Consider the following 72,089-nt stretch of genomic DNA (forward strand, 5'->3'; position numbering starts at 1 on the left):
ATTAGTATTATTAATATTCAAATATTAAATATTCAAGTGAATGGAAATTAAAATAGAATAATGGGTTAGTCTTGAACTGGCTATTTATTAGCAGTCTACAATAGTTCTTTTTAGTCTTATTTTGTTATGAAAGTGGACATGGGTTTGACTGGTTCTTGTTTGAATTCAAACAAGAATATAACTATCATTTCGAAAGACGCATTGGTTAAAAAGGCACTGATACATGTGGGCACTGATACCAACTATCAGACGCCTCATTTTGTTCGAATCACTTGGAAATCGAAATAGTTTCCCCCAACCTTTTCACAAGGTTGGGAGATGACTGTTGAACAACGATTGCATCCTTTGCCTTTTGGAACTAGACACAACCTTTGAAAATGGGGGTCAAAGCCTATAAATAGACCACCAAGTCAAGCATTTTAGATATACTTTTGCATCCAAAAATCATATAGAAATTAGAGTGGTTTAGTGTTCAAGAAAGAGAGAGTTTTAAACACTTTTGGTTCCCTGTTCTTTGTGGATTGTAGTGCTACTTCCGCAAAGAGAAAGATCGTTGTATTGTGGGAGACATTTGCCAATGCAAACCTTGAGGCACCATTGAGGGGCAATCTTGTCTTAAGGCTATAGAATCAAATTCTAGCCTCGATCTCTTGAGGTTCTTCTATTCCTTGTTCTTCTTGCATTTGTAGAAATTTTATTGTGTATTATTTAATAGTTTATAATAAAATATATAACAGTTTTTCAAAGCTTTTTCCAACAAGAAATAAGTATTGGCTCTGTATAGAACCAAAGTATAGCTATGAAGATGGTGAAAGGGAGAGAAACTATGCAAGAGGCCTGCAAATGTATTCCTAACATCCTATAGTCCCTTGCTCCAAACCCCTAGCCTCACAAGGTTTCTAGAGCTCCACTTAAGCCAACCTAAACCAAGAAAAAATTAGACAAGAAAAATGTTTCAAGGGAAAGCACATAAATTCTCAAATGCATATACTTCCAAATTTTATAGCTACTAGAATATTTTTAAGAACATAAAGGCAAGGTTAAATGTCAACAAGACAGTTAACTTACCATAACAACAAAACCAGTAGTGGTTGCCCACACGTTAGCCAGTGTGGCTCCGGCAAGCTTGAGCTCACCAAGGTGACCGGCAAACATTATTGATATGAGACGAGTTAGGTGAAAGTATAGATTGGTCACAACGGAGGGTAATGCAATTAAGACCTGGTTCTTGGCCTCGTGGAAACGAGCCTCAGTTCCTTGTTCAGGATTTGATGAGATTAATGCAGCGGTAGAGTCTGTCATTTTGAGAGAGAGAGAGAGAGAGAGAGAGAGAGAGAGAGAGTAATAAAAACCAGAGGCCACGCCTGCTAGAACAGAGAAAACAGAGAGCACAAAGCAAAAGCAAAGATGAGAGAGAGAGGAGAGTGAGGAAGTGAGTGAGTCGGGCGTCGCAAGTTTTAGATCCTTTATTTATTTATTTTTATTTAACCATTGCTATAACAGTCTAACAGATGCTTTGTTATTTTTTATTTTATTTAATTGGGAATCAGTTTTAGCTCATTTTCTTTGCTTTATGAAAGCTAACCTTAATTTTCAAATGTGGGGTTAGTTTTTTTAGGCATTTTGTGTTGAACTTTTGTCTAATTCATTAAAGCTTAAGCCTTCTGCATTAAATAAAAATTTTAGAAAACATTCAATACTAAAAAATCATACAGCTATAAATTCAAGACTTTCAATACCATGTGACATTATAATCATATTTTTGTTTGTTCACGTACAATGGTGGTCCAATGTGGCAAAGTAGAAAACACACACTAAAATCATGGAATATGGGTGAATCAGTATGCAGTGCGATTTTTATTAGTATTTTTAAGGACCCTTTTTTCTTAGTGTTTATATCATTAATTTTATACTCTTATGCCAGTCTAAGCTTTTAAGCCGAGATGTGTACAGAAAATTATACAATTCTAATATATTGCTCATAGACTCACAGTAGATGCTAGATGGGTGCCATACGCTGCAAGAGGAAAAAAAATGAAAGGCCTAACCCTAAACCAACCTTTGAACAAGAACAACGGCAAAAATAGACGTCAAAAACATTTTTCAAGGAAAAAAAAATTAAATGGAAGAAGGGAACGAGAGAGTGGCAAACAAGAAGAAAAATAAAATAAAATAAAATAAAAAGAGTCCATAACAAATTAGCCATGTATAAAAATAATATTAATTATAGAAATAAGGAGATTACCCTAATCAAATTCGATGAATGATATTAACAGGGTTAGGGAGACCACATCACATTAGTGTATCATCATATGTGGCAAGTGATGCACACAATCAACATTCAATGAGATAAATTCATTAATTAACATGATATATACACATCACTTGCTACATTAAATGATACACAAACTTGGTAAAAAAAAGTTGTGTCCCTTGCATTTCCTAATACTAAATTTTTAATTGACATCTGAAATTTAAAAAAGGTCATAAGTGAAAAGAAAAGCAAGAAATTTTAATTGTAAACAATTAATACATAAATTTAGGTATAAATAAAGTTCACATGGCATCCGAGTGAGAAAGGCAAGTAAGAAAAGTCTTTTTGAGGATATAGAAAAGGACATTTATCAAAATATTCCCATATAGATAGCTAGCTTTTAACTTTTTATAAGGGCGGGAATAATATGGTAGGTGGAGAGATTGGAAATGAGAGTGGGTGTAGCACCAGTCTAATTTTAAGAAGGATGGCAAAAAACTTTTGAAGGACACAATTCAATTTGTAAAGGATCCAAGTTCTGAGTGCAAGAACTTGGGTTGGATAGTTGTATCTTGCAAGATAGACATTTATAAACTACCACATTGCTGTGGAGGTGTCATTTCTATTTAGGAGATTGTTACTGCATGCCTTTATTTTCGAGAAAAACAAGTTAGAGAAATTGTCTTTATGTTGCCTTAAATTGCAAATGAAAAAGGAAACTTAATACTACTATAGGTCAATGGAATCTCCTTTCTGGGTTGGTTAGTTGTGAGGAAAACTCTCGTTGAATCTTTTTGATTGATCAAGAGGTACATATATACTAGTTAGTAACTCGCCTCCCATTTTACCACTTTGTGGTTAACTTCCCGTTCAGTTCATGAAATTTGATTCCAAGGAGAATTATTATTCAATATTCAGTGTGATAAGTCACACTCTAAGCAAGCTCAAAGGTCAAAAAGGTTACACTACAAAAAATATGGGCACTGCGCACAAAAACTTATTGTGCCCTATAAGGCCTAAGGACACAAACATAAGTGCCTTTAGAACAATAGCAACAATGCAATAACCAAAATCTTACGTGTGCCCAATATGGGCATTCCCTTTGTTTAAAGGGCAAAATACTAAGTTTTGTGCTCATGATGTCAGCACAAATAAAGCGTGTTTTGTGCCTCCGTTCTAACAAAGTTGCCAGATTACTTTCCCATCCATGTTAGCATATTTATTATTATTGTGCCCATTATGTAGACTATTTAAACAAAATTTAAAAACTATAAAAATCAAGAAAGGAAATGACCTACAAATATGCATAAGGGTACTTTTATTTAGACCCAACCAAACTCTTTCTACATCCAGCTACAAAAAACTTTCTCTGTAATTCCTATTTTACCCCTTATGCAAAATAAAATGAGAAAATGAAAATTAAATATCTTTCTACACCCATTCAACCGAGATAGTACCCACATGTTGCACCATCGCTCAACCGCCACTCCAGACCTCCCTCTTTCTTCTCCTGCATATAGAAGCTAGGTGGGACTGCAAAATATGCCATCCCCTTCAACAACCCGACCCAATACAAAATCCATTTGACTTTATTTTGGACTTCTACAACAAGTCACTTACGGAGTCAACAATGCCACTTAGTTTTGCCTCTTAACAGCAATGCCCTATCACGCGCAAGAGAAGAAAAATGGATTCACCGGACGTTTGGTGGAGTAGCCACCGTAGAGAATTGGTGGGTGTGGGAGAGGTGGGGGAAGACATCGAGAGTATTAGAAAAAAAATAGTCGGGAGGGAGACATACCCAACAAAGACAGGGAGGAGCCGCCAGAAGCAGAGAGAAAAGTCGGGAAATGGGTTTGATGAGTTTTTGTTTTTCCAGCTTATTTATGTTTATAATTTATGAGGGAAAAATAGAGAGTTTAGGTAACAAAACCACTGTTCTAAAAATCCCTGCCTAGCATTGCTTAGACCCTGTCTAGCACCTGGCCACCGCCCTGATTAATGCCTAGACGTTAGAAAATTAAGAAAGGGCGCCTAGACTTGATGAGACACTCACCTAGACCACCTAGGTACTAGCCTAGCCCATCCAAACCCGCCTAGGTTGTGACTCACTTAGACAAAAAGTAGATAACTTTCATCTTGCATTTTATTTTCCTCAATAAATTGTAAGAGACTTGTTGAATACTTAAATGAATACACATTATATGCTTGTTCCCCATGTTTTCATTACGTTCCAATATTTCATAATGTATTTGTCATTCTATTTTGTAGTTTATGATAAAATTTATATATTTTAAGTATAAACAGACACTTATTTACACGAAATATAATAGATTTATTTAAATCTACCTAGGTGCCTGCCTAAGCCCTGCCTAGCCACCTAGGTGCTAGACCCCAACTGGCTGCCCGACTAGCGCCTAGCGTCTTTTAGAGCCTTGAACAAAATATTAAGGTTGGGATTAGAAAGAATAAAAACCGGGTACAAATAAAATTTCTCTTTGCATAACTTATCTTTTACACAATTTTGTACAAATGTTGGACCCAAACCTTGAAAAGTCTTTGAACCCTTTGTTTCCAAGAGTTTAATAATCTCAAATCACTTGAATCATCATCAGCTGAACCCAAAATCAAACCCACAAAGTTCCTGAAAACATAAGAATGGTGTTAACTCAAGTTCAACAGTTAAAGTAATTAAAATTGAGTACAACACTGAGATCAAATAAATACCAGAGATAAAACACATGCTTACCTTCACCTGATTGAAGAAAATCACGGTAGATTCAGTTTTCTCATTTGCCTGAATAAGATAATATAAAACCAAGGTTAGGAAGCATAACACAGGGGAAAACTCTAAAATTTAGTATTCTCATTCCCCTCCACTACAGCCGCACCATCAACACTTCCAAAATCAGGGTTTAATGAAATTACTCAGTCTATTTATTTTTCTCATATAAGGGGGAGAGAGAAGATAGAACTAAACCCAAAAGGCGAAAGCCTTGACTAACAAAGATACATATTTGTTAAATATGTACAATTATAGCTCTCTACTCTTAAACAGCTCTGCTCAACCTCATTCCAGCTGCAAGTTATTTGATCTTACGCATTCTGCTTTTCCCTTATATAATAAATTGTGTAGATATCTGTTGAACAAACAATGTTTCATGTATATTATTTTTTCCCCGAATGACTGCAACCACGGTGATGTTATTGTTTTGCACTCGATGTTATGATATTATGATTCGCTGTCATGTTGGTATCTATACAAACCAAATTACTTATAAGGAAAAGAAATAACAATGTTACCTTGCCCCATCTTTTGAGTCCCATAGCTCAAGTTGATGACTGCCAAATGCAAAGAAGAGAAGATGCAAGTTATCACCTGTAAATAAACAGTATAAATCACAATAAACAACATAAGGTGGAAGGGACAACATTGGAGTAAAAGTATGTCATCTGCCATCTCAAGGGCCTAATCGGGTTGTCACTTGTCAGAGGAAATCCCGGCTCATGACCTGGGCTTGGAGCAAACCATATGCTTCTTGGTGTCAGACATCAAGGCTGATCCTCTGGTGTCATCACAGTCCAAGAGGCGCTCTGCTGCTGAATATTGAAATGGTTCATTTTCGAAACCGTTCCTTTTTCACAAAAGAACGCCTGTCTATAAACAACACAGCAACACCAAAGAAAAACACGAATGAGATAAACTTTACCATCAATCTTCTAGATCCAAGGATTAGGTAACATCGTAGTAAATTTCAAATTTACCAAAGCTTCTTTCTACAGAAAACTTGATTGACATCTTTAAAAAACAAGAGCCAATTCACCAATTTTCCATATATGAGTTGAAGAGTCAATTAATGACAAGAATTGTCTTTGTTTGTTCCTAAATTTCCCCTTTCTTATGATTTAGCTAATAATATTCATTATTAGGCTTTTGGGTGTTCATTTCGTAAAAGCTTGAACGATCTCTCAGTTGCGCTAAAAGATTTGTTCTATGCAGAGTTGAAGACGAAATGTGACTTTTAATGATACGGCTCTCATAACAATACAGGAAAGATGATGGTGATGGATAACTACTACAATCTTGGTGAGCGTGGGGAATCAATTAATCTATATATTTTGGTAGTTCGTTCCAATTTTTTTTCCTTTCCTTTCCGGTTATTGCTTCTATTTTGTATGATTAACTCTTGGTAGACTCTAGATAACAATGTAACATGGTTTGAAGAACCTCATTGATGTAATTTTTGACATGCTATTTTTCTCTTCAATCGGGGGTTGAAATCTCTGACAAGGTTTTTATTGAGACCCATTGTTAGCACTCTATCCTTAATATTTGTACATATTCCTTCATTATCAAAGAGTATAGTACTTCAACTAAAAAAAAGGGTCAAGGTTGCTCCAATAAGTAACCACTTTTGTAGAACACTGCACCTACATGAGTCATATGATAAATTAGGTTCTCATCCCTCAATTTTTTTCTTTTTTGATCAAGGCTAGGTACTTTGACTTTGTCCACGCCATTATTGATTATTAAATGACGTGTAAGCATATTTCAATTTTAAAGTTAAACACTAATTTGTTCATTTCTAAATATATCCTTGTATTATTTTCCATATAATGTCTTCCCACAATTTTATTTAAGAAAATAAATACTAAATGGATAGATAACAAATTGTTGTAGTAAAATTTCAAATTGATCAATTCTCATTATCTGGCTTACAAGCATCAATAGTTATATAAAAATGTTCGTTCATTTGTAAATTGACGTTAGGGGTGGGTTCAAAAAACTGAAAACCAAACCGAACCGAAACCGAAAAAACCGAACTAAACGAAAAATTCGAACCGAATTGAAAAAACCGAACCAAACTGAATTCTTTTGGTTCAGTTCGGTTTTAGTGGTCTAGAAACCGAACCAAACCGAATTAATTAAATTAATATTTTTTATTTTTATTTATTTAATTATTTGCTTTGGGTATTATTTTTTAAACCCAATTGTAAGCCCAATGTCTTGCCCAAAATCAAAAATTCCGAATGCATCTACTACTTTTCCTATAACTACAAGGAAGAAGTCGTATAAAAAAGCAGGACCTATAATAGTCATACCAAAATGGTGCTAACTCCTGACACGGTATTGTTAGTTCCTTATTCTTGTTTAATCTGGCTTCTTGCTTCAAGTATTTGTATGCTTATTCAGTACTTCATTGATTATTGTTATATGCAGTGATCAGGTATTGGTTTTGATCAAGTGTTTTCCCTTTTGATATTACTTCTGCCGACTAAATAGTAAATTACATTACTAAATGAACGATAATACATACAAAGAGAGTATAATCGATATATGATCCTCGTTGGTTCAAAGTGGGTTATAGTATGACAATGCTCTTATTGTACGTACTATCGTGATAAAATAATTTAGCTCATGTCCCCCAACCTATACCAGCTCTTTATATTATTCATAGTTAAGAGTTGAGGTGTGAAGAAAATGGTAGAAAATTTTACTTTTCTAAAAATAAATCTATTTACAGTTAAACTTTAAACCTAAAATATTAAAAAAAACCTTTATGTTATAATTCTAGTTGAAATTTTATTTTCATTCTCTTGGAATCTAGTAGGAATATTTATGTTATGATTGTGTTGGAGATGTTAAAATTTAAGATTTCAATTTTTTTTCATTTTTTGAAAAAAAAAAAAAAAAACCTAAACCGAACCGAAAAAAAAACCAAAAAAAAAATGAACCGAACCGAAATTTCGATTTGGTTTCGGTTTTGGCAAAAAACCGAACCCAACCCTAATTGACACTACCATAATGTGCTTCACCCATATCTGTCATCTCAAAATGGGATGACAACCATGCTTTCATGGTTTCTATGGAGGTTTTGTCATTTCTCACTATTAAGATGTCGTCAACATACCGAAAATGTATGAGAATACTTTTCCCATATTTCTTAAAATGCACATACTGGTATTCCTCAATCATCTCAAAACCAAATGAAGTGATTGAATTATGGAATCTAATGTTCCACTGTTTAGACGTTTGCTTGACGCCATATATGGAACGTTTTAGGCGGCAAACTTTGAGCTCTTGTCCCTTGGCCTCAAAGCCTAGAGGTTGATCCATATCTCCTCGTCTAGTTCTCCATTGAGAAATGTTGTCTTAACATCCATTTGGTAAAGTTCCAAATCTAGTTGAGCAACAATAGCTAAAATGAGGCGAATAGAGACAAACCTCACCACAGGGGATAATTTCTCTTCATAGTCTATACCTAATTGCTAAGTGTATCCTTTTGCCACAAGGTGTGCCTTATATTTGTCAATTAAATCATCCGCCTTGCGTTTGATTTTTAAAACCCACTTGTTTCCAATGGTTTTATGCCCAGGTGGAAGGTCAACTAACTCCCAAACAATATTTTTTTTCCATGGAGCTTATCTCTTCCCCCATTGCAGATATCCACTTTTCATTGGTTGTTGAAGACAACGCTTCTTTGTAAGAGGAAGATGACCTTCCTTTGAAGGTATGCAAATGTAGGCCTCCCAATCAACCTCAAAATGACGTTTGGGAATGTGGCCTCTCTTGCTTCTTCGAACTGTGTGACCTTGAATTTCAAAGGGTACGCTTCATCATTTAGCGTATCCTCTTGAGTGTTTATGGATACATTACTCCCATTGGGTTGTGTACTCCCACTCGAATCAAGTCTTCCAACATCATACTTAGCAACCATCGGATTGGAAATTATTCCCCTCCTTCGCATGAAGATGTTACGAGTTCTTCATCTTTCTCCAACTCATGGAGATCAAGGTTTTTGACAGTATCGCCAAATTTTGGGAAGTCATTCTCTATGAATTCCACATCACGTGAATCAATTTCGGTTTTCCCTCCATCTGGATGTTCACCATACATCGAATAACCTTTTGAGTTTTCACAATGTCTTATAAAGATATGTTTATTTGCTCCAGGACCTAACTTTCTAAATTTATGTGATTGATTATGAACAAATCTAGCATAACCCCAAGGACGCAAATTACCTAGATTGGGTTTTACATCATTCCAAAGTTCGTATGGGGTTGAGGGCACCATCTTTGAAAGCACACGGTTAAGTATATACTTCGCAGTCAATAATGCATCAGCCTAGAAAGATATGGGGAGATTTGCCTGCACCATTATAAACCTGACCATGTCTAATAAAGTTATGTTTCTCCTTTCAGCAACACTATTTTGTTGTGGTGTGTAAGGAACATAAAATTGTCTGTGTATCCCCTTACTTTCACAAAAAACCTTGAATTTGTAAGACAAATACTTGCATCCACGATCAGTGTGAAGAGCTTTTATAGTCTTCCCTTTGTTATTCTTAACCTCAGTTACGAAGCATTTGAAACAATCTAAAGCTTCATAGCGATGAGCGATCACGTACACATAACCATATCGCGTGTAATCGTCAATCAAAGTCATAAAATAAAAGGCGCCATGACGGGCCTTCACACTTATTTGTCCATAGATGTCAAAGTGGATTAACTCTAACGGTTGAGTAGCTCGAACAGCCTTTCCAAAAGGCTTTCTAACTGTTTTGCCAGCTAAACAAGGCTCACATATAGGCAGATTAACATTAATGAGTGACCCCAACAAGCCTTCTCTAACTAACCTTGTCATTCTATTTTGCCCTGTATGCCTTAGTCTAGCATGCCAAGTTTCATAATTAAAATGTTTAATAATAGTTATTAAAGAAGTAGAAGAACAAGAATCAATCAAATCCAAGCAAACAAAATTGTTCTTTATTAAACCATATCCAATTTCAACTTGATCCAAATAGATCATAAGTCTAGACGGGCTTAAGTAAAAACAATATCCTTCATATAAAAGTGCAGTAACTGAAAGTAAATTAAATTGCATTCTAGGGGCGTGTAAGACATCATGCAAACGTAGTTGACACCCAATGCTTAGTTGAAGTCGATACGAACCAACTCCCAAAGCTTTTGTACAACTTCCTTCACCCACGTACACCAGTGTGACTTTGATGGAAAGCGTTGATAATTTTCGAACCCCTTTTTATCTTGTGTCACATGTTTGGTTGCTTTTGTGTCTACAATCCAATTTTCGGACGTGTGAGCAACATGTATATGCAAACATACACAAACAATGACAAATTTAGGGTTAGGGATTACCTTTCTATTCAGCTCAGTGCAATTATGAGCAAAGTGTCCTTTCTTTTTACAGTTAAAGCACGTTGACTTGGATTCGTCTTTCTTGGCACGTTTACCTCTGTGGGCCTTGATCTTATTAGAATTAGAAGCAAGCTTTGCATCATTTTTCTTAGACTTGGTTGTACCCTTTCCTTTGAAATGGTTACCCTTTTTGGACCCACCTTGAGTCAAAAGGGCAGTACTCTAGGTCGCCACTTGGCGCTCACCTTCTAGTTTAACATGACGCGAGATGTCATGAAAGTTCTTAATCTAATCATTGTGCATCATGATCTATTTAAGGGCATCCCACAAGTCTGAGAGGGACTTAATCACAGCTTGGACTTGCTGTTCATTGGTGAAGATACTCCCAGTAGCCTTCAAATCTTGTATCATGCTAGATATTTTCCTAAGATGTTCAGATACATAGTGCTTAGGATCCACCCTGTAAACCTCAAACTTCAACACTAGACTTCTTACCTAGTAGTTGAGGTTCCACCAAAAGCAAATTTCAGCTGGTCCTATATCTCCTTGGTGGTCGAGTACCCTTAATACTCACCAATAAGATCATCATGCATGCTGCTTAACATAGTAAAGCGTGCATTTCTATCTTTCTTGAACCAAGATTCATAAGACCTTACTCTAGCCGTATGTTGAGCCGCAATGGTTCCATCTCTCTCAAGATCAGCAACAACATTTTTGGAAGTCATTTCTTTCTACAAGGGTGAAATAATTTTGACATTAGTAATTACACATCTTACATTTATTTATTTCAAAAAACTCATTAGAAAATATTTCATTGTTTCTCCTAGGTTGAAATTGAAAAATCCGCTAAGTCGCTTGTAATTACCATTCAATTCTAAGAGTCAAGATCATATTTTCTAATTATTTTCAAAATATATCTCATTTAAACATTATTATGTTTTAAGCTTATCCAGTTTTCATGCAACATCCAATTGAGTGCACAACGATTAGGGTTTATAGACAATGGGCTCGATATGTAGGCCTCCGTAAGTGCTGCCAGGTCAAATCTGGGAGGGCTGGCAGTGCGAAGCTTTTAAAAACCGAACCTCTTTGACATCCAAAGTGTCTCCTTAAAGATTTTTCCTAGACACCACACCAAATAAAAGGTGCCATTAGTGAACCCTAGTCTAATTTCTTTATTTTTAATTAATTAGGTAATTTTTTTAAATATTCTCCTAAAGAATAGTCCTTTCTAATTTAAAATGCTCAATCAACATGAGCAAATTTGATGGACATTATCTCCTTTTGATTTTCCTAAAATCTTGGCATGTGTTGGATATTTTTTAAAGGTTAATTAAGAACGTTTCCTTAATTTTAGTAAATTAAAAATGTCCCTAATACTAAACCTAAATATACACTTACATAGGTTAGTGAACCAAAATGATTCACTCGCCAATCGTGTCCCAAAAACACGACCCACGCACCACCCAAAGCGGCACTGCAAAATTATTTAATTAAATTTTTTTAATAATTAATTTAATATTGCACGAACCCATTCACCATGGATGGCACATGACACACACGCGCCACCTTCTGGCAGTCTGATGCAGTTCTTTTGACCTCCGTTGGATAGAACTCTCCGAGATGAATCCAACAATGTAGCTAACATCCATGAAAGCCTAGCGTTGTAATCGTACTTGCTTAGGCTGAGAGTGGCAGAGATGAACCACTGTTCCTCATCTTCTTCTTCTTCTTCAAAAAAAAAAAAAAAAAAAAAAAAACCGAAATTTCTAGATTTTTCACTCTCACGAGGCTTGATTATAGAGGCCATAACTTAGTGAAAAAGCATCTGTTTTACTCGTGTTTTGGCGAATTCCAAAAACAACTCTAACTGCACAAAAAAAGGTTTGCAAAAACCTTGAAAAAATTCGTTTTTATGCTATTACGAAACTAGGGTTTCAATTATCTCTCTAACCACTTGGTTTTTCTTTACCAATTTTTAAATATTGTCTCATATGAATATAAAGAACATAACCCAAGCATTAGAACCTAGAAAAAATAAGCATGGCAAAAACGAAAATTTTTAAAGACAAGCATTCATGGCATATTCATATATATATATATATATATATATATATTCGAAAGGACGTGTGTACCTTTTATGCGGAAACTTGAATCTCAACACACTCCTACAAACACGAACAACTGCTCTGACCTTCCGTGCACATCTAGAACCTCGTTGGTCGTCGGGTTGGCTATGGTATGTCAAGTTGCCCCTTGGTTTTCACCTCCCAAGACCTAAAGTTGATGGTGATAGCTCTAAAGACCTAACTAGAATATTTGAACTGGGGAAAAACTTGTGTTTCTTGTATTTTCTCTCTTCCCCAAAGCCTCCTTATATAGTGGTTGAGAAGAGTGTACAAAAACTGAAAAGCACATGAAAAATCTCAAGTATATTCTAATATGAATATCTCTTGATTTTTCATCTAATTATCACATAGATAATTAGGAGGTTAATATCCTCATGTGGGTGGAATATCCTTTGACATTTATTTATCCCATAAGATAAATCCTACACTTCTGTGCGCTCTCTGTAATTTATACGCCATGTTATTGAACTGTATAACATGTATCTGCCCTCCATATTTTTTACGGCTTGGGATTCTTCCTTTGTCAGGCTCATCCTGGCGCTGCAAGGCAGAACGGCGGTCTGATTCAAGGAGGCAGTTTGTTGGCTCGGCATCCAGGCCCGGTCCACAAGGTTTTGGAGGCCGGAACTGAGCGAGCATAGCAAAGGAGAGTTCAGGTCAAGAAGATGCGTGCTCTTGATAATTTACACGATTAGTCAGACATGTTTGCGTAGAACTGCAAAAGTTATTCTTTATGATTGCTGTACGTTGTGAGAGTTGATGTTCCTGCACTAGGCTATGTAATGTATCAAGCTCATTGTATATTTAATTTTCTGTAACGCAATCTATTTTTGTATTAATGAGAAATTCATGCATCAATGCGCGTGTGGGTGTAATATTTATGATTAGTGATGCTATTAACGTATGTGGAGTCCGCAATACATTCAATAGTCAGATTTCGTTCATGCCCCTGGTGATTCCCGGTGTCTTGGAGGGCCAGGTGACATATGTATATTATCAGTGGAAATTCTAGAATCTACTCTCTTTCCATTCAAGCTGTGAGAATCCGAATGCCCGAATCTACTTGTGTGTGTCTTGGACGGACAGGTGATGTACGTACTCTCTAACCAAGAATCTTAGTCCTTTCACCCTCTAAATACGGATAGGCCTAGAAAGAGTCACGGAGGTTTTGTCGGACAATTTAGGACAAAACAAGAAAGTAGGCTGGTTAACCTAAAAGACCCAGAAAAACATGACAAACCGTTACAGATCAACCTAAAGAACTCAAGCGTGGTCTTCAATAAAAAAGGAGCTGACACGTGTCGCTGCCTCACCTTTTCTCTCCTCCCCTTTCTACGGCCATAGACACAAAGAAAGAAATCAGTAACTTGAAAGGAAGAACAAACTCCTTTTCTTTTGGACAGAAAATGGCGGATTCGACATTTCCAGCAGCTAGTGTAGATGCAGAATTGAATCCAGGCAAAAACAAGAACTTTGAGGAAGACAGTGGATCATCTCTAGTAACTACCTCCAAGGAAATTAAGGTGATATTTTTTCCTTAACGTCTGAATATTTGTTTTCCCAAATACTCGTATAGCCCCATACTTTTAATCAAAAATAGAACTCGAGAATACTATGACATAATAGAGGGTGCACAAACATGGTTTATATTTGATTTTTTTTTGTCTTCTTAGTTTTATTTTAATTAAAAGTTTGTAATCAGCTCTATTTGTGCATATACAATCATATTGAGCACATAATGGTTTCCGCAATCATGTTTTGTAGGCTTGCATTCCTCACCTTACTATGATGCTATTTATATAATTGAATACAAAGTTACACTTTGCTGTCGATGATGTAGCCAATTTTGGGCATCGGAAGTCCTCTGATTGTATTTGGTTAGATGTAGTTATTGAATGTATTTAGCTTAGTTTTTTTTTTTTTTTTTTTTTTTTTTTTTGGTTAAAAAAAAACATGAAAATAGGGAGAGGAGTGCAAGTTTACAAAGTAGGAATGTGAAAATCGTTTTATCGAAAAGTGATTAGTAAGCGATGGGGTTGAAGGTTGAAACCCACGATCATCTATAACCAAAGCTCTAATACCGTATTAGATAACCATTGACTCTTACATGTCAAGTCATTTGTTAGTGAACCTCAGGACCTGTTAATAACATATTTCAAGATAACACAAACACTTCTAGCAATGAAATCTCATAAAAAACTTCGGAAACCTTGTTTTTCTTTTGTGCCTCTCATCTATGTACCAGTGTAGTCTTGTGAATAACGTTGCACTTTTTATTTTCAAGGACAAAGTGGAGGCTGAAGAGAGGAAGCAGCAGAAGAAGGAGAAGAAAGATGCAGCGCAGATGCTCAAGAAAAGCATTATAATCTCGGCTATGGTTGTGGCTGTGGCCGGGGTGATATTTGCGCTAACCAAGAAATCGAGAGAGAAATGAACTTCGAAGCCTGGGAGATATAGAAGCAATGGCAAAATTTTGCAGCTCCCTTCCGTTGCTTCTTTTGTTCTTAGTGTTGTTATTTTCGAATGAAGGAACTTGCATGGTGGCCATATGGACATACACTACTTTTCGGTTAATTTGATGTAGATTTGGTAGTTCTCTGTCAACTATTTGTATGAATTATGTAAGGAAACATGTAATCTAATACAACGTTCCTCAATTTTGTTGTTTTTTTTTTTCCTAAGAATATTGTATAAAATTCACATTAAATTTCTTTTATTGTCGCTGATGCATCAACAAACATCCATTTGCAAGGTTACATTGATCCATTTTTATAGATTTGGAGTGAATATAGCTACTTGGTGTAGATCGCAGGTTCAATTGCGGGCTCAAGTTTTGTGGATAGTAAGTTCAATACTTAATTATCGTCGATACTCTCAATATTTTTGCATCACAGAATACCTACTTGTCTAAAAATATTATTGAAAGGATAGTAGAGAGTACATTTTGGCTAGAGCAAGTGACATCTTTCACGGCACTAGAAGTCTAATAAAAGTGGAGAACAACTTGGGAAACCCATTTATGTCTTGACCTAAAGTTCAAGCATTGTTCTGATAGTACTTTGGTCCACTAGTTAGACTGTGTTACCTTTAAGTATACCTATGATCTTCAATACGTTAGATGCAAATGAGACATTTGAAGAGGTTGTGGAACTCAAAGTTCCATATCTGAGTTCAACTTTGCACTTTGTTGTACTTAGCTCATTGCATTAGACATGACATCTCCTTCACTGTTGATCTATTGGTAAAGATACAACAATGCACTTGTTGAATTATCAGAGAGACGGGCCATTTGGCCCACTTCCAACAACATCGATATTGTCCCTAACTTGGTAATTACCACCTGCACAATCCGTGAGGTGTGGGGTTTTATCACAAAAGGCCTCGGTGTTAGTTGGAGCGGGCTTAGGATATTTAAACTCTTCTTTTCTCATTGATACGGTTGATGTGGGACATTTCAACACGCCCCTCATGTGGAACCCAATTAGTGGGTCATACGTGGGAGATCCACACATCGATAACCACGTGGAGCCAAAAGGACTCACCCTACACGGGGGACCAAGGGACCCACCATCATCACGCTGGGCCAAGAGGGCCCACCCATCACGTGGCTGTACAGTACAGTACGGGTCCGCTCCCTGACTCTGATACCATGTTGAATTATCAGAGAGACGGGTTATACGGCCCACTTCCAACAACATCAATATTTTCCCTAACTTGATAATTACCACTTGCATAATCTGTCAAGTGTGGGATTATATCATAAAAGGCCTCGATGTTAGTTTGAGTAGGGTTACGATATTTAAACTCTTCTTTTCTCATTGATACGATCGATGTGGGACATTTCAACAACACCTACATGCAGCCACTGAATTGACATTAAAAACATTTTTTTCGCTACCCTAAAGGTACTATGGATTTGTGCTTATCCTTATGCATTCTGAGTGGATCCAACCTTCCTGATCCTCATAATGATGCTTGCCTTGTTTGTTATGTTGACACATATTACTTATCAAACACGCATAAGGCATGTCCCAAATGGTTATATCTTTACTGTTAGAGATACCACAATATCTTTGAGTCCATAATATAGAGCTTAGTTGCGAAATCTTCAAATCGTTCCAAAGGCTCACCACACATCACTACACCACCGTGAGACATGGTTGAGAACTCTTGTTGAGTATATTCGAAGTACCTCTTGTTTTCATCTATTGTTGAGTACCAACGACGATCTATGAAGACTATGCCGTATGTATTGACTAGACCAAGACATGATAAATCAACGAAGTCAACGCTAAGTATATTGCGTTTACATCACATCAGCAAAGCATTAGGAGATTGAAGCAATCTGCTCCTGCAGAACCTTGCCGACCTCTTTACGACGTCACTACCGAAGTCTACCTTCCAGAAGCCTGTCTGAGAAATTGGTACACATAACTATCTCTTTTGCAATGCTTGTAGTTCTCATTAGGAAGTTCTATCAAACTCAAGGGGAGTATCTAGAAGTATACTTACTTGATCTTAATGTATTCTTTTTCACGATTATGAGCATTTTTCTCACTGGGGTTTTTGCTACCTAACTAGGTTTTAACAAGGTACCCATTCTGAGCTGCTCATACCCATGTAAGCTTTTCTACTTGCGTCTGAAAGATGTATGGTTTGACTTAATGCAAACTTCTCATGTATCTCCTTAGACTATGGGCTTTTCTCCCATACTGGGTGTTGAGCAAAAATTGTACATAATATGTAAACAAATAATTCCCTCGATACAATTTCACCCTTGTTCATTTTTTCGAAGAGGGTTTTATTAGTTTGAGTTCGACCCATTCTAGGCTACGCGCCTATTAATTACAACCTTTCTTTTGGGAAAGGAATACCCTTTGATTCTAATATGAATAAATCGTAACTTGAGGATTTGGGTGTTTATATGATTTTGTGACTGCATCTAGGTAGAGCCCTAGATTGCCTACGTACCCTCGTTGAGGGATCAAGTCACTCGTAGTTCCTTGTACGCTTGATAGTTGTTTGGATTTGATGCCTTGTGCAGTTTTAGCTCATGCAGGTGAGGACTTTGCACCATTGGAGCGTTTAATGCCTTGTACAGTTTAGGCTCTTGCAGGCGAGGACTTTAAGCCATTGAAGTTTTTAATGCCTTGTGCAGTTTTAGCTCATGCTGGTGAGGAGCAAAATGTAGCTTTGTGCCATTTAAGTCTTATTACGGCTTCATGCCTTCTGATACTTGACACAGCTTCATGCCATTTGAGTCTTGTTGCAGCTTCATGCCGTTTGATGCGGCTTCGTACCACTTGAATGTTGGCTTTGTGCAACTTGAAATTTGGAGCGCGGCCTTATGCCATTTGAATTTGGAATTTGATACGGCTTTGTGCCAGTTGATAATTAATGTGGCTTCGTGCCATTTGACTACTTCAAGAATTTAATAGGAACTTGATCCATTTTGACATAGTGCAAATCCACTAATTTAAGGTGATGCGTCCGTCGAGTTTTATACTTTGAGATGGCTTGTGTCCGCGGTGTTTGAAATGGTGGGCCCACGGGCTTAGCTTCCATTAGCTTACTGAAAAGCTTCCCTTAAATTTTAATCCTTAATAAATTAGGACTTCATCTTTGCTTGACTTTTCCACACGGTTTCATAGCAATTCCATCCTATTTGAAATAGGATTTTGTACGAATGAAAGTCGGCCTCCCTTTTTTTATTATTGTGAAAAAAAAAGACTTATGGCACTTTTCTTTTCCTTCACTTCTGAACTCTTTCCTTTACTTTTGACTTGCAACTTCTATCATTTTGTCTCCACATTTACTTATTTCATGCACCATATTCAATCAATGGGGCCATGCTCATAATGTCCACGTGAGTGGTATTCCACAAGAGGCAAATTTTGTTTTGTACTCTTGTCATTTTGTCTTCATGCTTTGATTGAATGCAAAATTTACAAAGACCATAATTAGTTGGGAAGCGGTTGCCTTCTTTTGTTCTTCACGTGAGCAAATTTCCACGTGATGTGTAGATCCCTTATTGACTTTAAAACCTGGTGGTCTCCATACCTATTTCGTTCTTTTTCTTCTTGTTGTTGCTTTCAAATTGTTTTGAGAAGAAACCGCTTGATTTATGTTAGAGGGATGTGGTCTTTTAAAGATGTCACGACAAACTTCACCTTTTCACCTTTTTATTCGCTTGCTGGAGACGATTTCCTCTACTTCCTAATTTAGACAAATTTTAAAAGAAACTTGGTCAGTAACCCCTATTTTTCTTAACTCCAAGACGACGACGTGGGTTTGTTGTTGTTGTTTTTTTTTTTTTGCAGGAAGCATCATTGTTTTTTATGCGACTTCCTTCTCCGACTTTGTGCCAAATCCTTCGAGTACTCCTAAAATGGAGCAGCAGCAACCATTTCAACTTCGGATTGAGCTCCTGTTGAGTTTTGGTTTCAATATTTGTTGTATATTTCATTATGAATGTTACAAGAGAGTGAAGGCAACTCTTAGAGAGAGCCAAAAGAAAGCTACAATAGATTGTAGGATAACTACACAAACACAATCCTTAAAATCTGCCCTAACAAATGGAAAAGCAAAAACCAAATTACAAGTAAAGAAACTTTTACAAGCAACTAAGAAAGGTTGATGTAAGGTGAATGACAAGCTATGGAAAGTGAGGTTGATGTAAGGTGAATGACAAGCTATGGAAAGTGACTTTAGCCTATGACTTAGCTAAAGTGAGGATGACAACTCATACATACAACCCATCCATACAAACCGGTTTCACTACACCCCCTCAAGCTGGATCAAGGGGATGATTGATGCAAGCTTGCACAACAAACGCTGAAACTGAGTAAAGTCTAGTGCTTTTGTGAATAAATCAGCAAGTTGATCGTGGCTGGTGTGAACACGGTGTCTATCACCTTGGATTGAACTTGAGCACGAATATAATGGCAGTCAACTTCAATATGTTTGGTCCTTTCATGGAATACTGGATTGGAGGCAATGTGCATGACAGCTTGGTTATCACAATACAAGGACATAGGTTCCATGCTTGTGAATCCGAGCTTGGAAAGAAGACCTTTCAACCATATAAGTTCACAGGTTGTTGCTGTCATAGCCTTATACTCAGCTTCGGCACTAGATCGAGCAATAACAGTTTGTTTCTTGCTCTTCTAAGTGACAAGGTTCCCTCCAACAAATGTGCAAAAACCTATTGTGGATTTTCGATCAAGGGCATTTCTAGCCCAGTCAGCAGTGTAGGCCAAGATGTGATTTGATCCATTGTTCTTCATAATTATCCATCTTCCTACTGAGCCCTTGAGATATCGAAGTATTCTCTTGACGATTTCCCAGTGAACTAGAGTAGGAGAGTGCATGAACTGACTGGCTAGGCTAACTAAATATGAGATATCAGACCTAGTAATGGTGAGATAAATAAGTTTCCCAACCATTTGCTGATAAACACTAGGGTCCGAGAGAGGTTCACCTTTTTCATGCCACTGAAGTTTGCTAGCTAGGGGTGTCTGAACTGGTTTACATTCCATCATGTTAGCTTCATCTAGAAGATCGAGAACATATTTTCTTTGATTCAAGAACAATCCCTTTGAAGAGGTAGCCACCTCAATTCCAAGAAAGTATTTCAAAGGCCCCAAGTCTTTAATGGAAAATTTTTGGAGAAGTGACTGCTTAAGCATCTTGATTTCACTTATATTGTCACCTGTAATAATTAGGTCGTCAACATATATAAGCACAACCAATTTGCCAGCAATACTACTTCGAACAAACAAAGAAGAGTCAGCATGACTCCTTTTGAACCCTGCAACTTCAAGGATTAAACTAAGCTTCGAATACCAAGCTCGAGGGGACTGTTTGAGACCATATATGGCTTTGTGAAGTCTGCAGACCTTGTTGGGTTCATTTTCTCTTGGATGACCAGGAGGCAACTTCATGTACGCTTCTTATTTAAGATCCCCATGAAGAAATGCATTCTTCACATCCATTTGGAATAAGGGCCATGCATTATTGATTACAACAGACAACAATACCCTCAATGTGTTCATTTTGGCAACAGGAACAAAGGTCTCCTTATAGTCAACGCCATAGGTTTGAGTAAAGCCTTGAGCTACTAATTGTGCCTTGTGTCTTTCAATGCTTCCATTGGATTTGAATTTGGTCTTATATATCCACCTACTTCCCACGACCTTCTTGCCATTTAGAAGATCCACCATACTCCATGTCTGCTTGTCATTCAGAGCTTGAAGCTCTTTAGTCATAGCATCTTGCCACTCAGGCATGCATGTGGCTTCATGAAAATTCCTTGATTTGAAAGTGTGGGACACTTTGTTAAGGAAAGAAGTATGAGAATATGAGAATCTGTGATAAGAAATGGTTGCAGAGATAGGATGCCTTGCAGTGTAAGTAACATACTCTTGTAACCTCACATGTAGATGTCTATCTCGTGTAGGATTTCTTCTTGGTGCACTTATAGCTTGTTGATTTGGTTGAGCTTCTGATGGTTCAGATGAGCTTGGCACTGCATCAGTTACACTCTCAGTGAGTTGAGAATTATCAGTGCTGATATGAGCAGGAGTGATTTCATGAATTTCTGCTGGAATAGGTAGTGGAAATAGGTCCATAAGATCTTCCATATTAGCATTAGTCTCCAACCCTTTGTGGAAATAAGGCGAATATTCATCAAATCACACATCTATAGAAACTGTCAGCATCCCCATGTTAGGGTTGTACACTTTGTAACCCTTTTGAGAACTGGCGTATCCCATAAACATACATTTGACAGCTCGAGGGTCAAGTTTGTCACGATTGAGAGATTGAATGTGCACATAACAAGTACAACCAAAGGTCCTGAGGTGAGACAAGCTTATAGGCCTGCCCTTCATGACTTCAAAAGGAGATTTAGTGTTCAACACCCGAGTTAGCAGTCTATTAATAATGTACATGGCAGTGAGTAGAGCTTGAGACCAAAATTTCTTAGGAACATTCATTTGGATCATAAGTGATCGAGTCTTCTCCAATAAGTCTCGATTCTTTCTCTCTGCCACACCATTTTGTTGTGGTGTACCAACACAGCTAGTTTGATGCAAAATGCCATGATTGCTCAAGTAATTACTCATGTTATTGGAAGTGTACTCGGTACCATTATCTGATCTTAACATATATAACTTAGATGAAAATTGATTGGTGATTAGGTTGTGAAGGTCCTTAAAAGCATCAAACAAATCACTTTTAAGTTTTAAAAGATACAACCAGGTTACTCTAGAATAGTCATCAATAAATGTAACATAATATCTATACCCATCAAAAGGATTCTACCCGAGAAGGACCCCAAATATCAGAGTGAACAAGCTCAAAAAGTTTACTAGTTCTAGAATTAGAGGAAACAAAAGGAAGTCTAGTGGCTTTTGACATTTAACAAGTTTCACACTCCAGTGTGTTTTTACAAAAAAAGGGAAACAACTTGGTCATCACATGTTCTGAGGGATGAGCAAGGCGTTGATGCCAGAGTTGGTGTTCCTGAATTTGACTTAAGTTGACACTGAGTTTTTTGACAAAATTGGACTCCTTTGAGAAATAGTAGAGTCCATTCAAAAAGAACCCTTCACCAATCTTCTTCTGAGTAACTCGATCTTGAAACACAACATTGTGAGGGGAAAATATGGCAAGACGGTCTAAGGTTTTTGTGATTTTTCCTATTGACAAGAGTTGTAAAGGAAAAGAAGGTACATAGAGAGCAGTGGAATCAGTATGCTCACTTAGCAATCTAATCTTTCATTTCCCTATAATAGGTTCCCCTTTCCCATTTGTAACAGATACATGAATTGGATCAATAGTTCTTTGAAAATCATGGAGACTAGAGGGTTTATTAGTTATATGATTAGTGGCACTAGAGTCAATAATCCAAAAATCATGTGTAACATTTGCATTAAGAGCAGTGGAAATGACACTGATAATACCTGGAATATTGCCTTTCGATGTGTTCTCCGAGTTAGCCAAGAATCCAGAAAATTTCCCTAGCATTATAGTAGGGTTTTCAGGTGTCATTTCATTAGGTTCAATGCTTCCTTGTTTTTTTTTAAGAAAAACAGCAAACTCATTGATCAAGGACATAAGATTTGTTGCAAAATTGGCCATCCCATCAGTTGAGGAACAAGCTGAATGATTTTCTCTCAAATGTCCTCTCATGTTGCAATAAGAACATTTCCAGTCTGCTTTCTTGCCAAGCACCCTATCACCAGTTGCTTTGTGATTTGTCATGAAAACCCTAGCTTCAGAGTTGGATTTGGGCTCAACGTTTATCACTATTCATCAAGTTTCTTCTCTCTGGACTGCATGACACACAGTGGTAAAAGAGGGCAGCTCTTGAGTCATTAACAAGTGACTACGCAGGTCTTCATACTCCGCTTCCAAGCTTGCTAAGAGTTGAAAAACCTTGTCTTCATCAGCCCTCTTCAGTAGCACAGCGGAATCAGTCGTGTGTGGACGATACATATCGAGTTCATTCTACATGGATTTCATACTTCCAAGGTGTTAAACAAATGAGTGATCACCTTGCTTTAAACTAGCCACACTCTTCTTCAGTTGAAAGATGCAAACTGAGTTGTTTTGGCTGCCATACATGTCTTTGACAAACTCCCATAGGAGAAGGGAAAACTCTAAGTAGCTGAAAAGCTCAGACAATTTTGGCTCCATGGAGTTAAGTAACCAGGACATGACCAACTGATCAGTAGTATGCCATGTATCGTAAGTTGGTGAAGTGGATTCTGGGGGCTTAGAGCTTCCATTGATAAACCCTAGCTTCGATCTTCCTCCTAGAGCAAGTGACACAGCTCTTGACCAAGGAAGGTAGTTGAACTCGTTCAATAGCACCGAGCAGAGTCGTTGATTTGGATTGTTCTCAACCCCTTGGGTTAAGTTTGGGAAGGAAGATGAGGCACTGTCGGCACTAGACACATTTTCTTTTGCCATCTCTATCGATGATGAGCAAATGAAGAAGTAAAAAAAAAAGAACAGAGTCAGGACCCTATGGTTCCTGCTCTGATACCATGTTGAGTTTTGGTTTCAATATTTGTTGTATATTTCATTATGAATGTTACAAGAGAGTGAAGGCAACTCTTATAGAGAGCCAAAAGAAAGCTACAATAGATTGTAGGATAACTACACAAACACAATCCCTAAAATCTGCCCTAACAAATGGAAAAGCGAAAACCAAATTACAAGTAAAGAAGCTTTTACAAGCAACTAAGAAATGTTGATGTAAGGTGAATGACAAGCTATGGAAAGTGAGGTTGATGTAAGGTGAATGACAAGCTATGGAAAGGTTGATGTAAGGTGAATGACAAGCTATGGAAAGTGACTTTAGCCTATAACTTAGCTAAAGTGAGGATGACAACTCATACATACAACCCATCCATACAAACCGGTTTCAATAGCTCTTAAAATGGAGCAGCAGCAACCATTTCAACTTCATTAAGCTTCTAAAATGGAGCAACAACAACCATTTCAACTTCAGATTGAGCTCTTAAAACGAAGCAGCAACAACCATTTCAACTTCGGACTGAGCTCCTAAAACGGAGCAGCAACAACCATTTCAACTTCGGCAGCCATTGCGGTTGTTGTTCTCACGGAGAAGGACTTCGTTCATGGCCACCTTCTTTTATGCCGTTGACGAGAAAATAGAGCATGTTGTGACACTAGGCTAGAGGACGCCGTGGCTGCTGTGGCCTTTGGTGTTGTGTGAAGTGGTGGTGCTCGGCGGCGTCGTAGCGGCAAGTTGGGCAGAAAGGGAGGAGGACTGCAGCAAGGATGGTTGCTGCTTCTTAATGTACTTAAAGGTGTCGAAAGACATGGTCACTGGGAAACTGAAGGTTGTCTTTAAGAGATCATGGGGACGAACTTGGATCATTTCAGTTGTTTGGGCTAGCTTTCTTTAGAGCCCCTACCTCTATTTGTGCTTCGGGGAATGGGAGAGATTTGAAGAAGCACAATGCTTCCCCTTTTTCTGCAAAGTGGAGAAAAACAACCAAGAAAAATAACCCAAAAAAAAAACAAATGATTTTATACCTTTGAGTGCTTTGAATGCTTGTTGCTTTCTTTATTCTGTTTCTCTATTTTTTCTTCGTTGTCTTCTCCTCTCAATGTCTCCTTGAACTTCCGTAGCACTTCACTCCTACTTTGATTTCTCTCTTAATTTCTGCAGGGTCTCCTCCCTTTGTTTTCTTTCATTCCCCTTCTAATAGCAGCTGATGTCTATTTATAGGCATCCTAGGAGGGCTCTAAAGCTTTTACATGGGGGAGATAGTGGCCATGTCTTTCGTCACTTTCTCTTAACCTCTCCCACTAACTATGCAATCTCCCACATTTTGTAGGAAAAATAGGAAGTCCTTGTTCCACGTTACTTCTCTCTAACCGTGAAGTCATCTCGCCTTGGCATGGCAAATTGTTTTAAAAAAAAGAATTTAATTTGATGGGGGACATTATATGCATGCCTTGTACGACTTGGATTTCCAAGTCTAAACTCTTCACGTGGGCAGCATCTTTTCTTTTGAGAAGTTTGTTTGTTGCGAACTTCTCTTTATTTTATTTTATTATTTTTTATTTAGGAGTTTATCTCATGCTAGGTGGCTAACAGAGAAAAGAATTCGAATTCCCCCATTTTAGTGGTTTTAGATAAGTTCCAAACCCTTTTTGAACTTCTTTTGATTAGTTTTTCCGCACTAGCTTCTCCCGTACCATTCTTTACTGTTCGTTATTATTTTTTTTTTTTTGAAGAGAAGAACATAACGGTAAGTAAGGCTTCATACTTTTTCGTTATGCTTGGATTTCAATGATCATTCTGTAACTTCATTCAATGTATATTTTTTATTCTTGATTTGTTGCAGGTGTCTTTTGGTGGAAACTCTTTGCTTTGGAAGCTTTGCTTGATAACTTCGTACAAAATGGTGGGATTTTTTATCCCTTTAGTTTTGATGTGCAGCTTTATGCATCTTCATTTATTTTTATTATTATTTTTTTGTTCCACACATGCATCCAAATTCATGCAAAAGACTAGTGATTAGTCCTCTCTTGGGCTCGTACAGTGGATTCATGACAAATCAAATCCTTCCAAGATGGGAGACAGGGGGTATACTTTTCAGTAGATAGCTGTACCATTATTCAAGCATGGCTGTTGCTTTTAACTTTTGGTCAAGCATAGCTGTTGTGCAGCACCTATGAATAAATATAGTTTTTGATAGACTTGGCTTTTTCGTAATCAAGCATGCATGACAATTATTGTTTTTCAATGCATCAGGCTCCCTTTTTTTTTTATGCTCAACACTGGGTTTTACCATAGCGATGTTTTGTTATCCTTACCTTTTTATGCATCCATCCATTGGTTTCATACTCGCTCATTGGGCCAACTACTTCATCATCTAAACTTACTTCATCGTTGAATACCTGATACGCCATTTACTTAAGTATTTACACACTTAACGAGGAGTGTTGCAGTCGTAATTTAAGTAGGAATGTGATTAAGTAAATCCTTATGGGATTTTACCATATCTTTTGGATAGCTTCAGAATTCAACCAGTTCTCTCTACACTTTGCCGCACCCCTCTCTATAACTCTCCAATTAAATAGGCCTACAACACTATTTATATTTTATATTATTTATTGGTAATAGCCAGAAAGTTTGGAATAAATCTCTTCATATTTTATATTATTTTATTAATAATTATCTATAGTTTTAAGCAGTGCAAGTCGGGAATAGGATGCCAATATACCCTAGCCACCATTTTATTTCTTCTTCTGATATTCAACCGAATAGAGAGATTTGTTTGATTTGTGATGACTCTTGTATTTGTATTCAACCAATATATATACCTTGACCACCATTTAATTGAGTATTGTTTTATTTGTGATGGCTCATGTAAATAATATTTATAAAATGTTTCACAAATCCCATTCTATGAGTTTGCTATCGTTAGCTTTACTGCTTTGTAAATATATTAGGTTTTGTTTGAAGGGACGGAACATTTTCTTATTAACTACATCATACATATCAAACAATTTGTTTAAAAGATGGAATTGGTCCCTTAGTAATATATGTAATCATGCATATATACTGGAACCAAAACCGAACTTTCACATTTTCAAGCTATTTTAATATATGTCTATATATTCTTGAACTGTACCAAGCAAGTTTTCAAACTATATACCTATGTCTACTATATTTTGTTTCTGCATCTATTTAGAGTTGAAAGTGGGTATAATTGACACACCCCGACCTAAATCAGGGCATGCTGGCCGTCACGTGGGAGTGACGTAACCATGTGCACAATGCAGAAGCAATAGAGATATAAGGGAATTACGAAGGAATAAAACCAAACTGCTAGCATAACTAGTTAAGATAGAGAGCTAGTGTGAGATTAAGTGTGAAATACACAACCAGAGCATAAATAGTCTAAGTGCAGTCAAGCAGGATAAGTACTAAGAATACAACACCCGAGGGTGATCTTACATGGTGATGTTTTGTCAGAACCCCTGTCAGATGTTGGAAGTATGCCCACAAAGCCACTCATTTGATGTAATAGCTTTTGGAATACTTATTGTATTAAACTTTTATATGTTTAATGAAGGGCAAAGCTTATTGTTAATCACTATTTATTGTATCATGTGTTTAAGCAATAAGGGAATCCAAGGAATGTATTTGATCTAAGAGATAAGTGATTTAAGTAGGTTAGATTATCGAGACCTTTCTCTTATGTTCATTCCTAAAACGTTCCTAGCCATATGATTGCCAATTGGGCATTGACAATCCGCTAAGGTTAGTATGTGTTATGTCGACTTAAGCGTGAGTATGACTAGTCTCATGTCATTTAGTGTTGGACACTAAGGCAAACACATAGGTGCTCAAAAGAGTGATCGAGTACACTGAACAACGATCAAAAGAGAGTTCAAACATACATGTCATGTAAGAACTCGAAAGTTGCAATATGCAAAGTAGTCATTTGACCTGAGGCATCATAGATGTCTAATGGTTAGGTACTTGATCTTTGATCATGTCAAAGGCATTCCATTGGAGTGTCCACGACATTGTTGTGGTCAAGCTACCTAGTCATGTAGGCATATGAATGCATAACAAGGAATCTCTAACCTTCCATGGTGGAAGGAGAATACTCTAAGATATAATTCGAGAGTCTTTGGCCAAAGCATATGAATATGACTTAAGAAGTTTGTTCCAAATCATATTCAATTGAATCATATAGATAAATATCACATTGGATAGTAGACATGAAACAAACTATCACCTAAAACAATGTGGTTAAGAGTATTGTATTAGAGAATGACCGTATTGCATTGTAGTTGTAACTGGATAGGTTCTCCAACCACTTCTACTTAGCTTGGGTAACCATGATATGCTGCTAGGTGTCACTCATGGTTTGTGGAAGCCCTAAAGATTAGCAAACACTAATTTTAAGGGAGAATTGAAATGTGGTTTCAATTCACAATCGATCGTTAAGAGTAACAATCGCCCACAACTTCGCTAAATGGAACCTAATGGATCGTACACCGAGTAAGGATGTTGGTGAAGAAATTAAATGAAATGGATAAGCAATTAAATGGTTTAATTGAAGAATGGTCAAGGTTAATTAATTAGTTAATTAATTATACGAAATGTTCGTATTGGGCTTATATGTTGGTTTTGGGTTTCGGGGCCCAAAAGTGTTTTGGTCCACAAGGCTCATTATGTTTAAGTTGTATGACAACTAAAACAAAATAGGCAATTAGCCCAATCAATTTGATATGGCCGGTCATGAGGGTGAGAAGTGTCAAACTTGGATTAATTACAAGTTTGCCACTCACATGTGATGAAGTATAAATTCAACTTTATAGCTTTATTTTCATTAAGGGTTTTTCTTGGTGAAATGAGGTGAAACAATTTTCTCTCATTTTCTCTAAAGAGGCTGGCCACCTAGGGAAGGAATAGCTAGCAATCTCTTCTTCCCTAAGTCATCCATTTCATCTTCACATCACATCCTTGGTGAAGAGACTTAGAGACATCAAGCTTTTGATGTTTTGGAGAACAAATCCTCAAATCCTCAAAGAAGCAAAGGAGCACAAAAAGGAGGAAAATCACAAGGAAGATCCAAGGAGCAAGGAGGTGACTTGAAGGCCCTCCACTTAGGTGAATCCCTTGTGTAATCAAGGATGAGCTTCAAGGGTAAAGAAACTCTAAATCTTTCCTTCTCTTTAATGTTGTTAAAGAGTTTATTGGTTCACCATATACTAGGCTTTGAAAGTCATGGGTTTTATGAATTGTTTTTTAATGCATGCCTACTTTAATGTGTTAATAGTTTGCATATGTATTCAAATATTCTCACATGTTCTTAGCTAGGACAAAATTTTTCCTTCATCAGAATCCTCGTGATCCACCAAAGCACTTCTACTTAAAACATGGAGGGGCGCAAAACAGAAAGTGTGAGTGGGCAAAAACTAAGCTTTTCAAAATCATTTCATTTCTCAAAAGTTTTAACCCCTCGCGGTAAAACCTGTATAATTTCCCTAGAAAAATAGAATATATATATATATACATATCTCAAAACCATGCTCAGAAAAATGATATTCATAAGTATGCCAAAGTATCTCAATGCAATGCTATAGGTAAACCAGGCAAAATATATAAATATCAAATATTGCATCAGCCAAATCTCTCTAACTCAAACTGCACTGCTGAGTATATAGCTCATAACCAATCTCAATCATATCAAATCAAATCCTGCACACAAGTCGGAACCACCTACAGTGGTCTGTATGACAAGACTAGGTGTAAAGTAAATATGTTCTAGTGCTACAATCACGTGAAGACTGTGCGAATAATAGCGGGTCACCTACGAGTCGAAATCACCTAAAGTGGTATGTACGACAAGCTTGTGCACCTAACTTGGATCCAAGGTGAGCATATGGTGCGGGAGGTGAACATCACATGAAGGACCGTGCCCTAACTCTGGGCGGGAGCACTACCATCGGGGTGCAGGTTTATGAGCTCTCAATACATTACAACATATCTCACATAACCGAAGCAATCTCATACCTTTGATTTATGAACTTACCTGGCACTTACATGTGCGTCCCCAACACCAATCATGAATGTATGCAACTACTAATGCATAATTAAAATAGATAGGTACTTGCATGGCATTTCCAAAACATATATTCATTTAAATTAATTTTCTGGGAAAAATCTCAAGTATATAGGTATATACGGAAAACCAAAAGCCCACTCACTAATATGTCGAAGGGTCATAGCCCCCGAGCCTCGATTGATGGCGCTCGTCCTCAGGATATGTCTCACCTATATGCGAAATAACTGAATAAACGTTATTTAAAGCACATACACAAAACTAGGAAATAACTTATCATACATTGCTCAAATGGGGTATTTGAATATACCATTATGATCTACTCAACCTCAGGAACATCCCCCGTATTTCTAGAAAAATTTTCCGACGTCCCACGCGCTGACCAAGGCATGGCCAGACGCGCCCCCACGCGCGGGCAACCCTGACGGAATCCTTAACCACCGTTAGGGAATATTCCGCTAAAAAATAGAATATTCCGTTAAAACTAACCTGACGCCGTTAGCTACCGTTAGGAATATTCCGTCAATATCAACAGAATATTCTCCTTTCTTCTGCGGTGAATCGCCGGTCGCCGTCGCCGAAAACTAGAAATTCGAAAAACCTTAATATCTTCTTCATTTCTCAACCAAATTTCACGAATTTTATACCAAAAGGAAGCTTAAGACAAGTAGAACAAATCCTTACTAGTTTTAAGACCTAAAACTCACGGGATCTCGCCGGAAAAATCCACGATAACCGGCCACCTCTGCAACTCACTATTCCCGAGCTTCCTGACGTCCAAAATGCCTCAACTCTCTTCTCCGAGCTTCGGGGGAGTGATCTAAAGCTTCCTATAACCTCAAAACTCCCTGAAAACTACACATTTATGTGTGCATGAACAGTGCATCAAATCGGGATTCGAGTTCTCAGATCCGACGTCCTCGCGACCAACTAAGGGTACCAATGTGTTCCTGGGCCTGCAAGGAACACAAAACCAACCTTCAAGTCTTCGATCTGTGATTGAATTGGATACTTGAAACTTGTCTGTACGATTTGTACGGAAAATGGGAAGAAAATCGAGAGGGAGAGAAAGAGAGAGAGTCAACGGAATTGGATGAGGGTAAGTGTGTGTGGTCCAAATTGGGTTACCAACCAAAACAAATAAAACTTTAAAATTTGATTGGGTCCAAATAGTTAGGAAATGAACTTAATTGGTCCAAAACCTTAGCCCATTTACACACACCATCACCAAACGCTCAAGGGTAATTTCATCAATTCACGCTATGGCTATGACAATAATTGATATATACTTATTTTCAAGAGGAGCTTTCAAGGTTTTCATCACTCAGATTATTGGTCAATCGGGCAATGCTATTATACAGACTATTGGCTGATGTGTATTGATTAGTTAAAGTTCATGTCTTGCATATAGTGATTTGCTTAATGCTTTAAAATCTAGGTAGGACAAATACAACACATGTTCATAGAAATTGATTTTATTAAATTTTGTGAAGTTCTATGTACTTGTTGATCTCATTGATTGACAAATGCGGTGGAAGTTATTTGTATTACTGCTGCGGTTGGATGTTTATATTGGTCTGATTATAGCTAGCATATTTGAGATGGAAATTCATATCATGCATCGCATGAATGAGAGGCATAAGTTCGGTGGGTTACATGGGTTCGTGTCATGGTGAATTAAAATGGTTTGATGAATTGGAAAGATTGGATCCAACTCTCCTAGGGACCAGGGTTTCTAGTAAGGAAAACTAACGAAAAGTTCAAAAACAAACTTTAGGTTTAATGAAAAATGACAAATTAAAGTGTAGTGAATAGTACCAGGGAAAGGTAAAATGTGGTTTTTCGTTAAAAGTGAACAGTACCGGAAGTGATTCGTTAAAACTCCCTATCCACTAAGCATAATTAATTAGCAACAAATACAATCTTTATTTAAAGGACGACTTGGTGACCGAGAGATGGACATTGTGATTTGAAAGATCAATGGGAAGTGAGCAGATGTGTCATGGGTGGTAATTCATATAACAAGACACTCGACGACAAAGAACGGTATGGGATATGTGAGGCTTTTGTGTGTTTTGAAGTATGGTTTCACGAGAATAGAGGTGGAAATGAGGGAACATTCATGCATCATCATGGAACCATTGTTTCTAATTTCTCGTGACCAAAATCTATGATTACATGATACTTATTTAACATTGTCAATTTACTGTTGTAAAGTTATGTCCTTACTGTGTGGTTGAAGCGTGCCCCTCTATTGTTATGCAGGTTTACGAACTAGACAATCAAAATGATAGTTGGGATGAGATTGGACTAGATGTAGGGCTAGAAATTTTATTTATTTATTTTAGCCTTGTAATTTTGAGTTTTTATAAGATGAATTTATTTCTCACCCCATTTTAGTTACTTTCTATTTTATCTTTTTAGTTTTTATTTATTTATTTAATTTTTAGCTAGTGCACCACGCGTTCAAATTTCTCTATTGACCCCGGGTTCGTGGCTTGACATGTCCCTCGCCGTTGATGTCTTTCCACCACAACTTTCAAGGCCGCACGTTTGAATTTGGAACGTCAAAATTTCACGTGTCACGAGGTCTAATTGCCATGAGTTAAAAGATTAGAAACAGTACCTATTCCAATTTAATCTGAAATGCATGGTATGTGGACAACTATCCATCCTTAAGGGGAACAAGTCATTTTAGATACATAGTCAATCACTCAATAGCTTCCGCAATAGAGCTGCCCAAACGGACTAGAGATGCCACCATCATCTTCTTTTGGAGCAATGGGTAAAGTTTAACTACTTTGCTGAATTGACAATGCTTTTCATCAAGACACGTAAACCTAATTCAGCAAGGAATCAAGGGTTCCCTATATTCTTAAAGTCCTTACAATATAAGGATTGACATGCGCCACAAGTAATATATTATACTCCTAAGAGGATGCAATATGCCAATATCTATTCCAAGATATTCTCTGAGATTCTCTCGGTTTATGCGGATCCATATCCTAAAAGATCTCTATCTCGACTAGTATAAATACATCATTCTAGAGTTCATCTTTGGTAACCTAATTATCACACACTTATTCTCTAGCGAACTACTTGAGTCTCATAGTATTGTTTACTAACTTGACCGTCAGAGAGCCTTTGACCGGCACACAACTTCCCTGGTCTTTGGCTGCTTACGATTATTTGTTCTTTTACAGATATACAAGTTCGTGCATCTTCCTCTTCACACAGTGGTGCACGAAATTAGTTCCAACATTCCCACTTTTATTTTTATGTTTGTATAAATTTCTCTAATAAAGACAATGCAGGGGAGAAAATGACCCAACAATATCCACGTGAGAAATTGTTTTTTATTTCACAGGGGAATTATACCTTGATTCCCTCTAGTGGTAGGGTTAAAACCGTTAAAGTCATAAACACCGCGTGGAGTATGTACAAAATAAAAAGGGTAAATTACACTTTACTCTCTAAGGTTTATGATCGATTTCAATTCCTTACAACATCTTCAAAACATTTTACTTTCATACCTCAAGTACTATTTTATTTCAATATAATACATTCGTTACATTTTCTATCCATTAATCCGTTAAAAGCTGACGTGGTTGCCAAATTTATGGCACGTGTCAAATTTTTAGTATCCGGTCTCTGGTTCTTACTGTTTATTGACTAAGACCTTATTAGTTCTCAAATTTTGATTCAAGTCCCTAGCATTAATGTGGTAATGAATTTACATGTTTATTATATAATTTTTTAATATAAAAATTAGTAATTAATTTAGGGTTTAATACTCACACCTCTATTAAACTTCTAATTAATTTTCAATTCAAACATTTCCAAAATAATAAAAAATTAAATTAAATTAAGTTTGTAGCTATTAATTTTTTTTATATATATATAAAAAGATTCTCAATTTTTTAATCTTAAATGTACCCATTCATATAATTTTTCAATTTTTTTAATCTTAAATGTATCCATTCTCAAATATATCAATTTGTTATATGTAAAATGTACCCTTTTTTTAATATAAAATCCATTCAAATTTTTTAATCCATGTTTACCCTTATATGGGTACATTCTTTTTCTTTGATTTGAGAATGTATCCATGTTTTGGTACAATAACTTTTTTTGTTAATTTTGGTTAATGTACCCATACATATATGTACACACACACACACAATATAATAGAGAGTATAATTTATATTTTATTATTTTTAATCCCATAAATTATGGGTTTTATTTAAAATCTCATTAATATAAACAATTACAAATTTCAATTTTTAATTTAAAAATTATAGTAACTTACATTATTACATTAATGTCAGGGACCTCAATGAAAAACTAAAAATTAACAAGGTTTCACTCAAAGAATATTTATAGCTAGGGACTGCATCCAAAGTGTCTTATATATATACACACACACACACGAATGGACAACATAACCATTCATCAAGAATGTGCAGTATAAGGCAGCGGTACTGCACTTTCAATATCAGATTTATACATGTCAAGCAATCAGACTTTTCCAAAATATGTCACATAAATTGCGCACACACATTCATATTTTTAATTGTTCCATAGAGGTAAAAAATTTCTATCTTTAGATTGTTGGAGCAATATTAGAAAATGTGAAAAATAACAATATAATTTCAATGATAATAATCATAAAGAAATTCACAACATCAATTATATATGAGATTAATATAAACAACTAGAGACAAAGTTAGAGTAACTAACAAACTTGGAGATTGAGGCTTGCATAAATGCAATATCCTAAAGATAGAATTTCGCCCCTACTCTTGTGCTTGTAGTTCGGTAGACGTCTATCTCCCAAGATTCAACAATCTATAATCCGAAGTCAAAGCACTTAATCTTCGGACTCTGGCGAACTTTATATATTTCGTACTCTCAAGACACGACTCGGAATTTGACACACGAAGCATGAGAGAAACAAAGTAGGGAAACCCTATTTCTCAAGAGTAAAAATTAACTATAATTTTCTATATTTAATACCAGTGGTTTCATGGGTTTATATAGAATCCAATTTCTACTTATTAAAGAGATGTAACTTTTCATCTATAAGTATTCATCACTTATCAAAGGAATACACCTAAACAACATAACATTTCTAAGAAATTGGTTAACACTATTTTTCATTCAATTATTAAAATTATATATTACAATATTTCATATTATAATATATAATTCCAACACTATGGTGGGACCCATTCTCGTAAGAGAAGAAAGACAAAGAAGTAGAGAGAAAAGGGAAAGAAAATAAAACTACAACATTCAATATTCATTCATATCTCTCCAAATGAGTATGAAGAGACTAAACTTGCAAACTAAGGAATCGAGCAAGTGCAAATTTTCCTTTGAAATTTCAAATACTTAAAAATCATGAACCAGATCGAGTATGAGGGACTAACTGATCGGATTCCATTTCCTTCTCCTATTTTAAGCTGTCTGATTCATTCATTTTCCCATTTCTGTTAAGTAAACATCTCACGTGTCAAGATTTCATAATCGAGCCAATATGTGTTCCAACTTAACCACTTGCGCAACCGACCGGTAGTTGTTAGGTTTTATTACAAAAGGCCTTGATGTTACAGTTGAAACCACTTATGCATAAGTAGTAATATATATTACAAAAATAGCAAGGTTAAGAACCGTGGCCATTGAATTTTTAGTACTGTAAGTTGGCATGGTTGCACCTAGTTGACATTTTTGCACCCTCATGGATGCGTGAAGGCCTACAACTTGTTTGGTTCCAATCGGTCAATGGCATATTCAGATGCAATTGTTGCTTGAAGGCTATGGGATTATGGGATTTGTTAATGGAACAAATTAATCTGTGCCCGGCTCAATTTTCTTCCACCTCTTCAACAGATTCAGAGGTAACATCAAGTAGTATGTCTTCAAGAACTGCAACCGATGAACATTACTACAATATTAACTTTAGGTGTCGGATGATGGTGGCGGTTTAATAAGCCATTATGGTGGCGGTTTAATAAGTCATTCAGTTAGTGTCGGATAACAATAAAATCCTATCGGTTACATCCGACATAAATTCCTGGCGGATATTTAGTGTTGGATGCAACCGCCATAAAATTATTATAACCGCCAATATTTTTGAATTCTTTTTTTTTATAATTTTTTTAACATATTCCAGCGGGTTTTAAGTTAATGGTGGGTTATAACCGATAGAAATTAATTATTTTATTATTTTGATTTCTGACGGTTATTATTTTAGTATTTTAACGGTTATAACCGACAAAAATTGACTATTTATTATTTTAAAATATTATATTGATTAAAATAAATAAATAAACACATAGTTTAAATATCTTTCTTTTTTTCATTCATGGACCTATGGGATACTAATCTGCAGGACCTATAGTCCTTTCCGTCATTTCCCTTCAAACGGTAATCATATACAGTTTTCGCTTTTTTCTTTTTGTTCTTGATTGGCTTCTCCCTGACCATTTCTCATTTACATCCCCAAACCTTCGAATTTCCTATAAACTCAAGATCAATGTTGCCGATCTTGATATATTTTTCATACATCATATAAATTAAACAACATTGAGACATATCGAATTGGAGATCATACACAATTTGATATGTAAAGTATATAATATTTTTGTTAAATTTACTTTAAATAACCGCATTTTCAGAAGTTGTTTTCTTTTCAATCTCCTTTTCAATATGTACTCCAAACCAAAGAGTATACAACTCTCCAAAATATTTTTCTGTGTAAATCCTTCATATAACTTTACTTTTTTACTCACTAAATTGGAGAACTTACAGTTTGTACAACTTTCATTATCACATCTCAGTCTCAGCTCCGCCGTAGCACGATATTGTCTGCTTTGGGCCCGGCCACACCCTCACGGTTTTGTTTCTGGGAACTTACACGAGAACTTCTCAGTGGGTCACCTATCCTGGGAATGCTCTTACCCAAACTCGCTTAACTTCGAAGTTCTGATGGAATCCAAAGCTAGTGAGTTCCCAAAAAATCTTGTGCTAAATGGAGGTGTGTATGTACATATAAGGCACATCACCCCCTCTTCGTTGGTCGATGTGCGATGTTACAGTCCACCCCCTTAGGGCCCGACGTCTTCGTCAGCACACTCGCACCACACATCAGAGTGGCTTTGATACCAATCTGTCACATCCCAGTCTCAGTTCTGCCGTAGCACGATATTGTCTGCTTTAGGCCCCGACCACGCCTTCACTATTTTGTTTCTAGGAACTCACTCGAGAACTTCCCAATGGGTCACCCATCTTAGGAATGCTCTCGTCCGAACTCGCTTAACTTCGGAGTTCCGATGGAATCCGAAGCCAGTGAGTTCCCAAAAGGTCTCGTGCTAAATGGATGTGGGTATGTACATATAAGGCACATCACCCCCTCTTCGTTGGTCGATGTGGGATGTTACACTCATGGTCTAGATTAAGATAATAGATAATTTAAAAAATATTTAAAAAAAATAAAGTATCAGCTTCTAGATTAAGATTACAGATAACTCAAAAATTAAAAATATAAAAAATTAAATTAAAATTTTTGTTTAGAGATAAGGTTTTACATTTTCACATCTAGATGCAATGTAATCGGTATCAGACACATCTGGCGATTATTATTTTAGTATTCTGATGGTTATAACCGACATAAATTGACCATTTTATTATTTTAAAATGTTAAATTGATTAAAAATAAAGGAAAACTAATGAAAAGAGCTTGAAAACTTTGAGTTTTAATGATAAGGACAAAATAAAGGGTAAAGTGAATAGTACCAGGATTGACTTTTTAGTGTGAAAATGTGGTTTTTCGTTAAAGTGAACAGTACCGGGTGCTTTTCGTTAAAGTTCCCTAAAAATAAATATATAAACACACGGTCTAAATTTTTTTTTCACTCATGGCCCTGTCGGATATAACCGACACGAACAAAGTAAAAAATCATCAAAATCAGAGTTAAAATAACCGTTAAATTGTGATTTTTCGTTTATAACCGTCCAAAACTTTTGTTCTGTTACCTAAAATCTAAATGTTTTTTTTTTGTGATTTTTTACATATGCGATCTCGGAATGTGTACAAACAAGTTTGACGGTTAGATCGTTGAAAAAAGTTTCATAGAATGCATATCGCGTCAAAACGGTAGATTAAACAAACACTTTGAGTTAATATTATACTTACATCAAGTATAAAATAAGATTTAGTGGTATCCACTTGTGTAAATATTTTAAATTGAAGATTGAATTCATTCAATGCATTCTTATAGGGTCGAGGAGTGTAGCTGTAAAAATTCATCAAAATCGGAGGTAAAATAACTGTTAAATTGTGATTTTTCGTTTATAACCATAAAAAACTTTTATTCGGTTACCTAATCTCTGAAATTTTTATTTTTTATTTTTATTTTTTTTTGCGATTTTTATGTATGCGATCTTGTAGTATTTACAAACAAGTTTGACGGTTAGATCATTGAAACTAGTTTCGTAAAATGCATATTTCCGTTAAATTTGCCTAAATTTTTAAGTGGAAAAAGTAATTTGTGCTAAATTTTTATTTATGTTTTTCAAGTATTGATTAGACAATATTTAGTTTATGTGATGACATTTTCATTGTACAATTATCTTTTTGTTTCTTTATTAAACCAAACAATTATTTATTTAATTTTTAAAAACGTATTCTATTTAAATACATATTATTTATTTATTTAATCAAACAATTATTATTTTATTTTTTAAAATTGTAACAAAATTTGGGGGGGGAGGGAATTTAAAATTTTGGTAGGGAATTTTGGAAGGATTTTGTCTCCATTTTTTTTCTGTCGGTTATAATCTATAGTAATGAAAAATTTTGTCGATTTTAACAACTAGTAATGAAATTTTCCAGAATAAAACATCTCAATCTCTTCCTTGCAACTGTGCCTTCTCCCTTCCCCCTTCCTTTCCCCCTTTTTTCCAAACTCCAAACCCGAAATAATAATTCCTTCACATTTCTGCCCGTCGACTGCATCACCTGCAATCTCCAGTCTGCAACTTCAGAAGATCGAGTGAAAGTTTCAGAGCGATAGAAATTACAAGATGGCGGGAAGTGGAAGGGGGTCGAGGTTCTCACTCCTGCTGCTCCCTCTGTTGATTTCTTTCTCCATGCTGCCCTGCATATCTATCTCTTACAAGCCAGGCGACATCGTCCCCATGAGCAAGATGGGCCTTTGTCACTTTGTGCGTACTCTCTCTCTAAAATATTTATTCAATTTCGGCTCAATTTTAATGGGTTTTGTTCAAATTTTAATGGGTTTTGTTCAAATTTAATGGGTTCTGTTTAATTTTTAATGGGTTTTGTGCAATTTCGCAGTTTCAGATGAAAACCGAATGGCATGATATGATCGGTCGAAACTGCCCAATTTTTGCCGTGAATCGTGAGGTAAATATAGGGTTTATTTCTTGGTGATTTTACATGGGTAGTAAATTTTTGTTGTGTATAAATTTGTACGTGTTAGTTCCTCTAGTGAAGCCGATGGGCTATACAGGAGCTGATGCTTATAAAATGTAAATATATGGGTAGTAAATTTTTGTTGTGTATAAATTTGTAGGTGTTAGTTCCTCTAGGTGTTAGATTCCTCATTTCCTTCTCCTTCTTTTCGCTCCGATGAGGAAATCTATTAGTTTGAATTCTAGTAATCCTTCTTTTCGCTCCGATGAGGAAATCTATTAGTTTGAATTCTAGTAACCGTGACAGTTTTGGTGTGCCCATACAAATTCTTCCCTTGTCAAACATGTTGTCATCGGAGAGGAAGGATTTGAAACATAGGTTGAATATGGAAAATGCAGTGAATGCAGGGGATATGGAAAATGCAGAAAATTATTTATATTTTTTTTTATTATTAATATATTTTTTGTCGGTTTTATCCGACAAGAATGCTTTTATTTATTCTTATTAATAAATTCTCCGTCGGTTATATTCAACACAAGTTCTATCGGTTTTAGTATTTTCTGTCAGTTTTAGCCGACATAAATGCTCTTATTTATTCATTATTAATATATTCTCTATTGGTTATATTCGATACAATTTCTATTGGTTTTAGAGTATTTTCTCTGTCGGTTATATTCGACACAATTTCTGTTGGTTTTAGAGTATTTTCTGTTAGAAAATTCATTTCCTGACGCTGGTACTTCTGTCGCTTATTATATCTGCCACTGCATCCATTTTTTGTTAGATTTTTTTACTTAAAATTCGACAGTAATATATGTTTCTTGTCGGTTATCATAACGACACTAATAAATGGTTTTGTAGTAGTGGAATATAAAGTCTACAAAATGCATGATAGGGCACTTATGCAACTCATTACTGCAACACTGTCCTCCATCTGATGTAGTTTCTTGTGCAATTAGCAGTACAAGTGCAAGGGATTTATGGATTAGACTTCAAGAACAGTTTGATGTTCTGAGTAAAACTACTATCTTTCAAATGAAGTCAAATCTTCAGACCATCAAGAAAGGCACTGATTCTATAACTCAACTTGCTAAGAATTAAGGAAGCAAGAGATTTTTTTGCTGTTGCTGGAGTCACATTTGCAGATGCGGACATTGTTATTCTTGCTCTTAATGGCTTGCCATCCGAGTTCAACACCTTTAGATGTGTGATCCGTGGCAGAGACCTCAAAGAATTTCGATCTCAATTGACTGATTTGAACCAAAACAATGTTGTTGGTAGTGGAAAGTTTAAGAAAGGTAGCAGTGTTTCAGGCAGTGAGAGAAGAAGAAGATTATGCCATCGAGAGAGGAATGCTAGTGCTGGGACGACAATTGGGGTTGTGAAATTTTTTTGTTGTTGTTGTAGACGACAAAGAAATACAAGAAAACCCTGGCACGTAAGGAAAATCTAGACGAGTGATACCATGTACAATTATGATTCCATGTATTGATATGTAGAAAATATTACAATATATATGGTTATATTAATCTCTATTTAAGTAGGAATCCTACACTAATTACAGTTGAAAATTCTATTCCTATATTATTGTTGACCTAAAAACTACTTGCCCTACGTGGTGCACAGAACAAATAGCTAATGAGCTAACTACGTCATTTGGTTGAATGGAAGGCGTGGCAACTTGACGACTGAGCTCGGTCGGTGAGTAAATGAATGTGGTGCTAATGGTGTCGAATACACTACTGATTTCTTACCCGAGCGATCGCAGTATAGGAAGGAACTCGTTTTAGCCTTTGAGTTTTAGAGCCTAAAGACAAGGCTACTAGTCACTGCGAAGTTCAAGGATCGTCGACACCTGGTTCGATTGCTTCAATTATATTTGTGAAAATATAAGTGTGCTAAATCAGTACTAACTAAGGACACAAATACTCAAAAGAGATAAGTGTTTTGACTGTAAATGTGGTTCGGCAGTCGAAATGTCAAATTTTAAAATGCATTTATGAATATCCAATCATCAAATTGGTTCGGCTTTCAATGTGCCAAACACCATAACCTGGTAACACCTCACTCGCTAAGAAGCTAATGAGATGACCTCTTTCAACAATGACTAAGAGATTCCTTGTTGAGCAAGACTTGGATATATAGCCAACCAAACTAGGAGTAGTGCTGTTTCTACAAACTGGAAGGTGCTCCTCGATCACTTGATTTACGGCTCCATTGTTGTTTCTACATACTCTAAGATGTCACCGGTTGTATAGTCACATAGATGTTTATATAACTGAAAGATATGCTTGACAAAGTAAGGGCGTTAGTATTTTTCTCAAAGGTTTGAGAGGGTTTTGTGTAGAGTGAGAATTTGCGCAGGGATTTTGTGTGTTGAATTGAAGGGGCTTTGAATGTTGCAGATCCTTTTCTATTTATAGGAGTGATTTTTACCTTTTTCCGAAGTAGAATCTCACCTGGATTGTATTTCGTCAGCATTCCTTGATCCAAACTATCAAGTAAGCCTAATCCCTTTGTTAAATTCGGCCACTCATTCATGACTTAGAACTCTGCACCTAGTCCTTTCAATGTATTTAATTCATTCCTGATCCTGATTAGTTTCGAACCTAGATTTTTGGAATAGTATGAATCTTAATAATGCACATCCCAGTCTCCAATATTCCTACTTGATTCAGGACTTAACCGAATCCAATCTTGACTCTCAAAGAATCCAACAGACTAGGATTTGGCTAACTCACTTTGGGCTGGACTTCTGCCTCAAAAAGATAATCCTGGGAATTCAAGGTTTTTCACTTTGGGCTGAGCCCAAATCACACTCGGCCCAAGCCCACTATTTTGGGTCCAAAATATTGTGTTCTACAATCACGGAAAATATTCCTGATGAATTGATGGGAACTTTAACAAAAAGCTTCTAGTACTGTTTACTTTAACGAAAAACCACATTTTTACACTAAAAAGTTAATCATGGTACTATTCACTTTACCCTTTATTTTGTCCTTATCGTTAAAACTCAAAGTTTTCAAGCCATTTTCATTAGTTTTCCTTGAATTAATTATATTCTAACAAAAGGTCATACGTGACAATGGCAACCAACCATGGCCATTGACCCTTTTTTATAGTGGTCTAAGCTGGCATGGTTGCACCCAGTGGGCATTTTCGCACCCTCATGGATGTGTGAGGGCCTACAAGTTTGCTTCGGATCGGTCTCTAGGACTACTGAATAACAATTTCTTTGATTTTCATGCAACGGTTAAACCACGTCAATATCTTATATTGATTTTTTTTGTAGAAACAAAAAGACAAAAAACAAAAAGTGAGAAGAAGGGAAAGAAGGGGATGAGAATATGACAGCATAGAATCCTACTCAATTTTCAGGGCTTATTACGTGTGAGGGAAACAGATATATTATTCCTTCATTTTTTTTACATTTCAACTCCATCCCCATTTCCCTTGCAGAAGATTGATTTAATTATCTAAGAAGCTGTTATCCAGTTGAAAGATTCGAACCTCATTTATCAAAAATCAAAAGGTATATAAAAGCCAGCCCGGATATACCTTACGATTTACAAAAATACAAAAAAAACAAAAAAAAAAAAAAAAAAAAAAAAAAAGGGCTAGCTAATCAGTAACTCCAAAGTAGTAACTGTGGGCTTGTTTGTCCTTGATGTAAACAAGCATTCATTGAGCAGCTACGGGTAATGATAGAATTGAGTAAAGCTTTCTCCGTATCTACATTAAAACAACCTCGCTTGACAAGTGAGACCATGTAGTTCATGAAAATTGAATCACATGGCAATGTGATAGGCTCACTACTTGAGAGTCCAAACTCTTCCTCTGATATCTTGAAAAGCTCTTGAAAAATGTGGTTAGAGAGATAGGATAACGGCAGCACAAAACGCCTCTTGTCTATGGTATATACCACGAAATTTCCTTTTTCACTCACTATATTAGATGTTGTACTTTTGACTACATTGTTCCCACCTTCTCTCGGGTATGCAATCGCTTTCCACTCCATAAAAATTCACTTCTCCCACTTCATAGCATACTTAATGAGCTTCTCGGGGCTGAGCATCGTAGAGTCCATGCTAAACGAAGATACGACCTTGAGAAAAAAGAAGGGAAAAAGTACTTCGAAATATTTTCCAGAATGCAGAATTACTAGTTCTGTTGGTTTGAGAGCTACGGTGGTGTTTCCTTCATTTATATATATTTTCACCTGAAACCTCAGACAAACTTTTAATATTCGTAGTTTTCTTAGGGGTGTAATTTTCGCTGTAGAGCCGTATGTGATTAGTGATATTAGATGTTAAGTTCCGTCCTCGCTAACTATTTTTTGGTCAAGAAGATACTTGGTTAAAATACTATTAGTGGAGAAAATTATATAGTATTCCCTTGTGGAGAAAGTTCCGATGTGCAGCAACTATACGCATCTTTGGATATTACTATGAATTATATTACGTTATATCTTGTTGAATAAAGACACATCTTGGCAGTCGGTTATTTCTATGATTTAGTTATTTCGACACAAGATTTTTGAGTTCCAAAGTACTCTTTTGATTTTTCGATAATGTTATTCAATTGTACCTTTGCTAGTTGGAAATCCGGAGAATGATAATACCAACGACTTAGCGTCCTCCACTCTTATCATAAAAGACTATTTCATATTATTTATTTATTTATTTAGTTTATTAGGAGAAAACTAAGGGCATGTTTTATAAGGAATAGAAACTGTAGAATTATTTTAATTCTTGAGTTTTACTATATTATGGGTAAATGAATCATTTCATTCCGTAATTTTTTTTGCTCTTACTTGCAAAGTAAGGAATCGAAAAAGTCAAGTCTATCCTTAAAATCCATAATCAAATACATAAAAATCAAGAATTAGATTGAATAGGGGACGAGTTGATTTGATTCCCTTTCCTTCTCCTATTTTATTAAGCTTTCCAATTCATTCTTTTTCCCATTTCTATTAAGTAAACATCTCGCGTGTCAAGATTTCAAGGTTGGGCATGTGGTTCACTACTGATTGAGGTGAAATATGTCCTAACTTAATCACTTTTATTAGGTTTTATCACAAAGACTTTAGTGTTATTACTTAGAACCATTCATTTATAGGTAGTAATAAATATTAAAACAATAGCAAGGTTAGGAACCATTCATTTATAACTATCAAGTTTAAAATAAATAGAAAACTTCATTTTAATTCTTGGCAAAAATGACTTTTAGATTAAAACTATGAGTAAGATCAAAATCTAATTTTAGTCCCTTGATACATTAATAACCTCATTTATTAATTATATTTTGGCCCAGTGCCTTTCTTTTCTATGAAGTTCTACCTTTAACCAAAAAAAAAATAAAAAATTATTTTCATTTTTTTTAAAATAAATTGAGATTGCATTCTTCAATAACAAACTATATATACGTCATGTTTCCTTTTTGCGACACAACTTCTGAACTATGCTACTGGAAAAACAAATTAGTGAAATAGATATGCAACTATAGAACTTAAAAATAATAATTAAAGTTGAGAAGCATCGCAGGGCCATCCTGGTCCCCAGCATATAGCTAGTTCCGCCCTTAGTTTTGTCTTTGTGTGTCCTAGTAATTAACCAACTGATACGATCTGCTTGTAATCTATATAGTAACAAACTGCTAAGATATCAATCTGCCCTTAAACCACAAGACATAAATATTGCATAGTTTTTCAAACAGCATCCAATAACAGTAATCAAGTAAGTATTGAATTGTTCTACATCGAAAATCACTACACCCAAAATAGTACAAAACTAACGGATTGTCTGAAGTGCCTAAATATATATATATATATAGGAAACCAATACCGTTGCTTTCCATACATCTGCACAGTACGAAGTAACAACATTTACCATTCAAGCTATAAAGGAAACCAATACCGTTGCTTTCCATCCATCTGCACAGTACGAAGTAACAACATTTACCATTGAAGCTAGAAAAATATTTCAAGAATTTATTCTCTTCTTTTCTCTAGCTCATATCTCATATCATCATGGACATGATCGTTACGAGTCCCAAGAGACTCATGAAAATGGCTAGGAAATTGCAGAAGACAGCTGATATGGGGAGGAAGAAAATTTCAAACCCAAGAGTAGTTGGTAACAACTCCAATAATACAGACTGCAACTCGATGGGCGAAAAGGGTACTTTTGTCATCTACACTGTTGATAAGAAGCGTTACGTGCTACCATTATCTTATCTGCATAACTGCATTTTCCAAAAGCTTTTTAAGCTGTCCGAAGAAGAATTTGGACTCTCAAGTAGTAGGCCTATCATCGTGCCATGTGACTCGCTCTTCATGAATTACATAGTCTCACTCTTCCAACGTGGAATAACTACGGATTTGGAGAAAGCTGTACTGATCAACTCTACCATTAGTAGTAGCTGCTTCATTGGTTCTACTAATTTATATAAAGGCAAAACAGGACAACAATTACGAGTCCTTTCCGGTTACTGATCACCTTATTTCTTTGTATTTTTGTAAATAATCTCTGTCAGGCATCCTTATGTATACAATTCATATACTGTGTTGTATTTTGGAAACTGAGAAAAAAGGATTTTTCCTTATATTGTTGCCCCTCTAATATGTTATGTTCCATCATAATTAACTAGAGTATTGAAAACCGTCATATTGATCACCGTGTAGTTCTTATATTTGATAGTTGATCCTAATTTCTGTTCCTAGGCGGCCTGAGTTTATTTGTTATTCCTCCAATTATATAGGTGGAATTGGAGGAACCCTAATCACTATATTAAGGATGTCCCTGCTTTCGTAAAATACACGTTCCATTCCGAGCAAACCCTATTATTGCTGGAACACTTCCGCTTGTTGAAAGTAGAAGACTCATTTGTCCTCCGCAAGAGCCATGTCTTGCGTATTCCAAAGATAAATCAATTGTAATTGATTTATTGTAATTTTGGTTTATCAAATCCATTATCCTTATGTCTTGTTGTTCTTATGATTTCAGAAATATCTTACAGTTCAATCCATGTGCTTTTTATTTACCATAAAATGAAAATTAAAGAATGCTAACAATCTTCTCATTTAAACAATTTCGGGTCTAATTCTCATCCTATAATGTTGCACAATTATCCAAATCGTTTAACCTCGATGGGATAATTAATTTAGGTGATTGACATTTTAATCCACCAAATAAATTAGCATTTTAACTCCTGCCCTGTTCAACCAAGATAAAACTTAAAAGGAAATGACAATTAGTACTACGGTCTAATGGTACTGCTCTTCACTTGTAAGTGAGAGGTCCTTCGTTTCATTCACGCCAAAAGCAATTTCTAACCAAATTCTTATGGCTAATGAGGATTTGCAACTAATTAACAAAGTCCAATGAATTGGATTATGATAAAAACAAAAGATTACTTAGACATGAACGTTAGCAATTGGAACTTAAGAATATTGTGTCCAACGAGATTAGGTGTGACCTATGTACCAAAAAAGAGATAGGAATAGACTATTACAGAGAACCTGTATTGACCATTTAAGACCTCTTATATATTTCAATGTTCTTCTATTTTTCCCACGAGAGTCCTACATGGCAAGTATCACTACTAGGAGTAACTTTTTGGGCGACAAAGGGGAAAGTGTCGTGCAATGGTCAAAACCGTCACCGGAAACATTGAACGGCAAGAGAGCGTCACGCAAATTCTGTTGCACAAAGCTCGTGACGTTAGTCGTTGTGCGACGGAGGAAAACTCTTCGTCGCTCAAAATGAAGATTGTGCGACGGAACTGGTGGTCGTTGCTCGTACCGAGCGACGAAACTAGGTTTCAACCCCCAAATTCTTGCGCGATGGACATACGGATTTGACCCACAAACTCTTGCGCAATGGACATGCCGGTTCAACCCATAAACTGTTGCGCGATGGACATGCATGTTCAACACACAAACTCTTGCGCGAAGGATATAGAGGTTGTCGCAGTAAGATTTTAAAATTAGTTTTTTAAATAATTTATTATTTATTTATAAATTAGTTTTTTTAAATAATTTATTATTTAAATTTTTTTTCGTTTATGTAAAAATGAATTTAATGAAATTAAAAATAGAAAATATAAAGACGAATATTGATTAAAAAATTATTGTAAATGTACATACAATGGAAAAAAAGTATTTTTAAATTTGAAAACAATTTAAAACAAAACTAAAAAAAGTAGTCCTCAACGTTACAATTGCCAGCTAGTGGTGTTGTTGCTGTGTTAGGGGGGTGGGAGGTTGTAGCTGCTGTGGCGGGGGGTTGGGAGGTTGTTTCTAGAGGTGGTTCAACGTCAGGGAATTGAATTCCAGAGATTGGAAGTGTACAATGTATTTGGTGCATCAAATTGTTTTGGGCTGCAATGTGAGATTGCTGGGCCGCAATCTGCTACTTCATGCCGCCACTTTAGATGTTAGTGTTTGGACCTCTTTAGTTCTCTGCCTGGAACATGAGGCAGCCGGGTCCCGAAGGCGGGCTTTCCCAAGCCCCCGGTGAACATTCCTATGCCGATGACCGAGGGTTTGATCAAGTGTGGCTATCATGATCTGAAACCCAACATCTTTAGGGGGAACCACCTCCTTGATCGGGGTCTCTAGGGGAAGCTGGGAAGCCACCTTCTCCAAAACGGTCTGGCCCTTCTCCACCATGGTGGACTAGAAAAATGAAAAAAAATAAAAAATTAATATGAATGTACATGTAATTAATATTAATACTAATTGAATATTAAAAATTTTAAATCACTTACATGAAGCTGCTTCGTCAGCTCATCCCTGGCCAAGCGTACACCTCTTTAAACATGTCAATTTCAAAAAACTTTGACCCCCCTAAAAAAATTTAAAAAGTGTTAACATAGATTACCAATTGTGTAATAAAGAGTAAAAGGATTGAAAACTTAAAATAAATATATGGTTACCTTATGTCGCTCCTCCAACCTATAAGAGAAGTGTCGTGAGCCGGATTGGTGAATAAGTTTCTTCTTCAACCGATTGATCAAGTTTGTCTTCACTTTTTCTGTTGAATTAAAAAAAAAAGTATTAGTTTAGATATTTATACCAAATGAATGAAAAAATGATTTTTTTTTAAATTGTAAATTTTTTTATTAATATATTATTGAAATATATATTGTACGTACCAAGTATTTCTTGTCTTGAAAATGGCCATAGAGCCACTCCCATTTATCTCGACGATCCACCAGCTCTATAGGGCACCCAACTTCTAGAGCAACCTCCGGACCGTCATATAGCTCTGAATGCTTGTGGAGGTCGCTCTTCTATTGAATGAACCTACTGGAGTAAAGGGCGTTGATGTACTGCATTTGATTGGCATCAAGGTTGGAGAGCTTATAGTGATGCTACAAAACTCAACAAATGAATAGTAGTTAATTTTTATAATCTTTGTATACTTTAATAAAAATTTAGTATTGTAAGGTTGAAAGTACTTACCCATAATTCATGAAGAACGACGTCCTTGACTTCTTATGGCACAGGCCTCCATGACTCCCACTTGAAGGGGCAATGGTTCCTGATAACGGAGCCAACATCGGTGGCCAATGCATTGTGCTGCTCCTTTGTTGCAGCCGCACGATGTCGAGGATCCCACGTAATGGTGATTTTCTCGGCCATGGTGTGAGTGGTCTATACCGTCTTAGGTAGTCTGCAAGGGCCCCTAGTTTTTTTTATTTTTATTTTTTGACCTACAAAATAAACAAGGTACACATTAGACAAATTCTAGTTTCTACCGAAAATTCGACAAAACCTCCCCTAAAACTATAACATTTCCTAAAACCTAGAGACAATATAGCAACAAAAACAACACATCCACCCAACAATTCAAATAGTTTATACCAATTGGGGATGTTAAAACAAAACTTACAACTTGTTGATATGACTTCAATTTACTCTGTGCTACTAAACAATAATTAATATAGGTCAAAATGACAATTCAAATTAACTAGCTAGCATGCATGTTATTCTCTGCATAAATTAAAGGGATTATCTCATCGTTGACAAAGAAAGACGTAAAGCAGGTTGATTGCTATTTATCTTAGCATAGTTAGAAGAATATAACAATCTTTTGCAGCTACAGATCAAACTATTCAAACCAATAAAATCCACACCTATTTGTGTCAATGAAAGTAGTAGGGAAAATGGTTATATGTGTGTGTGTGTGCATGGGAGAAACAATTCAAAATAATACAAAATACTCTAGTTGCAAGATAGCTTAAGACTGGAAAACATTTGTATCCATTAATGGAGACTATTCTGAATTAATGTTTGTAGTACATCTACAAGCTAAAACTTGAGAAAATATTAGAAACCAAATGTGCCACTTGTATATTTGTAAGGAACACATCATTATGGCTATGAATAAAGATGAAACCATAAGCAAGCTTATCAATGAAAAAAGAAAGCTTACATGTCTGGGACCCTACTCCATGGATAGAGGAAGCCTCACTAGATGGCTGAGCCTCCTCAGAACTCCGAGGCTGTCGATGAGTCCTTCAGGCGCTTAGGACAGGATGCGTCACCGAAGAAGTCGATGACGCAGAAGCCGTAGACACTGTTGACCCCAAAGGCGTGACTGGAGGGACACCCGTCGTGCCTATATCAGGTGTGGTGGTGGCAGTAACATTACTTCCTGGAGAAGGTGTTTGACTGCCCCTACTAGTTGCCTGCCGGTTTGATATTAAGTTCGACATCTACAAAAACAATCATGAATCTATTTAGACATCATCTTATTATATGCATTTCATTTCACATATATAAGGTGAATGAAAACATGAGATAGTAATAAAATTGAGTATTGCAAGGAACATGTTTTTTCATAAAAGCAAACAAACAAATTGACCCATTTACAATAATCTTCAAATGCATGCCATTACAAAGTTAAAACCAACATATTATCAAATCAATAATCTTCAAACACTTTTGGGCATACAACATTTTTATGCACTGAAGAAGATCACTTATAGATGCGATGAAGAACTCAGAAAAAGAGAAAATGGAAGAATCTTGCAATCTTTCTAAAAAAATATCAGAGTTGGTTACAAAGAATATTCTCACCACTATTTATACTAGATACAAAGCTTAATGACTAAGCAATCCTTATAACTACCCAACTCACTAGATTATGAGACATGTAATACATCACCAATTACCCATGTCATCATCTAAAACCATCCATATCACTCAATGCCTTGGTGCGAATTTGAATAAAAATAAATGGAAAGAGTATGAGGACATGAACTTATATATCATTTATTTAATTAAGAGGCAAAGAATGAAATTATGAAATTAAGTGTTGAACCCTCAACCATGAGCAAATTACATTTGTGAGGAGGAAGATGCTATTTAGCCCAACAAGTAATAACCATTAGATATTCTAAATTTAAATCTCACGATTGACAATCGTACGATTAAAAAGTTGGATTATATCCCTCATGCATATATAGCCAATATGAAATTTAAAGGTATCAGAGAATCCGAATAACTAGCAAAATGCCATTGTCATAGTCATGATTAATCCCTAAGAACATTTGATATGGATTTTAGGTAGTTGATCGTAAGGCATATCTTATTAACTTCTTTACATATATAAATGTTATGCTAACAAGATCCCAAGTTAGGTAAATATGTATTGGAGCACTAAATATAGTAATGGTTATCTAAATGTACAAACTAGGGATTTTGAAAGATAACTATAAGAAGGAACTAACAAAAAGTCTATGTGATGAGGTTTCTTTTCAGTGCAGGAGTGTGCTAGGAACCTCAAGACTTAATTGAATGCTTCTTCCCATGTTGTGTATCATGAGAGCACGACTTGGACATATATAGTGTCTTCTTTATTCTTAAAGTTTCCTTATTTATACTCCACCAAACCACCAAAAAGAAAAGCCAAAAAAGCACAATTTCACAAGGTCATCAATATCTTGTTCTATAAACTCAAGGAGGCAACACCATATGTTAAATAAATCTCAGGATCAGAACTTGACATGAAAATATATAAAGTTGTTAAAAACAAAATGATGAATAAACTATGAGCAATCAGCTCTAGAGGATAACATATAGCAATGGGAAAAAGTAAGCAGACTTGAGAAGAAAATAAAGGACCATACATGCAATATCCTTTAGTACCAAAAAAGTTGCTCATTTGCTTGGTAAACTGTTTAACTCCTTTATTAGAGCACTGGTCTTCAATGCATGTCATGATGAATGAAGCATTAGAATGCAGAAAGAGCGTAAGAATGCAATAATAAATAATAGTAAGAGAAGAAATGAATTCTTAGTTTGAATGATCTACAAAGTTAATAAAATCCAGGAAAGAACCACTCAAATATATGAAAGGAGACTAAAAGAAGAACTAAAATGGATGATGTTCATAATCCAACAAAAAATAGTTGACAAATAATATTAGATTGACTAAATTCAAAGGAAACTAGGTATCGCTATAAATGTTAAACTTCTTTTAAAAAATACAACACATGAAAAATAAAAAATCATCTACAAAAGAGTTGGCATGGAAATGTTTGAAACAAAAAATGCACACCACCAAATCAATCCATACAATGCTACATCGGTTTAGCATCGAATCCTTTCATGATAAACACAAAACAAGCAGAACCACGTGATTATAAGTTACAACCGAAAACAGACATCAACTTCATTCACGTTTGTATTTTGACACCAAAATCATTCAATCACCAGCCACCATTTGACGACTCAATTCAACACATCATGCTGAAATGATAAAACAATGTCTACTCAATAAAGTCCTATCTAACTTGAACCCTAATTTTACCACAAGCACAACATAAAATTGGAGACACTCATCAGTGAATATTTTAGTAACTGACAATGATATTGACAAACAACAAACATCTGTTAAGATTTTATCAACTGACAATGATATTGGCAAACAAGAAGTCACAACATACAATTCAATCACATAAACCTGAAACAACATCGTTCAAATCCAAACTCTATGAATCCTGAAATAAAATTGACAAAGTAATTGCAAGAAATACACCGTTCAATCAACACTTGAATTATAATTTTAAAGGCTAGTTTACAACCTGGGATGAATGTATAGCTGCATGCATGGAGATGTAACCCAGGATTCACAATTCAAACCCAATTCCAACCCTAAACTCGTAACCCAAGATTCCCAATTCCCTAAATCCCAAACCAATTTTAACCTTAAATCCCTAAATGTTGTAATTACTGGGTGCTTACCTAGTAATGTTGCGGCGGCTGGGAGAGGGTGTGGTGTCAGAGCGTGGCGGATGCGATAGGGAGATTGACAGAGAGACAAAGAAACGAAGAGAGTGCAAGAGAGGGAGATATGAGCTTGAGTGAGTCTGAGATAGAAAGAGAAAGAGAAAGGGGGAGAGAAGATTGAGTGAGTCTGAGATAGAGAGAGAAAGAGAGAGAGAGAGAGAGAGAGAGAGAGAGAAAGAGAGAGAGTTAAGGCGCCAAATTAAAAACACACCCAATTTTGGCAAAAAAAACCAAATTTTTACATGTTTGCGTGACGAGGGTGTTTAAACTTTCGTTGCACCACCAGTTTTTTTTTTTAAAAAGAAAAATGAATTTTAAAATATTTGCGCAACAAAGATTTATAAAATGTCATCGCGCAAATCTGTAAATTTAATTTACTTTTTTTTTTAAATAATTAAGTATTTTTTTTTTTAAATTAGTTTTGTTAGAAATTTTAAATGAAACTTTTGTTTGTATACAAAATAAATACCATTCAATACATATTATTACATTTACATCACAATTTTTCATCAATCGTTGTCTGAACTAGAATAAATATCATCACTATTGTCAGATTCAGACTCCCATTCCTCCTCATATGTAGGCACGTCAACATCGTTGTTTGCGCGCTCACATGCATTGTATTGCGGTAGATCCTAGAGGTCAATCATAATGGAATCTATTGGTATTTCAATTTCAGGACCTTCGGCTACCTGATATGGTTCTTATACAATAGTCATATCCCATAATGTATTTGCACCAAGTGCCATTGAAGTCTCCAATTGTTGGTCAACAACGTCAACATAATCGTCATCAACAACATGATCACGGTCCGGAATATCATACAACCCTTTGTGCTCAATCTTTTGAATTAGTTTCCATCCCCTCCCGCCCTTAGGGTCATCTATATAAAAAATTTATTTCACCATCATTGCCAAAATGTAGGGGTCATCATTATACCAACATATGTTAGTGTTGACCGATAGCAAACCATCGTCTCGCTTAACACCTCAACCCCGACGTGGGTTTGTATCAAACCAGTGACACTTAAACAAGATAACTTGACATCGGTCTTTGAAAAGCAATTGCACAACACTTATCAGTTTTTCGTAGAAATCAATGTCTGCAATGTCACCCGCACCCGAGACATGTATCCCACTATTTTGTGTACAAAGCTTGTCATCGCGATCAGCTGCCAAAAACTTGATGCCATTTACATGACAGCTGGAGTACAATTATGTGCTTTAGGGCCCAATCGCCAAGTTGTACAATTCTTCAGTGTAAGTGGGCGAATTGATTTCCTTTGATTTCTTCACCAAAATAAATGAGAAAAAGTTGTCGTGTTAGTTTAACATTTACAATTATGCAAATAACCCAAGACACAAACAACTTATATTTTCACGAAACCATCGAGGAAACAATTCATGATTCTCTTTGGCATATAAATGTGAAGGATGTTCCACTTCATCAACTCTTCATGCTCATCTAGGTACATAATTGTCTTGTCACAATTGTTAAGTACAAACCAATGTGCTACCTCCATGTCCATTTTGTCAAGCGACTCCCCTCTTCATGCTCATCTAGGTACATAATTGTCTTCTCACACCACCGTCATTACTGTGTTGTTGTCGGTTGAACGTTGTCTCAACGTCTTGTAGGTACATTGCATAAAATGTAAGCGACTCAAATCCAACCCATGCCTCCACAATTGATCCGTCGGGATTTGCCCTGCTCCATATGCTCTTTTTTAATTCACCAAGTAGTCTTCATCAATAAACAAATTATCGTAGAAAATTAGTCAAATTGTACATACATCACGAACTAAATTATTTATGACAATTATATACCTTTTTATTGGATTCATCCATTGATAGTTGACGGGTTGGGCTAGAAGTGCCTCATCCGACAAGTGAATCATCATGTGGATCATGCTTGTTCAAACTTGCATAGCACTTCAATAATATCATCGCACAACTATTTAACATCGGAATTTCGCAAAGATCTTGCAGTTAATTGAGAAAAATATCTCGCCAACAACGTAATCGGCTTCACCAAGTCTTCGGGCAAAAGGTGTCGAATTCCCACTAGGAGAAGGCATTGAAGTATGACATGACAATTATGACTCTTAAGGCCGACATCCACGTTTGCACAACGGCTGATGTTTAAAGCATACCCATATGGAAACTTTACAGAATCAAGTCCTTTCAGATACAAAATCAATCACTCAACAACTTTTGCAGTTGAGTTGTCTAGACAGAGCATCAATGCCACCATCATCTTGTTTTGGAGCAGTGGGTGAAGTCCAACGATTCCCTTTGAATTGATGGTGCTTGTTCTTCAAGACACTGTAACCTATCCAGTAAGGAGTCAAAGGTTTCCTATATTCTTAAAGTCCTTAAAATCTAAGGATTGGCACGTGCACAAGTACTTATATTCCTAAGGATGCAATATACCAATATATATTCCTAGATATCCTCTGGGATTCTTCTGGCTTATACGGATCCCATATCTTAAAAGATCTCTATCTCAACTAGTATAAACACACCCTTCTAGGGATCGTCTCTTATAACGCAATTAGCGCACACTTATTCTCTAGCCTACTGTTTGACTCTCATAATATTGCTTACTAACCTGACCATTGGAGAGCATTTGACTCGCTACTAAATTAAACAATTTGCACGACGAGGGAGATTTTGTCAAGCAAAGCATTCTTAGCTCGCACAAAAACTATGGCGACTAGAAAATCGTCGTGTAGATTTTTTCGCGCAAAGTTCGTGAAAAAAGACATTGCACAACGAACAATTTCAAATTCGTCGCGTATCTAAACAATTGCACGATGCTTTACCACTCGTCGCGCTAAAGTTATATGGACAAAGGTTTTTGTCATACAATATAAAAGGGTACAAATGTGCTTTGTGACTAGTTTGTCTCGAAAAGTTTGCGCGATGAAAAATGTAAGAGGTGCGTGGTAATGTGCAACGAAGTATTAAGACATGCTTAATTTTGCGCAACAACCGGTCAGCGTCGCTTAAGTGTAATTTTTAATAAAAAAATAAATAGAATAAAAGGAAAATTAAAAAGAAAAGATTTCATACTAATGACAAAAAAAAAGCAACTTAATGAATAAAAAAACAATTTTTATTTATAATATAAATCAAAATGTACATACAAATATAAAATTCTAAAAGAAAGTCGAAACAAAACTATGAAAAAAAAACGGAAAAATCTGTAGGCATATCGTTCGAAGGTGCTTGGTAATCTTGATGCTGGTTAGGGATGGGGTCGAAGGTCGACGAGCCTGATTGCTATGCTTGCTTGGTGTGGAAGGGCTTTGAGGGCGATGGTGCAGAAAAACCGGGGAGACGTATTTCGGAGGAACTGAGGGCTTGTACAAGCATTGACATTTGAGACTTGTACGATGCCAGCTCACACCTCAGGCCAGCGACTTCCTACGTTAAAGCGGTAACCTAGCCCTTTGACTGCGAGGATGATGAGGCTCCACTTTCCCGTCTCTTGGCATTTCCCATCCCTTGACAATATGTCTCTGGCCTCCGATCGAAAGTTTGATCCAACGTCTCTATCACGATGTGAAACCTTGCATCTGTAGGGGGATCCACAGACTCGATCGACATGTCCAAAGGAAGTTGGGAGGCGGATTCCTGAAGTACCGACTGACTCTTCTCCACCATAGTCGTCTGTAAAAAAAAAAAAGGATTATTAATAGAAAACAATTTGAAATAATTTGTATAAATGTTTAATTCATAAGAAATTACTTACATGAAGGGACTCGGTCAACTCATCCCTAGGCTGAACATAAACGTCAGCAAAGACGTCGATCTTCGGAAATTTTGAACCCTCCTGAAATTGAAAAAGATAAGGAAAATGTTAGTACGAAAAAAAAATTATTAGCGACATTTTAAAATTGGAAATGAAAGCTGTAATATATACCTTCCATCGCGCCTCCATCCTGTAGGAGAAAGGCCTCGAACCCGAATGTTGGAGAAGAGTCTTCTTCTCCCGATTGATCTTGTTCACCTTCACCTTCTTCAGTTATACAAAAAATAAACGTATTAGTTGTAATACTTAAAGAAAATTAAAAAATAATAATAAACATTAGTAAAAATTCAAAAAAAGTAAAATGAAAGAAGTCGTAATTAAAAACACACCACATAGCCTGGCTCCTGAAAATGACCTCAAAGCCAAACCTAACTATCTTGTCAGTCCTCCAACTCCTTTGGACAACCCTTCTCAAGAGTGACCTGTGGATCATCAAATTGTTGGAAAAATTGGTGCAGGTCACCCTTCCACTGCTTGTAGTGTTTGGAGAAGAACCTATTGAGGTACGCGAACATGTCCTCATCCATGTCCTCCAAATTGTAGTTTGTCTGCAATGTAACAAATATTTTGAAAGTATTAGTAATAAAGGATAGTAATAAATATAAATATATAAATTTTACATGAAAAGCATTAAAAAGGCAACGCTGCTTACGGATAATTGATTGCGCACTGCGTTCTTTGTCTCCTCCAGCATTACCTTCAAAGACTTCCACCACATAGGGCAAAAGGTTCGCACGACATGCCTAATGTTGTGGGCCAATGCACTATGTTGGTCCGCCATTGGTGCTGCCCGATGTCGCTTATCGTATCCGATTGGGATACGACCGTTGGTCATCCGGGTGACCTTCGCCGTCTTCAATTGTAGACAAGGTCCTCGGGTGTTATTCTTCGCTGCAAAGAGATGAAAAAAAATCATTAACCCAAAACTAATAACATATCCTACTAAAATTTCGGCATAACCTCCCTTATAATTAAGACATTTCCCAAAACCTAAACATAACATAAATAATATACGCATCCAACACAATGATCACAATAGTTCAATAAAAGGTTTGGAACGATGACAACTTTTTAATCCTTACATGGCATAACTTAACAAATTGAACCTAAAATAAAAAAACTCAGTTAACATGGGAATGAGGGAGTGAATTAGGATTGTATACCTGGTCGTGTACCTGAGGTATCGGTTGTGGATCCCAATGGCGACATCTGGTCCGTAGTGCTGGGGCGCCGGTGAGTGTGTCGGGTGCTAACAGGTAACACCACCGAAGAAGTCGACAATGCCCGTATCTATGGGACTGGAGGACCAACTAGGTCAACCAGATTGACTGGTGTATGGTCCATCTCTGCTAGAGCAGTGGCGGTAGTAGTAGGTGTGGTCGTCGGACTAGGTGTAGCTGTCGGACTAGGTGTAAAAGTTATCGCCCTCCGGGTTCTAATGAGGTGTGACATCTACAAAATTGGAAATCAATTTGTTTCGTACACAAAGATTTAACTTACCGTACACATGCTAATAGTTTCAACTGAAATTTAAAACAAAATTTAAAAACCCTAATTCTAACTAATTCTAAACCCAATTCAAGTTTGGCAGAAACAAAACTTAAAACTGATATACTATACATAAACTAATCAATTCAGATAGGTTATAGACCCAACAATTATAACTTATAAGAAGAAACTAGCATAAAGGAGTAGTTGGAGGCAAAATCATAGCCTATGAGTGTATGCGTCCGTCTGTATGTACATGCTCTGTGCGTGAGTGTGTGTGTGTGTACTTTGTCTGTTTGTGTGTCCATGTATATATGCTGATTTTGGGTGTGTGTGTGTGCATGTTGATGTATGCTAATTTTCCATGTACTCTGTGTGTGTGTGTGTGTGTTGATGTATGCAAGTTATGTGTGTATGTACTAAGCAAAATAATTTCAAACAGTTTCCATCATAATTACTTAATAGTTTCACATGTAGTAATAATTTCACAGGTAGTAATGAGAAAATGGACCATATAAAGTGATTCTCAGTCTCTTTAAACATCCACATTACATATAGAAATCATATGACTATTGGATATAAATAGAGCTTGATAACTGGAATAATTAACAATGCAATATATTTATAAAAGAGTGAGTAGTAGCAAATAATAGTTTCTATCTATTTAGGAGTCAAGACTTTCGAGAGAGAACCATTAGTAGGCTAATTAAGCTATTTATGTTCTTCAAATTAAAAAACCCCACTACCCTATTTCTATAACTATCTCTGTCTAATTGTATGACTAACTAATTAAGCTACAACACTATTTCTTTAACAAAGTCATACATTCTTCACATTGAAAATAAAAAAGTTACTGCAGTTAATAAGAAAAATTCAATCAAGAGCGAGATAAGGCCCACTCAAAAACTGAGGAACATAGCTAAAGATAAGTAGCAGAAACCCCAATTTTGCAACCAAATTTTTTAACCAACATCCAATTCCAAAGTTCAACACCAAAGTAGCAGAAACCCCACTTGAAAATTGAGCACCACAACTAAACATAAGTACCACGTTGGTCGTTTAGTTACTATCACATTCGTTTGACTTATATTAACCGTAACAATACTCTACTTGTCTGAGAAATCCATAACCAATTTTCTAAGTTTGGTTCCTTTCCAAGAAGGAAGGAGCTACAAATTTTCCAGATTATGCATTCTGCATAATCCAACAACTACATCTAGCAACCAACATAAAAAATTTCAACAAATATCCAAATCAAATACCAAAGTAGTAGAAACCCCAATTGAAAAACCGAGGAACAAAGCTAAATTGTTGTCTTCATGATTTCTTGTTTAAGAAGAGCGGGCCAAGCAACAAGTTGTTTGTTTAGTTACTAGTACATTTAATTTAATTGTAACAATACTCTACTTGGATAAAGAAATCAATGTTATTGCATTCGTTTCTAGGAAAGGGAACTGCAACTCAATTACCATAACGGAACGACCGAATAAAAATTATTATAGGGTGGGAAACCAATTGTCTAACTTAGGTTACTTTCCAAGAAAGAAAGAGTGTAAACATTTTCTAGGTTCTGCATTCCGCAGATTCCACCTACATCTAGCAACAAACATCAAGTTTTTCAACCAAAAACTTCAACCAACATCCAATGTCAAAATCTAACAGCAAAGTAGCAAAGACCCCACACAGAAAACCAAGGAACAAAGCTAAAGATAGTAGTAAGTTCATTTAGTTCCATTATTTCTCAACACACTTAATCACTTTGCATGGTAATAAGAAAAATTCAATCAAGAGTGAGACAAGGCCCTAATTCTAACCCTTTACTTGAAATTATAAAACCCCTAATTTAAGAACCCTAATCTAACCCCTAGTGAAGCACCCTAAATCTAACCCCCAATTTAAGAAAACCTAATCTAACCTAACTGCCCAAAATCGTTCCCCTAATTTAAGACCTAAATCTAACCCCAATTAAGAACCCTAAAAACTCTAATTTAAGAACCTCAATGTAACCCCCAATTTACGAACCCTAAATCTAACCTGACTGCCCTAATTCTAACCCCCAATTTGAAAAAGAAAAAAAAAACCCTAATTAACATGGTAAATTAAGAAAATTGAAAATAAAAACTGAAGAGGAAATTACCTCTTGGAGACAAAGACGCGACGACCGGAGAGAGGAACGGAGAGACATATGGAGATACAGATGAAGGAAAGAGAGGGTATCACGTGGGGAAAAAAAGAAGAAGGGGGAAGTGAGGGGAGGAAGGAGAGACACGAGGTTAAAATATAGAATCTTGTGTGACAGAGTCTTTGTCTTGCAAAGCTAAAAAATCGTCGTGCAAGTTTTTTAAAATTTCAGCGAAAAAAAACGCCTTAATTGAATTTTCAGACAGTTGCGCGATGCATACATATATTTCGTCGCGCAAATATACTTTGAGTGACGAAATATATGTATTCGTCATGCAAGTGTCTGAAATTTCAATATTCCCGTGTAAAATTAAAATGCTTGCACGACAAAAAATTATTATGCATCGCGCAATTATGTTTTAAAATCGTTTTTTTTATTTTTTTATTTTGTTTACAATTTATTATAAAATACAAATGTTGATGCACAAAATCAGTGAGGACTTTGGTACAACATAAAGTGTTAAGTTTGTGACCTTCGCTAGATTGCTCCGGTCACTATTGTGGATAAGTATGTAAATGGATAGGGATAGAGAAGCAAACACAAGATGTACGTGGTTCACCCAGATTGGCTATGTCCACGGAGTAGAGGAGTTCTCATTAATTGTGAAGGGTTTACACAAGTACATAGGTTCAAGCTCTCCTTTAGTGAGTACTAGTGAATGATTTAATATAAATGATATTAGGAAATATTGTGGGAGAATGATCTCCTTTTAGAGAAGAGAGTTTCTAGCTTTGTTCTGACATTGACACGTGTCGTGTTGTGATTGGTTTCTGATGTTGACATGTGTCGCGCTGTGATTGGCTTCTGATGTCGACACGTGTCACACTGTGATTGGCCTCTTGGTTGGAGGGAAACTCTTATGGGTCCTTGACGGTATAACGTTGACCGGTGCTCAGTAGTTTCGGGATTGGTCAAGTATGGTACAAACAGTGCTCCCTTAAGTTCCCGAGTGAGGAAAGCTCCTCGGTTGGGGACTTGCAAGATCCAAGCCATTGAGTAATCACGAAACTTCTAAGTACCGAAGTGTGGTATCATTTTCACTTGCCTTATCTGTCTCATATGTAGATGTGGCATCTTCTCTGGAAGTACTTTTCCTCCATCCAAGGGTGGTATCTTTAACCGATGAAGATGCACAAGGTAATGTATCAATTTCACTTGAAGCTTACTTGTAGTTTCAGGCTTGGTCAAGTGCGATACAAACCCTATAGCAGGATTCCCCCAAGTCACCGAGCTAGAAGATTTGCCGAAGGAGGTAACAGACAAGGTAAGCAATTAGACTTCCAAGTAAGCAACCTGGATCAGAGGTTCGACTTTGGCTTCCGGTTGATTGTTTTCCTCTTCCTTGTGTCGTAAACAGCAACAAGGATAAGAAGAAGCAAATGGAGAAGAGATGATATGAGATACTTTTGCTTTTGAAGAAGTAACTTTCCACAGGCTTATTCTTGAACTGGGCTGGAGAGTTTTCTAGTTTCCTCCAGAGTATAAGGTCGACTCAAGAATTTGAGGGTCAAAACAAGTCCATCAAATCTATAGTACGTTCGACCCTGATGATATGGGATACTTTTGCTATTAACAAAGTAGTGGATGTATCGGCACATGTTCTCTTACGCTTGTCTCCACATGCTTCCTTGTATCATTCTCACTTGCCTTATTTGTTCCTCAGGTAGATGTGGTATCTTTTCTGGAAGCATAAGATGTTGAAGATGAGTACTCGAGAGCAATGCCAGGTAAGTAATTAGGCAAGGGGTTCCAGGCAGTCATTTCCTGACTGGAAGCTTGATTCCAAGTGCTGACTGATTGTTTTCTTTCTCCTTGTCTTGTAGGTAAGAACAAGGGCAAAGGAAAAAACAGGGAAAAAACATGATATGGGATACTCTTGCATTTGACCCTGATGATATGAGATACTCTTCCTCTGGTGTGGCTGGTTTACATAGGTATTATTGTGGGGGGGGGGAAGAAAGCTGAGTATTTTGAGAGGCTTCGTTGGGAGTGCCCTCTTAGATACGAGGAAAGGTTGAGCATTTTTGCATGTCTGCCTATCCGTGGAGGATGAAGGTCGACATATATAAGAGTCTCCTTAACAACAAGTAGTAATGCTATTCCTTTACCCTTATTGGTCATAACAATGTAGTGGGAACTACAAGCTTCACGTGTTTTAACTTTGTCAGAGCACTTTGAAAAAGTGGTATGTGGTATTTGGAAAGCTGATGTTGCGTGTCAAGATTGCAGACAAGCTTTATCCAAGGAAATATGGCTCTCAAAGTTCGGAGAGCGGTGGCTCTTCGGTTTTCAAACAAGTAATCCTGTCGGGGATCTAGCTCTCGAGATTCGGAGATCGGTGCCTCTTCAATTTTTGAGAAAGCAATCCTGTTGGGAGTCTGGTTTTTGAGATTCGGAGAGCGGTGCCTCTTCGATTTTTTGAGAAAGTAATCCTGTTAGGAGTTTGGCTCTCGAGATTCGGAGGGTGGTGCCTCTTCGATTTTTGAGCAAGTAATCCTGTTGGGAGTCTGGCTCTTGATATTCGGAGAGCAATGCCTCTACGATTTTTGAGCAAGTAATCATGTTGGGAGTCTGGCTCTCGAGATTTGAAGAGCGGTGCCTCTTCAATTTTTTAGCAAGCAATCTTATTAGGAGTGTTTTCTCGAATGTGAGTAAAGGTTCGGCATTTTTGCCAGTCTGCCTTGCCACGGAGCACGGAGGTTGACACACATAGAGACTTTCTAGTTATCAAGCAGTGGTGCTGTTCCTTTACCCTTGTGGGTAATAGTAGGGTAGCTGGACCTTCAAAATTTATGTGTCTAAACTTTGTCAGAGATCTTTGGCAAAGTTATATGTGGTACCCGAGAAGCTGATGTTGCGTGTGGAAAGTGGTGCCTCTTTGGAATCCGAAGAGTGGTGCCTTTTCGATTTTTGAACCAACAGCCATGTTGCCCTTTCTTTTATAAGGGCACCAATTATGTGCAAGAAGTACATTCAGAGAGTTATTGCTTGTAGGGATTTTCCCCTTACTTCAGAGATTTATTGCACCTCATTTCTCCTTCTTCATTTCTGAGAATGTCTGGCCCATCCGACAGTCGTTTCGACTTGAACTTTGGTGAAAAGGTAGCCATGCCTTCTCAAGACAACATATGGTGCCCATCCTTCTTATCCCCTACTGGTCCTCTTACCATTGGGGACTCTGTGATGAAGAATGATATGACTACTGCGGTGATGACCAGGAACCTTCTCACTCCTAAAGATAACAGACTACTTTCCAAATGATCTGATGAGTTAGCTGTTAAGGATTATCTGGCTCTCAGTGTTTAGTGTGCAGGTTCTGTGTCTAATATGGCCCAACGCTTATTTGCTCAAACCTGCCAAGTTGAATCATTGGCGGCTGAAGTGATAAGTCTCAAACAGGAGATCAGAGGGCTTAAACATGAGAATAAACTGTTGCACAGGCTCGCACATGACTATGCTACAAACATGAAGTGGAAGCTCGACCAACTATAGGAATCTGATGGTCAGATTTTACTTAATCATCAGAAGTTTGTGGGTTTGTTCCAAAGGCATTTATTGCCTTTGTCTTGTGGGGCTGTACCGTGTAATGAAGCTCCAAATGATCAACCTTCGGTTCCTCCTCCTTATGAGGCTTCATTACACGGTACAGCCCATAAGGAGGTTTGAGAATTGTAGTTGCCCTCCATTAATGAAGCTTTTGTTGGCACCATAAATTGGTTTTTCTTTACACTGTCTTGATCAAGAGTGTGTGAAGCTTTTGAGAATTGTGGTTGCCCTCCATTGATGAAGCTCTTGTTGGCACCATAAATTGGTTTTGCTTCACACTGTCTTGATCAAGAGTGTGTGAAGCTTTTAAGAATTGTGGTTGAACTCCTTTGATGAAGCTCTTGTTGGCACCATAAATTGGTTTTGCTTCACACTGTCTTGATCAAGAGTGTGTGAAGCTTTTGAGAATTGTGGTTGCCCTCCATTGATGAAGCTCTTGTTGGCACCATAAATTGGTTTTGGTTCACACTGTCTTGATCAAGAGTATGTAAAGCTTTCTACGAGTTATAGTGTTTGCATTGTTACAAATGAGAAATGTCTGAAGCAAATGCAAAAGGGCTGAATAGCTTGGTCTTCTTATGCCATGCACTGAAGTTGTTATTGGCTTGCAATAAGACTTTGTTGGTAACTATAACTCTTGTTGGGCATAAGTGCTCCCCTAGCTGAGTTGTAAAACTTGAGGGTTTTTGATTATTTGTGAATGCTAGGAGTTCACATGTACAAGTTGTACCACTCATTTTCTGGTTGGTGGAATGATTGATGAGTTGCTTTCATCACTTGGTTGGTGGTACGAATGTGAGTTCCTTCATCACCTTTCATCACATTTCATCACCTGGTTGGTGGCACGGAGATAAGTTCCTTCTTCACCTGGTTGGTGGCATGAGTGGCAAGTTGCCAAATGATATTAGAGTATGGATTGTACATTTCATCACTTGGTTGGTGATATGAAGGAGAATACGGGTTGTACATTTCATCACCTAGCTGGTGGCACGAAGATGAGTTCCTTTTTCACCTGGTTGGTGGCATGAGTGGCAAGTTGCTAAGTGATATTAAAGTATGGGTTGTACATTTCATCTCCTGGTTAGTGGCATGAAGGAGAGTGCGGGTTGTGCATTTCATCACCTGGTTGGTGGCACGAAGATGAGTTCCTTCTTCACCTGGTTGGTGGCATGAGTGGCAAGTTGCTAAATGATATTAGAGTACGGGTTGTACATTTCATCACCTAGTTGGTGGCATGAAGGAGAGTACGGGTTGTACATTTCATCACCTGGTTGGTGGCACGAATATGAGTTCCTTTTTCACCTGGTTGGTGGCATGAGTGGCAAGTTGCCAAATGATATTAGAGTACCGGTTGTACATTTCATCACCTGGTTGGTGGCATGAAGGAGAGTACGGGTTGTACATTTCATCACCTGGTTGGTGGCATGAAGATGAGTTCCTTCTTCACCTGGTTAGTGGCATGAGTGGCAAGTTGCCAAATGATATTAGAGTACCGGTTGTACATTTCATCACCTGGTTGGTGGCATGAAGGAGAGTACGGGTTGTACATTTCATCACCTGGTTGGTGGCATGAAGGAGAGTACGGGTTGTACATTTCATCACCTGGTTGGTGGCATGAAGATGAGTTCCTTCTTCACCTGGTTGGTGGCATGAGTGGCAAGTTGCCAAATGATATTAGAGTACCGGTTGTACATTTCATCACCTGGTTGGTGGCATGAAGGAGAGTATGGGTTGTACATTTCATCACCTGGTTGGTGGCACGAAGATGAGTTCCTTCTTCACCTGGTTGGTGGCATGAGTAGCAAGTTGCCAAATGATATTAGAGTACGAGTTGTACATTTCATCACCTGGTTGGTGGGATGAATGAGAGTACGGGTTGTACATTTCATCACCTGGTTCGTGGCATGAAGAGGAGTTCCTTCTTCACATTTCATCACCTGGTTAGTGAGAATAAGGGCATGGTATCGAGGCACATTGTAGCAAGTGTCAAAAACACAAAGTATGTTGAACCCTTTCGAAGCATAGTTGTCTTATGTATGGATGTGTTGGAATGTATGATGTTTATGTTGATTGATATGAGTCATGCTTATGAATGTTTTGCTATGCATAAAGGGATCCATGCTTTTGATATGTGAACCGTGTTGGTTGTAACACTTAGTATCACATACTTTGTGTCAAAGTACGCATGTTGAAGCTCTGTGTTGGAGTATAAGGGTAGGTCAGCGTAGACCAAGTGTTCCAGTACTAGGACCGCAAAAGACTCAGAAGAAGTTGTCTGAATTCCTTCTTCTTTAAATATTTACCAAATGGCTTGTGTGATAAAAGATCTCAAGCAGTTGAGAGTCAAAACATTTGTAATATGTATGCCTTCTTATAATAGCATTTCCTTTAGTACATAGTCCTCCACTTTGAAAAAGTGAGGCTTGGCCCCATAGTCATAATAGTCGACGGTACGTTCACCCCTAGTTGTCTTGATACGAATTTTTATCCCTCTTGTTGTAATGGGCTTGCTGAGAGTAAAAATCCTTCCTCTTACCAAGAGACAGATACGTTTGGTGACTTAGCGAGTAGCTAAATGAGGCAGGAGATGATGCAATGGGTGTCTGAATGGTCAATATCTCCTCATTTAGTAGAACTTGAATTCCACTTCCCACTTGTTTATAGAGGTTAACCATATGGGGGTTCCCTTCGTATGTCTGTGCTTCCTCGGATGCGTGGTTGTAAGCTTATGCCATCACCTCAGAGTAAGTCTTCCAAGTGTTGGCATTGATCATGTACTTGAAGAAACAATCACGTAGGTCTGCCGTGAAGGCCTTGTAGGCGGTCTTGTCATCTGCCTTAGCGCAGCGAGAATATTCATGGCTGAAACAACCAGCATACTCTTGTAGTGACTCGTTTGGCTTCTGACGAATAATGTACAAGTCATCTGCAGAATGCAAGCGATCGGTCTGGAAGATGTGTTGAGAGACAAACAGTTTCCTCAGTTCCTCAAATGAGTCTACTGTCTCATGTGGAAGATGGAAATACCAGTTTAGAGCTCCGCCAGAGAGGGTGAGGGGAAGAGAAGACGTCACTCTTCGTCGGTGTGCATCCGATATGCCATGGTGGACTCAAAGAGGTTAAGGTGTTCAATTGGGTCCTCCCTTCCAGTATAGAGTTGTAAACCAAGCTTTTGTTTTGTCTTCACTTGAAGGGGGTGTCGAAGATCCTTCTTGTAAGAAGGCCAGGCCTGGGTTGGTTCCAGTCAAGTATCTCAGCCTGACGTTCGGCCTTCAACTTGTTTACTTCCCTAAGGAGCTGTAGGACAAAAGGGTCCTGGGTGGAGTCATGTACCACTGGAATTTTCTTTTGTAAGTCTTCATCGCCTCTTGGAAGTAGGAAAGTTTGAGCAAGGGCGTGTGGTTTTTTCTTGGACTCGTTGTACTGAATTTTAAGGTGAGTCTGTCGGAATACCTCAGAATCCCCTGTACCTTCATATTCCTCTAGGACCTGTCGTTCCTTCCCTAGATTGGCAGCTGTCCTGGGTCGTGGGAGGGGACTGAGTCTTTCAGAAACCCTTGGGTCATTGATCTTCGAGCATATGTGGAAAAGATTCTCTCGACGTTGCCTTAAAAAGTCTCGACAGTCACGATAAACGGCTTTCGATCATTCCAACCCTTCTGTAAGGAGATGTCTTCCTCTACTTCTTCTGTTTCGAGTCGAAGCATCTGGGTTGAGAGAAGTCTCATGTTGATCAATGTTTTGATGATTAGCTCGCTCCTCATCAGGGATACTCATGTCGAATCGAGGTGACCCTCCGTGTTGGGGGGCACCCAGATGATGGTTGATGTCCACAGGGGCAACGAGCTCCCGTGTTTGAGTACGCCTAGTTTCGTGGAGCGTCTCAAAAAGCTTCTTATACTGCTCCTGGAAGACCTCATTCTTCATTGCTATCTTGTTGTTCTGAGCTTCTAGCTCATCGACTTTAGCTTGAAGAATAACCCTATTTCCTTCATTCTTTTGTTGCTTCACACTAGGTGCAATAGGGGTGTCATTCTGTGTGCTGTGGCTTCCTTCACTCCCTCCCCGTGTTGGAGAGGGATGCTTGGTCAAAAGAAAGTGTACGAATGGTGGAAACCAGCTTGGCAAAGCTGAAGAGAGTGGGAATAATTGTCGTTCCCACAGACGACGCCAAATGTTGATGCACAAAATCAGTGAGGACTTTGGTACAACAGAAAGTGTTAAGTTTGTGACCTTCGCTAGATTGCTCCAGTCACTAGTGTGGATAAGTATGTAAATGGATAGGGACAGAGAAGCAAACACAAGATGTACGTGGTTCAGGTAGATTGGCTACGTCCACGGAGTAAAGGAGTTCTCATTAATTGTGAAGGGTTTACACAAGTACATAGGTTCAAGCTCTCCATGAATGAGTACTAGTGAATGATTTAGTACAAATGACATTAGGAAATATTGTGGGAGAATGACCTCCTTTTATAGAAGAGAGTTTCTAGCTTTGTTCTGACATTGACACGTGTCGTCAGGTTACTATCATCATTTTCAATGGCCCATTCCTCATCATTGATAGGTACGTCACCATTGTCATTTGTGCGCACTGGACCATTGTATCGTGGAATATTACCGAGGTCAATTGTGATCGATTGAATCGGTATTTCGATTGAAGATACTTCTTCTATTTGAATTGGTTCTTGGATAAGATTAGTATCTCGGAGTGTTTCCGCACCACTTTCTATCGAAGATTCAGACGTTGGTCAGCAACATTGTCGATGTCATCGTCAATACGGTCTTGTTCTGGTATAGCATACACGTTCCTATGATCCATCTTCTGAACAATTTTCCAACCCCTCCCGGCCTTAGGGTCATCTAGATACACAATTTGTTTTTCCATGGTTGCTAAGATGTAAGGGTCGTAATCGTACCAAGTTTTGGTGGTGTTCACAGATAGTAATCCATGATCTCTTTTCACACTTCCATGCCTATTTGGGTTTGTATCAAGCCACCGACACTTAAATAGGATCACTTGGCACCGGTCTTTGTATATCAATTGCACGACACTTGTTAGTTTTCCGTAGAATTCAATGTATGTACTTTCGCCTCCGCTAGGGACATGAACATTGTTGTTTTGCATACACAACTTGTCATCTTGTGCACTCGCTAAGAACTTGACTCCGTTGACATGACAACCTGAGTACAATTCAATGTGAATCGGTCCTAACGCCAAGTTATATAACTCTTCACTATACGCTGAGGAATTCGATGGTTTCTGTTGATTCACCTAATATTAGACAAACATTTAAACTTGTTAGTTTGAGCAAATTAATTGGAACAATATATATGTCTAATACAAAACACTTCAAACTTACATATTCGAGAAACCACTGCAGAAACAATTCATGGTGTTTCTTGGCATACAAATGTAAAGAATGTGCCTGCTTCATCATATTTTCATGCTCGTCTAGGTATGACAGTGTCTCGTCACAATTGTTGAGTACAAACCAATGTGCTACCTCCATGTCCTTCTTGGAAAATGACTTGTCACAAATCGGATATCCGAATGGTTGAACGATTTGGGCAAAAACTGAAAGTTTCTCCTTTCTCACACCCTCGTCATTATTGCGAGGAGGACGATTGAAAGTTGTCTCAACATTCATTAAATACATTCCACAAAATGTAAGCGCCTCATATGTCACCCAAGCTTGTATAATGGATCATTCGAGCTTCGCTTTGTTTCGTACACTTTTCTTCAAGTCTCTGAGAAGCCTGCCAAAAGAAAATGATACGATACACATATTACTAATCAAAATATATTTAATATTGATTAATAAAAAAAGACGAGGAATATATACCTTTGTATTGGATACATCCATTGAAAATTGACTGATCCAGCAAGCAATGCCTCATCTGGTAAGTGAACCATCACGTGTATCATACTTGTGAAGAAAGTCGAAGGAAATATCATCTCAAACTTGTATAGAACTTGAAAAATGTCATGGCACAACTGATTAAGGTCTATTTTTCGCAACGTTCTTGACGTCAATTGCCAAACAAACTGGACAACAACATGATTGGTTTCAAAGAGATGTCGAATACCCATAGGAAGTAGGCGTTGCAGAACCACATGGTAGTCATGACTTTTTAGGCCAGCTAATTTAATTCTGTCAACGTTCACGCAACGCACGATATTTGAAGCATACCTATCAAGAAACTTTACAGACGATAAAAACTTTAAAATTCTTTCTTGTCCTTCGGTTTCATTGAAAAAAATGCAAGATCCCTTATGGGTTTATCATTATCCCTATTCATCCATAAACCCCGTCGTATTCCCATTCGTTCTAAATCAAGACGAGCTTTGATCGTGTCCTTTGTCTTGCCCTTAATATCTAGAATTGTGTTAACCAATGTGTCAAATACATTTTTCTAAACATGCATAACATAAAGGTTGTGTCTCAATTTTAGTTTGGACCAATATGGGAGGTCAAAAAACATAGATTGTGCGTCCAATTCATATATGTAGAAGGTCTGGTCCTGCTAACATTGGTCCCGAAATGAGCAAAATCCAAACGGCTAAGCTGTTTCAAAATCTGATCACTTGACCATTCTCTGGGTCTGAGGCGATGCTCTTTCTCCCCGTCAAACTCTTTATCCTTCTCTCGCCACTCGTGGTCCCAAGGCAACCATCTATGATGACCAAGGTAACAAACTTTTCCTGTGTGCCAACTAGATGTTACGTCTCTCTTGCATACAGGGCATGCCATATAACCCCTAGTGCTCCACTCGAAAACCATTGCATATGCGGGGAAATTGTTCACAGTCTATATCACTGCAGCCTGCAAAGTGAACATCTTGCCAGTACATTTATCGTATGTGCACACACCGTGTGTCCATAAATCTTTTAGCTCATCCACCAACGACCATAAGTATACATCAATTGACTTACCAGGATCCTCAGTTATCAATAGAGTCATCATCATGTATTTTTTTTTTCATAGATTTCATGGCGGCAAATTATATGGAAATACGAAAATCGGCCAAGTACTGTGGTGTTGGTTTAAAACCCCAAACAGATTAAATCCGTCAGTGGCAAGTCTCAATATAACATTACGATAATTAGCAGCAAAATCAAGGGACGTTCATTAGGATCCAAATGGAAAAGCATCATTTATAATATCCATGACTTGTTTATTAGGATCCACAATAGGTTCAACATTATCCACTCTTGCGACGTTTGAAGACGAAACATTGTCTATTTGTTCCCAATGATGGTTCCAAGTATTATATGTCTCAATCATTCCATTCTTTACTAAATGAAATCGAACATTTTCAATTGTTTCCCTTAACGTGTTGTTACACCTCCTACAAGGACACTAGATTCTAGTTGCACTTGGGTTGTGTGTACGTGCAAAGTCAATAAAATCGTCGATTCCATCCAAGATGTCTACGCATCTATTTAAGTTCTGTATCCACATCCTATCCATATTTCCTGGAACCACAATAACAATACAACAATCACAACAACACAACAATCACAACAACTTCATACAAAATGATAATGTCACCTTATGCCTCCGGTAAGGGCCTTATCCCATTTGGAATGCATAGTCATGTCACGTAATTTACGACTACATCATATTAGATTTCGACGTGGATGAATTTCGGTAGCATCTCGATACAGTTCTTCAGGTGTACGACCCGAAGAACGTACAAAGATGACACAGAAATCTCCACAACCGAAACCTAATCCTTCAACCATAAACTACACGTCATAATTGTGCATTCCCAAACCATCCAAATAATGGGACAATTCAAGAATTAATTCGACCCTAGTCATACTTTCGCATCCATGCATGAAATCCAACTAATCCTAGAATGAGAAACTAAGTTTTACTAAAAATAAAAAACAAGTATGAAGTTAATTTCAATTAACTCTGTACATCACAACACATATTTGTACGTCACGTACAAATTTAACAACATAATATAAATATAATTTCACACCACAATATAAACATAATAAACTAAGTTCAACATAATTTAATTAATTTTATATGTTTCAAAAATAAAACAAAGAAAATACCTTCTCAATCGTTCTCCACCAATCGCTAATCACACACAATATCCCTATAGACAACGAAATTAATGGCGTTAGTATGAATTTACATTAATACTTTTACCCTAACGACAAAAAACGCTTACCAGACACACCGAGATAGCTCGATCAACCTAGAGAAGAAGATGGATGGAGTATTAAATGATGAAATTGAGAGAAAATAGAAATGACGGATGTTGGATTAAGCAAAATCTAAGGGATGAGTGCAGAGGCACAATCTGCAATTTTTTTTGCAGTTTGCCTATGCACATGGCTGAATCCAAATTAAAAAGTTCACTTTTGAACAAACGATTTTATGTGACGAACCAGGTCTTCGTTGCGCAAACACCCATTGAGAGACTAAGGTGGTTTTCGTTGCACAAATGACATTTACTTTACATTTTATGTCCTTTACTTTACAATTTATTTTTTTCAACACATTGCGTGACGAAAGAATGTATCGTCACACGATGCATATTTTTTTAATTTTTATGTTTTTCTTTTTTATTTGTATGTATTGTAAATTTTTATTTTATTATAAATAATTAACAAAACTAATTTAC

The 72,089-nt window shown here is 36.9% G+C and overlaps 4 protein-coding genes and 2 long non-coding RNA genes across 6 annotated transcripts; 2 read left to right on the forward strand and 4 right to left on the reverse strand.

The window, feature by feature from the left end:
• Positions 1-4,689: 4,689 nt before the first annotated feature.
• LOC108173438 (uncharacterized) lies at positions 4,690-13,623 on the reverse strand. The gene is made up of 5 exons (XR_003767244.2): positions 12,547-13,623; positions 5,687-5,912; positions 5,558-5,596; positions 5,004-5,051; positions 4,690-4,898 (listed from the first exon to the last, which is right to left on the reverse strand). It is a non-coding gene; the product is annotated as an uncharacterized lncRNA (long non-coding RNA).
• A 6,083-nt stretch (positions 13,624-19,706) lies between these two features.
• LOC139189808 (uncharacterized mitochondrial protein AtMg00810-like) lies at positions 19,707-20,483 on the reverse strand. Its single transcript, XM_070809038.1, has one exon. The coding sequence runs from the start codon at positions 20,481-20,483 to the stop codon at positions 19,707-19,709; it is 777 nt and encodes a 258-aa protein (XP_070665139.1).
• Positions 20,484-38,534: 18,051 nt separating this feature from the next.
• Positions 38,535-40,682, forward strand: LOC139190238 (uncharacterized). The gene is made up of 3 exons (XR_011574327.1): positions 38,535-38,900; positions 39,034-39,102; positions 40,074-40,682. It is a non-coding gene; the product is annotated as an uncharacterized lncRNA (long non-coding RNA).
• A 1,930-nt stretch (positions 40,683-42,612) lies between these two features.
• On the reverse strand, positions 42,613-43,129 carry LOC108173379 (auxin-responsive protein SAUR67-like). Its single transcript, XM_017332309.3, has one exon. The coding sequence runs from the start codon at positions 43,127-43,129 to the stop codon at positions 42,737-42,739; it is 393 nt and encodes a 130-aa protein (XP_017187798.2). The 3' UTR covers positions 42,613-42,736.
• Positions 43,130-45,139: 2,010 nt separating this feature from the next.
• On the forward strand, positions 45,140-45,604 carry LOC103436406 (auxin-responsive protein SAUR68-like). Its single transcript, XM_008374833.1, has one exon. The coding sequence runs from the start codon at positions 45,140-45,142 to the stop codon at positions 45,602-45,604; it is 465 nt and encodes a 154-aa protein (XP_008373055.1).
• A 10,022-nt stretch (positions 45,605-55,626) lies between these two features.
• Positions 55,627-56,934, reverse strand: LOC139189751 (uncharacterized). The gene is made up of 4 exons (XM_070808936.1): positions 56,557-56,934; positions 56,339-56,434; positions 56,168-56,248; positions 55,627-56,085 (listed from the first exon to the last, which is right to left on the reverse strand). Exons 2-4 carry the CDS (start codon positions 56,354-56,356, stop codon positions 55,858-55,860), a joined length of 327 nt encoding a protein of 108 aa, XP_070665037.1. The 5' UTR covers positions 56,357-56,434; positions 56,557-56,934; the 3' UTR covers positions 55,627-55,857.
• Between the last annotated feature and the right edge of the window lie 15,155 nt (positions 56,935-72,089).

Source organism: Malus domestica, chromosome 12 (assembly GCF_042453785.1).
Source record: "Malus domestica chromosome 12, GDT2T_hap1".
Classification (NCBI taxonomy): Eukaryota; Viridiplantae; Streptophyta; class Magnoliopsida; order Rosales; family Rosaceae; genus Malus; species Malus domestica.

What these genes read in the sequence shown, in the direction of transcription:
- LOC139189808 (XM_070809038.1), bottom strand. Translation starts at nt 20,483, where the DNA reads ATGAAGTTGCCTCCTGGTCATCCAAGAGAAAATGAACCCAACAAGGTC.
- LOC108173379 (XM_017332309.3), bottom strand. Translation starts at nt 43,129, where the DNA reads ATGGAGTGGAAAGCGATTGCATACCCGAGAGAAGGTGGGAACAATGTA.
- LOC103436406 (XM_008374833.1), top strand. Translation starts at nt 45,140, where the DNA reads ATGGACATGATCGTTACGAGTCCCAAGAGACTCATGAAAATGGCTAGG.
- LOC139189751 (XM_070808936.1), bottom strand. An exon ending in AGTTGACCGAGTCCCTTCAT is followed by an intron (nt 56,086 to 56,167) that starts GTAAGTAATTTC and finishes TTTTTTTTACAG; the next exon opens with ACGACTATGGTGGAGAAGAG.